Below are 60948 nucleotides of genomic sequence, written 5' to 3'. Positions count from 1 at the left end.
CTGCAATCTCTCCTATGCCTTCACATCCTTCATATGCCTGGCTAGTCTGTTCTCATTCTTTTTTTCCCTTTTTTATCAATTATGATTCTGATCTTTTTGGTCACCCTTTTCTGTTTCTAAAATGCTCTCAATCTTCAGGCTCTCTTCTATTCTTTACAACATTATAAGCCTCTTCATCATCTGTCTGCCTAATTCAGATAAATATTGCACTTTTTTTTGAATGTATGGAATAATTTATTTCGATCGACCTCTCCATTGATTGATTTCCTCTAACTTTACTAGGGGTTCCAGTACAGAAGGGGAAGAGAAAAATGCTATTCCTTTTGTTCTAAAACTAGTTCCAGTAACTTCAAGGCACATCGTGGAAGATATGAATGAAATGAATATTTGAAAACTGACAGCAACTTTACAATGAAACCATAAAGAGGTAATATTTATTTTTAATAATACATTATCAAAATTAGACCAAATCCTATGTGAAATACCTCAATGTCACTTTAAAGCCCACAACAGGGTCCATTCTGTAAGATGTAACAGTAGCGCCGATGACTAAGCGTGTGAGCTGCTTTAGTCACAGTAATTGCGTGACTTTGAAATAACTTCTAATTTTAATTCTGTCAATAACGTAAGGACAAAAACCCCTTGTTTCTGGTAGACTTTCGTAGCTGTGATAATTGATCGGCCCTCCCTCTAAATCCTGGTTCCCCCACGGGACAGCTGCCGAGGGGTTTCATTTACTTTTGCAATAGTACAAACCAACAGCTTTTTTTTTGTGGGTGGCTGGGTGGGAAGGGAGGGAGAAATAATACACGACAAAACACACTAAAAACGGAACATAACCCAGGCTTCGTTGGCTCCAGTTCCCAAATGTAGCAATGGGAGTATTCTGTTGTAATGCTGTGTGTAAAAATAAAAAAAATAAGCCCTGGTTTATTTTTTTTCAAATACATATCTATATTTTTTTCTTCCAAAAAAAAAATGTATTAATGGAAAGTGGAGAGGAGCTGGAGCATGAAGATGAGCTATCTTGTCATCATGGTGCGATGTTAAAGGGAAATGAATTGTTTGGAGAGAGAGAGAGAGCGAGCGAGCGAGAGAGAGAGAGGGACTTTTTTTTTGTATACATCCGCGGGTTGGATGAGAGGGGATTTAAATTGATAATTAAAAAAAAAGGCAGCCGCGCCCTGGCTCGGTTTTAAAAAAAAAGCAAAATCCCTTTTCTTCTGGGTGTTTGTGGGCGGAAGGCTAGTTGTTGGGGTTGCTGTGTGTATTGTCCTGTTGGGGGTTGTATTTTTCTTTTGGGGGGGGGGGGGTGGGGAGGAAGGAGGTGGGTTGGTGTTGTTTGAGGGAAGGAGGAGAGGAGGAGGAGAGAGAGAGAGTAGGAGGGGGGGGTAGAGGCTGCGGGATTATTTTGCCACTCGCTGCGGGAGCCGCTGTCAGCCCGCCGGCCGCCGCCATGTTGGATTATAATGTTAATTTTCTAGAAATTGCCCTACAAATTTGGACGGAGATTCCCGGCTCGTCTTGAGGAAAGAGAGAGAGAGGGAGCAAGCGACAGAGAGCGAGAGAGAGAGAGAGAGAGGGGGAAAAGATTTGGAAAAAAAAACGAGTGGATTTTTTTTGTTTGTTTGTGTTTTTTTTAAACAACCCCCCCCCCCTACCCCCCCCCGCCCCCACCCCCCCTCCCAAAAAAAAATTTAAGAAAAAAAAAGGACGACTCGGACTTTAATGTGTTGATGTTGGCCCCGTCTGGTCGCAGAAAGCAGTCAAGTTGGGGTAAGGAAGGTGTGAGAAATGGTGGCTGGGTTTGTTTGTTTGTTTGTTTGTGTGTGTTTTAAACAAGATAATTCTTGCGACTTTTTTTTTTGGGGGGGTTTTTTATTTTGCTGCCGCTTCTTGAACGAGTGGGGGATTGTTTTCGACGCCAGTGTCGAGGGGAGGGAGCGAGGGAAGGGAGCCTGTTTCCAGGGGATGAGTTTATGCCCAGGCTTTCCTTTCGGCCTGAATATTTTTTTCCCTTTTTTTTACTCTCTTCCCCCTGGTCATACAAAATGGAACCGGTTTTAACTTCAGTTCCCATCGTCTGCCTTTTAGCTACAATTTGTTTCTACAGTAACTTTTTTTTTTACTTAAACTGATTTTTTTTTGTTCTTGCGTGTTGTGTTATTCTGTGTCCTGTCGACAGATGTAAGTTTACGTTTCTACAACCATTGTCATAAATATCTATATATTCATATATATCTTGATGATTTAAAGAGACTAATCAATTTTAAAGAAACACGCGCCGCCAGGTGGAGGAGAAGGGAAACATGTCATTTTGGAAAATAGGATTAAATGCTGCTAACTCAGTCATTAAGTTCGAGTTTTTTTTTCTTTTTCAACATTCTTTTTCATTTTAACGGGGCAGTTGCATGTAAAATATGGTCGTGTGGGATTTTATTCCCTTCCCGTGTTTCTTTCGACTTGCTGTGAAGTGTCCAGAAACTAGCTTTAGGTTTTGTTGCTGAGGGCTCCTTTCCATTTCAGTCGGAAGGGGGCGGTGAGTTATCTCAGGGGGAGAGAGAGCTGCAAACTCGACGTTGGTTCGTCTGTGATTCGTGTTGAGGTCAAGGGTAAAAAAAAAACTGTTGTAGTAAAGAACCGGCATGGTACGGTGTAGTCAGCAATGTTGTCTGATCTCTTAGTATATTTATACAACAGGGCAATGCCTACAAGGTGTTTTCTGCCGCCTTCTGCAGTAGGTGAGCCAACTTTGTGAATGCTGGAGAGAATTTCCCCGTGACCTTCGTTTATTTTCTTGGAAGTGTTGCTATGTTTTGAATATATGTGGAATGTATCATCGCTTTCTATCCCTGACTCTAAAACTGCGATATATGGTAGATCCGATCAACTCTTGAAGGTGTACTTCAATGTCTTATGTGTCTAACCAATATCTAAATAAATTGCTATGTAATAAAGAACATAAGAGGTGAAGCATTGGTGGTTCCTAGTGGAGTGAATTTTTTTGCAAACATGGAATTGAACATGTATGAAAAGTGTGGTGTTTTATGCATTTTGCGCCAGTTTGAGTTAACATTAAATTTGGGGTATGTAATATCCAATTTAGCTTGGAGACTTTACAATAGCCAGAAGTAGCGCAGCCTGAGAAAGTCATGCTTAAACTTGATGCTTGGTCAGACCACCTATTGAAGGCTGCGTTCTGTCACTGAAAAGCAAGGAAGATAGTTAAACACTGAAGTCCGTTCAAGAAAGGCTGCAAGGCTGTTTGTGACAGAGGATTTAATTATCAGCAAAGACGAGCAATTTTTTATTCCACAATTTAAAAGATCTTTGGTTTGTACATGAGTAAACTGTAGAACATACAAATCTGACAGCTACAACCTAAACCATAGGATAATCGTAGAAGCATATTTAGGACTGATCTCAGGAAAGCTTCCAGAGAGTAAGGAATGCATCCAGAGTAATTACATGGAATTGACTTTTGGGAAAGGTACTGGAATGATTTAAAGAATAGTTGAATGCTTGTGATGAATGAGTGGTATTAATTAGGATCCTTCTGGATTGATGAGTGTGATGGACCAAATATCCTATCTTCATGTATCTGTCTTATAAGAACTAGGAATTATTGCTGGCCTTGGCTCAATGGTAGCATTTACCTGAAACAGAAAGTTGTAAGTTCAAGACTCACTTCAGAGACTTGAGATATAATTCAGGCTGACACTCTAGTGCAATACTGAGGGTGTGCTGCACTGTTGAGCCATCTTTCAGATGAGATGTTAAGCCAAATATGCTTCTTCAGGTGGAAGTAAAAGATCCATGGCAGTATTTGGGGAAAATAGCATGGCGTCCTGGGCAGCATTTATTCCTCAACTAACATCACTAAAACAGATTATCCGGTCATTATCAAATTGTGTGGATGCTTGCTGAGCACAAATTGGCTATCTCATTTCCTACATTATAAGAGTGACCACAGTTCAAAAAAACTTCATTAGCTGTAATATGCTTTGGGATGTCCTGAGGTTGTGAATGGCATTATATAAATGCAAGTCTTTTTTTATATATAGATGATGTCATTTTGAAAGCTGCATCCTGAGATGTTAGAGTTTTAATTATATAGATATCATTGTGGAAAATCTGATGTTCAGTAATGGCCTAGTATTTGTCGTTTATTTGGCGTTCCTTTATGTTGAGTTGGCTAGTGATTATGAAATGTGAAACACATGCTTCACGCATTGAATTGTTGAGGATGCAAATTTGGATACTAGTTAAGCAGGTAGACAAATACAAACTCCTCAATGTAGAATGTCAGTTTAGTTCAATTAGCAGTACTTGCCTCTGAATTAAAAGATTGTGTTCAAGCTCCACTTTGGACTTGATCACACACTGATCTTTCAGTAACAGAACTGACGTATGTATTAATGGTGCTGACTTGCAGATCAGATGTTAAGTCAAAAACCAGTGTTCCTGCTTGGGTGGAAGTACAAGATTCCATCATCTTATTCACGGAAGAGCGAATTCTGCCAGTGCCCAAGCAATTTTCTTCACCTTCAACCAGCACCCATCAGAAATGTAGCATGGTTTTTCATTCATTCGCTATTTGTTGGACCTTGTGTGCAAATTCAGTGGCATGTTTTGCCTACACAGTATACAACAAAAGTTGCTTGCTCAATTAATAATTTAAAACCTGAGATTGATAGATTTTTATTAGCCAAGGCTATAAAAAGGATATGGAACCAAGGAAGATAAATGGAGCTAAGGTGCAGATCAGCCATGATCTCATTGAAAATGGAGCAAACTTGAGGGGCTGAATGGCCTTCTGTTTCTATACATTTTTTAACTTTAAATAAACTGCGATGTCTTTATAGTAATGAATACATAGTTATTCAGAGCAATGTCCATATAAATATCATTTAATGTTGCTTTAGTACTCTTTAGTTACTGTAACTTCAACAGGTGTGTGCTTAAAAAGTACATTTGAAAGTTAATAGGTTGTGCTAATAGCCATCTGAGTTTTAATAGCTTTTCATGAACTTGCTGGAATAAAAATGTTATCAATATCTGAGAATTGGGAGGTGTGTGACGTATGAAGAAGCTTATATTCTTGCAGCAAAGTAAGCTTCTGTTTATAATATTTTTAAAAGTGGTTTCTTAGACTGTTCAGTAATACTATGAACATGCAATGATTTTCTTGTTCTCAATTAATTGAAATTATAAACATTGAATTGCTATATGTCTATGTGGAACAAGATATCTAATGATGAGGACAACTATTAAAGTTGAAAACAGCAATAAAATTTTCCAGTTTAAAAGAAAACATTAGCTGCATTTGTGGATGTCCTCTAAAGCCAAACCTTGACGTATTATGTACCAAAAAAGCACTGAATTTGTGCATAGTCAAGCCCTATAAGCAGTGAATGAATGAATGACATATAGTTCACTGCTTGTGTTTGTGATTAACACAAACCCCTGCAAACAATTTTAGAGAAACTTCCTCTTCAGTCATCTGTTACTTAGAGAAACATATAAACCATGACTTCAAAAAAACTTCCCCTTTCACCTGGTTTCTGTTTATGAACATACAACTGTCCTATCATGATGAGGAAGTATAGTTATAAACAACATTGTGCCATGAGAAAACATAAAGGATGGCTGACGCTGGAGATCTGTGACAGAAATATGGTCTATTTATCCTGATAAAGCAAGTGTATACAGAGAGAATTTCAGAAAATATAAAATGTATGGAGATCACTTGTTACTAGAGTTTCAATAAAATATCTTTGCTGAATAATCTGATAAGATTGTGTTACCACTGGGGGACACTGATTCTGCTTCACCACTGCATGTTTAATTATCCAGTCAGTATACTCTTTAGTAATGCATTACAACTTCCCACGTTACTTTGACGAAGGAGTGACTCCTAAGGAAATATACATTTAGTGTAATAAGCAGTGATTCAGGGGAGACAGTGGCGTACTGGTAATGTCACTGGGCTAGTAATTCAGAGGTCCAGACTAATGATCATAGGTTCAAATCCCACCATGGCAACTGGAGTTTAAATTCAATTAATAAATTTGGAATTGAAAGCTAGCCTCTATTAACCAAGAAATTATTAAAACCCATCTGGTTTGCTACTTACCTGGTCTGGCCTACATGAGACTCCAGACCCACAGCAATATGGTTGACTCTTAACCGCCCTCTGAAATGGCCTAGTAAGCCGCTCAATACAAATGCAATTAAGGGCAGTAAATGTTGGCCTTGCAAGCAGACCCACATTCCATGAAAGAAAACAATTTAATCCACTTTTCCTAAATCCTGTAATGATTCTTTTTTTTAACTTGGAAATATTGAGGTAATTTGGTTGTTATCGGGCTTGATTGCCTTAGAATTAAGACAGGTGGATTTTATTATAAGACACTTAACTCGAATTAGCTGATATGAGGTAGGAACTTAGTACCTTATGTCATTTGTGTTGCTTAATTTTAAATTACTGGCTATAAAATTGTTTCAGCACTTTGAATTATCGGGGGCAGATTGACTTATTCCTAAATTTGTTAGAAAGAAGCATTCTGCAGTAGCCAAAAAAAAATTAAAAATGAGAGGGAACAATCAGTCTTAGCTGTCAAATTTGTAATTAAAAGATTGTTGTGTATACAATATAGTAAATATTTAGATTATGATGGGGTGAATTTTGCAATGTGAGCCTTAGAGCACTGATCACTAGTATCCCATTAGCTGAAAGTGTGCAGCTTTGGTCTCCTTACCGACGGAAAGATATAATTGCCTTAGAGAGTGCAACAAAGGTTCACTAGGCTGATTTCTGGAATGAGGGGGATTGTCCTATGAGGAGAAAATGAGTAGACTGGGCCATTATTCCTTGGAGTTTAGAAGAATGAGAAGTGATCTAATTGCAACATATAAAATTCTTAAAGGGCTTGAGACAGTAGATGCTGATGACGGGACAAAGTTGATAACCAGGGCACAAGTATTTGGTTTGGCCAGAAATTATTCGCTCAATCTTCCTGATGCTTATTTGTGGCAAGTTCTGACATCCACAATTTTATATCAAACATAGTCATGGTAGCTTGAGGTGTAGGCTGAAGTTGGTGTTGGACAGCTAGAGCAAGATATCTTCAGAGTGCATGTGGAACCTGCCTCTGAATCATGGGATGGATGTGGAAGAGGAGGGGATCAATAGGGAATCTCTGGGGAACTCTAAAGTTATAATGTAATAATTTGGGACAAAGCTGTTTCAGGAGATACTTCAGCACAAGTAATTGTCAAATGACGGAGGGAAGCCTCGCTGAGGTACCATGAAGTAAAGGCAGTAGAGGAGGATGATGGGTTTGATTATGTTGAATGCTGCAGAGTGATCAAGAAAGGTTGTAGCCACATCAGATATAATTGATTTTGGTGAAGATGATCCCAGTGCTGTGGGCAGGATGCAAACTGGACTGTAGAGTTCAAATAGGTAGTTGACGGAGAGGCCAAGAGGAAACAAAGTGTTCAAGTACTATTAGTTAAGTGGAAGTTAGAGCTGGGACAGCATTTTGAGGTGGGATGGGTGTACAGACCAAATGAACTTTTTGGGGAGAGAGGTTATGTTGGATTTGAAAGGGAAAGGGACGGTGAATGAACATTGCACACCATTAAGGCTGTTCAGTGGCTAGAGGTTGATGGGAGAGGTTCATAGAGGCCAGAGGTGGGACTCATTACAACAGTGGCTTCATTTCAATAAAGTACTTTATTGGCTGTAATGTGTTTGGTACATCCTAAGGTCAAGAAAGATGTTAAATATGGGACAGGTTCTTTTATATAAAAGAGGGCAATGGAAATGGGAGAGTAAAGTGATGGCGATGATGGCAGGTGGTCAGTAGTGGAGAGAATAGGGCATCTGACGCAACTGTGTGCTGTTATATTCATCTTTTCTCACCTGTTACACTGCCCGTCCCTCTGTGGATGTGCTACAATGTTTGTTTTGGGTCTTGTATAGATCTTGGGAAGAGGTCCAGGCTGCTTGTTACTTCTGTAGCTTTAAGTTGAGGACATGCTATAGTTGTTTAATCTCAAAGGTGCTTTGTAGTTTAGGGCAAGATTATTTCTTAATGCCACAAATCACACAGGGGTCTTTGATCAGATCAAGCCGGTGGGGGATTGGCTTCAAGGAGAACATGGCCTTGATGATCTATCTTTAACAGCTGTTTGTTTCTTTTTTACACCAGGGTAGGAACATAGTAGAACTGTGCATGTTGGAGATATTTGTAAAAATGCTGGAAGCGTACAGCACTTCACACCTGAACACAGTTAATTTTTATTTGGCCATTAATTCCAATTCTTTGGAGAGTTGAAGCCTGTGTGCTGGGTGGGATACATTCATTTGTCAAATGTGACATGAAACAGTGGCCTCGTCAACTCGCTCATATGGATGTTAAAGATTCCACAACACTCTTTTGAAAAACAAGGAGAGTTACCCCTGGTGTCCTGGTGGATGTTTATTCCTTAATCAACGTCAGTAATTCCTTAACATCAGTGAGAAAAAAAAGATCTGGTCATTATTACATTGCTGTTTGTGGGATTTGGTTGCCACTTTTCCTACATTACAACAGCGACCACACTTCAAAAGTACTTAATTGGCTGTAAAGCACTTTAGGGTGTCCAGAAGTCTTGAAAGGTGCAGAAGTCTTGAAAGATGCTATGTGAATGTAAGTCTTTTGATTTGATCTGTTTGGCTGTTGAGTTTTTCTGCTTGCAGTATTTATGAAAACTTGATTCTATAGTTTCCTACTTTTGCTGGCAACCAAGTCTTATTCTTGGCCTCCCTTTAAGCACTTCATTTCTCACCAAGGCAGAATTCTATGTTTTTGCAACTTTGAGTCTGAATTGGTCTAAGGGGGTTGTCTTGGAGTTTGCTAAGCATTGCTAAGCCTCAAAGGAGTGCTTGGTTTATATAAATTTACCCGAACAAATCTAGTTGGATGAGGGGGAGTATTTATCAGCTAGGTGCTGGAAGGTTTTGATCTTGTGGAGGAGCTAACCTGGCCAGTAGTAATGCTCTTTATGCTGGGATTGAGATTTATCTCAAGCTCTCCAAGGATTCCCCATATTGCACTAGTTGTGGAAAAGAAGAGGCTTGATGTTGAGATTTACAAAAATGGAGCTGGGTGCTAAGTGAGAATGGAGAAAGATATGAAGTGTGGAGCGAAGTGATGTATAAAGCCTTAAGTTTTATTTCTGGTAGGTTTAGGTAGTAGTCCAATAAATAGAAGTGTAGCAGGGCACCTCGGTCCCATCAAATGCAGATCCTGTGCTGTGTAGAAACTCTAGGGTGCTGTTTGTGTCCTAGACAACCACATGCTGGAGGATTCCAAACTCTGGATTTCCCACCTTGAGCAGCAACTGATGTTGCTGCAGTACATCCACAAGGCTGAGAGCTACATTCCAGGATAAAAGCAAAATTCTGCGGATGCTGGATATCTGAAACAAAAACAGAAAATACTGGAAAAACTCAGCAGATCTAGCAGCATCTGTGGAGAGAGAAACAGAGTTAACATTTCGAGCACATATGACCCTTCTTCACAGCTAAAGAAGGGTCATACGGACTCAAAACGTTAACTCTGTTTCTCTCTCCACAGATGCTGCTAAACCTGCTACATTCCAGGAGGTTGTTATTCTGCAGATTAAGATTGCATAGTCAGACAGGGGATGGACGACCGTCAAACAGACTAGGAGGACCAGACAGGTAGTACAGGAGTCCCGTGGGCGGATCTTGATCTCTAACCAGGATTGGGTTCTGAGTAATGGTGGTGATGATGGTTGCTGTGGAGATTAGAGATAGTGAGAGGTGGGGCCAAGGAAAGACTTGATAAAGATGAGAAGTTTATCAAGGTGTTGCTTGAACGGTAACCTGTGTAGGTCTGCGAGCACATGGATGATGGATCAGCAGGACTCGGTACGCGTAAGGACACGATCAGCAGAATTTTGGCTGATGTCAAGTTTACAGAGGATAGAATGTGGGAGGTTGGCCAAGAGTGCATTGGAATAGTCAAGTCTGTAGGTAACAAAGGCATGAATGAGGATTTCAGCAGTGGATGACCTGAGATAGCGGCTGAGTTGAGCAGTGTTACAGAGGTGTAGTAATGGTGCAGTTATGTGGCTGGAAGATCATCTTGGGCTTAAATATAACACTAAGGATGCAGACAGTCTAGTTCAACCTCAGATGGTTGTTAGGGAGAGCAGAGCAATGGAGTCGATAGCTCGGGGATGGAGTTTGTAATGGGAACTCATAATGCTTCAGTCTTCCCACTGTTTAATTGGAGGAAATTTCTGCTCATCCAGCACTAGATGTTGAATAAGCAGGCTGATAATTTGCAATGCTGGAGGAGTTGGGAGAGATGGTGGTGGGATAGAACTGGGTGTTGCCTGTGTACATGTGAAAACTAACACTACTTTTGTCTGATATCCATGAGGAGGAGCATGAAAATGAGAATAGAAGGGGGCCAAGGATGGATCCTTGGAGGACACCAAAGATAACAATGGGGAAGCTGGAAGAAAAACCATTATAGGTTATTCCCTGTCTATAATTAGATAAATAAGAATGGAACCGGGTCAACACAATCCCATTCAGCTGAAAGCGTGTGGAGAGGCAGAGAAGGACAAGGATAGTCAACCATGTTGAAGGTTGCAGACAGGTGGTGAGGACAAGGAGTGATAGCTTGCCCTTATCACAGTCACATAGGATGCCATTTGAGACTTTAAGAGCAGTTTTGGTACTGTGGCGGAGGCGTGATCCTGATTGGAAGGATTCAATTCATGCGGTTCAGGATTTGGGAGGCAACAACACATTCAAGGGCCTTAGAGAAGAAAGGGAGGTTGTAGACGGTGCTGTAGTTGCAAGATCAGAGCAGTGAAGGTTTGGCTTTGTTTTGAGGAGCAAGGTGATGATGGCAGATTTAAAGGAGAGCAGGCAAGACCTGAAGATAGTTAATGGTTCTGAGTTAACAAAGGGACCAGGAAAGGAAGTTGGGTGATCACCAGTGTCGTGGTAATAGGGTCAAGGGAGCAGGAGATGGGTCTCGTGGATGAAAGGAGATCAGAGCGAGGGAGATATGAGTTCAGGGCAAGGACTGGGAAGCATTAGTAATTTTGGCCAGGTGGGCAAGTGGAAGGAAGAGAAGCAGCAGAGGTAGCTGCTCGGATGGTTTTGATTTTAGTGACAAAGTCCATAAGCTCCTTATACTTAATGATGTGGGTATGGAGGGAACAAGGGAGAGGGTTTTACAAAGACAGTTTGCAGTAGAGAAAAGAAACTGGGGGTTATCTTTGCATTCCTGGATGGAAGAGCTAAACCGGTTGTCAGTTATATCCATTCAAATCTTTTCTCTTGGACTTGAGTGGAAATGAGGGCCATACTGAGGGAACAGCCAGAGTGAGAGAATTGGTTGGGGGCCCATGACATCAAATGGGGAGGTGAGGGTGTGATTGAGCAAACCAGTAGCTGCAGTGATGTTGTGGTCAAAGGCCAGGCAGTTAGGATTTTGAAAGTTCAGCTGTAAGTGATTTGGTGGATAGTTTTGGCAGCTAACAGGAGGTAGGGTTGGAACAGGGAGAAGGATGTGGATGGAGTGTGATACAGGGAAGTGATCAGAGATTGCCTTATGTGATTGATGTGTGTGCACTTCTGGTCACCACGTTACAAAAAGGGTATTTTCGGTATTGAAAAGATGCAGAAGAGATCAACCAAAATGATTGAGGGGTTGGAGGGATTGTTTATGAAAAGCAATAATATAATTTGGGAAGGTTCTCACTGGAAAAGGTAAACGTGGCTGCCAATATGCTCACAGCATGGTTAGTTGATGGATAAATATTGGCCAGGTCACCAGGGACAATTCCCCTACTGCTCAAAATAGGGCATGGGATCTTTTACATCTGAGGGTAGACAAGACCATATTTTAATGTTTCCTATAAAATATTGCACCCCCAACAGTGTTGCATTCCATCAGGACTGCACTGGAGTGTTGGCCTGGATTTGTACTCGATTCAAAAAGTGATTTGGTTATGAGTGACATTTACTTTCCAGGAGTTTTGTATTACTCAGTTCTCAGTACTTATTGTGTTATGATGTCTGCAAAGCAGATTTGAAACAATATTCAAATCTATGGGACATTGCAGTATTTATGGTTATGGAGGTTTATCACTTGGGAGAAAAATGGTGTAATTTGTTGCTTATACCCAAAAAAATTATATTGACATAACACTTGCTGGGAACTGATTTCAAAAAGCTAGGAGTACTGCCAGTTTTCCTGTGCATGCATATGTGTGACATAGTAAATGTTTAACATAGTAAACATGTGATACAGATGCTGACGCCAATTTCAGAGGAATGTAAAGCATTTTGGGTGTATGGGCAATATAGCAAGATAGATACATAGTTTTGGAATCTTTTTATTCTTTCATGGCACGTGGGTGTCGATGGCTAGGCCACATTTATTGCCTATCCCGAATTGTCCTTGAAGGCGGTGGTGAGTCGCCGCCTTGAACTGCTGCAGTCCATGTGGTGTAGGTACACACGCAGTGCTGTTAGAAAGGGAGTTTCAGGGCTTTGACGCAGCAACAGTGAAGGAGCGGCGATATAGTTCCAAGTCAGGATGGTGTGTGGCTTTGAGGGGAACTTGTAGGTGGTGGTGTTCCCATGCATCTGCTGCCTGGTCCTTCTAGGTGGTAGAGGTTGCAGATTTGGAAGGTGCTGTTGAAGGAGGCTTGATTTGCTACAGTGCATCTTCTGGATGGTACACACTGCTGCACTGTGCATCAGTGATGGAGGGAGTAAATGTTTGTGAATGGGGTGCCAATCAAGCAGGCTACTTTGTCCTGGATGCTGTCAAGCTTCTTGCATGTTGTTGGAGCTGCACTCATCCAGGTAAGTGGAGAGTATTCCATCACACTTCTGACTTGTGTCTTTGTAAATGGTGGACAGGCTTTGGGGATTCAAGAGGTGAGTTACTTGCTGCAGGATTCCTAGCCTCTGACCTGCTGTTGTAGCCACAGTGTTTATATGGCTAGTCCAGTTCAGTTCTGGTCAACGGTAACCCCAGGATGTTGATAGTGGGGGATTCAGTGATGGTAATGCCTATAGAGAGTAACAAAAAAAACATGATTACCTTGAACTGAGTTCTAGGTTGGTACTTAAAGTGTAGAAGCTCGCCAATTTAATCAGTTGTAAATCTCAAGGTTTACAGTTTATATCTCCAAGTGATCCCTCCTCTTAATGGTTACTTTTTCCATTAGATCTACCATATTGTTTATGTGTGCAGTTTGCAATTTTCACTGTTTTCATTACTGCCAGTTCCTAGTATTACTTTGCTTCATTTCACTGTTAGGAACAGTAAATGTTGAAGAGGCACTTCACTGTTACTTGCTTGCACAGTGAAATTGAACTTAACCTAATGTTCAACCCTTAGTAAACTGAAGAGTTGTAAGTTCCAGCTCTAAAGTCACAGTTGTACACCATGGTGTTTAGGAAATTTGATGAACTGTCTTTGACAGTGGAAAAAAGTGCTAGATGGGCATTAAAACTGGACCTGGCTGTTTTTAGCAATAACACATTAGTTATGATAACACTGAACATTCATGACGAAAAAATTCTTAGCTGTTCAAATAATTTTTCTGGGTAATTTATAATAGCCTTTAACGCATTTGCTATGCCAGTTTTACAGATTATCAAGCTTACCTGGTTACTGCAGTACTAATAATAAAATTTATTTGCTTCAACAGAGAGAAGATCAGAATATATTGTAAAGAAAGGCTGCCTTGTTCTGATGTAGACTAAATGCAACAGCTTCAAGTCGTTTGTGGGTATGAAGTGGTTGGGCGAAACGAGGAATATGTTTGTAAATGGCAGCAGGAAAAATGCGGGAAGGTTGTCCAGTGAACATCAGAGTCAAACCAAATTACAACACTCTGGAAGGGGAAATTCAAGGGCCAACACAAGAATCGCACTTGGAAAACGTAGCACCCGTAAGTAACTTAAATTTCAAAACCAATCTCAAAAAATTAACAAAACCAAATTGATTAACCATCATAACATGTGTTTATAATTTATTCACTGCATTTCAGAAGTTAAGAGTTGAGGGTGAAAGACTTCCACAGATCTTTGGGAGATGTGATTAGGGCACTCAACTATAAATTTTAGTTTCCCTCCTATTATGCAAGCTGCTTTTTATGGACATAATTTACAGCTACTGGACCTTGTCCTCACCAATCTATCTGTCGCAGATGCATCTGTTCAATATAGGTAGGAGTGACCACCGCACAATCCTTGTAAAGACGAAATCCTGTCTTCACACCGAGCATACCCCACATCATGTTTGTACTACTGATGTGCTAAATGAAATAAATTCAAAGCATATCTATTCAAAACTGGGCACCCACGAGGCACTGTGAGCTATCAACAGAATTGTATTAAACAAAAGTCTGTGACCTCACTCTTCGTTGAACCAGGGTTGATCCCTTGGCTTGATGATAACGATAGAGTGCAAGAGAGCATGCCAGGAGCAGCACCAGGCATAGATAAAAATGAGGTGTCAACCTGGTGAAGCTACAGCACAGGACTACTTGCATGCCAAACAACAGAAGCAGCATTAGATAGACAGCCAAGTGATCCCACAACCAGTGAGTCAGATCAGAGCTCTACCACATCCAGTCGTGAATGGGGTGGACAGTTAAAACAATTGACAGGGAGAGGTGGTTCCACAAATATCCCCATCCTCAGTGATGGGGGAGCCCAGCACATTAGTGCAAAAGATTAGGCAGAAGCATTTTCACCCATCTTCAACCAAAAGTGCTGAGTGGATGATCCATCTTGGCGTCCTCCTGAAGTCCCCAGCATTACAGATGCCATTCTTCAGCCAATTCGATTCACTCCATTGATATCAAGAAACTGCTGAAGGCACTGGATGTCACAAAGGCTGACAACATCCTGGCAATATGATTGAAGGCTTGTGCTCCAGAACTAGCCACACCCCCTAACCAAGCAGTTCTATAGAAACATGCGAATTAGGAGCAGGAGTAGTCCATTCGGCACCTCGTTCCTGCTCTGCCGTTCAATAAGATCATAACTGATCTGATTGTGGCATCTACTCCACACCCCACCTACCCTGATATTCTTTGACTCCCTTGTTGGCCTCTACTCCACATCCCACCTACCCCGATATCCTTTGACTCCCTTGTTAGCCAAGAATCTATCTACCCCTGTCTTAAAAACTGACCCTGCTTCCACCACCCTCTGGGGAAGGGAGTTCCAGAATTTAACAGCCCTTGGAGAAAAATGTCTTCTCATCTCCATCTTAAATGGGAGACACCTTATTTTTAAACTGTGTCCCCTAGTTCTAGTCTCCCATAAGGGGAAACATCTTTTCTGTATCCACCCTGTCAAGTTTCCACAGGATCTTGGATGATTCAAAAAGATCACCTCTCAATCTTAAACGCCAATGGAGACAGGCCCAGCCTGTCCAACCTTTCCTCCTAAGATAACCCCCCATCCCAAGTATTAGTTGCGCTAACCTGCTCTGAAATGCTTCTAATGCATTTATATCCTTAAAATAATTTCATGGTCATCATTATAAGGCTTGCTTTATATTCCACATTAATTGATTGAATTTAAATTCTACCAGCTGCCATGGTGGGATTTAAGCCCATGTCCCAAGAACATTAACCTGGGCCTCTGGATTACTAGTCCAGTGACATTACCACTACACCACCTTTCCTCCCTGCTTCTGTACAACTACCCAACAATATGAAAAATTGCCCGGGTATGTCCTATCTACACATAGCAGGATGAACCCAATCCAGCCTCCTCTTGATCATCAGAAAAGTGATGGAAGGTTTCATCAACAGTGCTATTAAGTGGAATTTACCAAGCTAAAACAACTGTTTGTGATGCTCTGTTGAGTTCTGCCAGTTTGGGTTTGGCTCCTAACCTCATTTACAGCCTTGTGCAAGCATGGACAAAAGAGGGGAGGTGAGGGTGACTCACCTTGACACCAAGGCATGAGTGTGCTGTCCAGGAGCCCTGGCAAAATTGAAATCAATAGGAATCAAGGCAAAATCTCCACTGGTTGGAGTTATACCTAGCAGAAAGCAAAAAGGTTGTGATTGTTGGAGGTCAATAATTTCAGTCCCAGGACATTGCTGCAGGAGTTCCACAGGGTAATGTCCTAGGCCCAACCATCTTCAGCTGCTTCATCAATGAGCTCCCCTCTGTCATAAGATCAGAAGTGGGAATGTTTGCTGATGATTGCACAAGGTTCTGCGCCATCTGCAACTCCTCAGACACTTAAGCTGTCCGTGTCCATAGGCAGCAAGACCTGGACAATATTCAGGCCTGGGCTGATAGGTGGCAAGTAACATTCATGCCACACAAGTGCCAGGCAATGATCATCTCCAATGAGCGTATCTAACCATCTCCCTTGACATTCGGTGGTGTTACCATTGTGAATCCCACACTATCAACATCTTAGAGATTACCATTGACCAGGAACTGAACTGGATCAATCATATAAATGCTGGCTACAAGAACAGGTCAGAGACTGGAAATTCTGAGACAAGTAACTCACCATCTGACTCCCCAAAGCCTTTCCACCATCCACAAGGCACAAGTCGGGAGGGTGATGGATTACTCTACACTTGTCTGAATGAGTGCAGCCCCCACAACACACACAGCTCGACACCATCCAGGACAAAGCAGCCCGCTTGATTGGCAACCGATCCACCACGTTAAACATTCACTCTCTCCACCACTGACGCACAGTAGCAGCATCGTGTACCATCTACAAGATGCATGCAGCAACTCACCAAGGTTCCTTTTTCAGCACCTTCCAAATCCTCGCCCTCTACCATCTAGAAGGACGAGGGCAGCAAATGCTTGACCAAAGAACAAAGAAAAGTACAGCACAGGAACAGGCCCTTCAGCCCTCCAAGCCTGAGTCAATCCTATTGCCCGTCAACTAAAACATTTTGCACTTACGGGGTCTGTATCCCTCTATTCCCATCCTATTCATGTATTTGTCAAGCTGCCTCTTAAACACCACTATCGTACCTGCTTCCACCACCTCCTCTGGCAGCGAATTCCAGACACTCACTACCCTCTGCGTTAAAAAAAAACTTGCCCCACACATCTCCTCTCTAGTTTTCTCCTCTCACCTTAAATCTATGTCCCCATGTAATTGAAAACAGTACCATCTGCAAGTTCCCTTCCAAGCCACACACCATCCTGACTTAGAACTGTATGATTGTTCCTTCAGTATTGTTGGATCCTGGTATTCCCTCCCTAACAGCACTGGGTGTTCCTGCACCAGGTGGATTGCAGTGGTTCGAGAAAGTGGCTCACTGCCATCTTCCTGAGGGCAATTTGGGATGGGCAACAAATGCTGCCCTTGCCAGCACCACCCATAACCCATAAAAGAATTTTATTTTCAGCTTAGAAGCATAATCTTTATGAAAGAAGTGAATTTTTTTCTGTACAGTTTAAATGATAGACCTTAGTGGATGTGCACTCGTTGAGACTTTCTTGTCCTTTTGATGACCTTATGTTGTTGATGGATAAACCCATATCAACAATCTGATATTTAAAAGTTTGTGGAAACTAAGTGGAACTCTTGAGTATTGAAAGAACATGAGACTGGTATGAATGGCAATCATTGACACTAAGTATATACGGTTGATTCTTACAATATCCCATTAAACAATGGAAAACTATCATTAGGAACACTTTTACCCCAATTTGTAAAAATGTGAAAGCTGATTCAAGGAATGGCAATGACAATGGAAATGAGAAATAAATTTTACAGGAAAGGCTTGTTAATGAATATAAATATATGTACAGCAGTACTTGCTGAATCAAGATTTTTATTGCAGCATAAACAAGCTTTATAGGCAAATCTAATAAAATAATTCCGACCTAGCGTCCTTAAGATTATTTAAACTGTCCACACTTCAAAAATGCTTCTGTGAAGCACTTTGAAACATCGAGGTCATGAAAAGTGCTATATAAATGCAAATTCCTTTTCTAAATGCCAATTAAGGTACATCCAACATAATATGTTTTTTTTTAGGCATGATGGGTTTTGAGGGCCATGGCTCTCGATATGTACCTTCCACTGGAATGACAGCCAAAGAGCTGTGTGAAAATGATGATCTAGCAACAAGCTTAGTCCTTGATCCCTACCTGGGTTTCCAGACACACAAAATGAACACCAGGTATGTCAGGCAAGTATCATCCACTCCAGTTTTCAAATCTAAATAGATTGCTGATGCATTAGCGGTAAATTGTAATCTATTTGTGGATGCGATACAAAAATTATTTTTTTTTTTTTTTCTCCCATTTTTTTCCTGTTGTAGGTTGCTCACCACCTCACATCCTCCTCCAACCAGGAGGGTGGGATGGTTTGGGCCGCGGACCTCTCGATGACCGCCATCAGTAACGCTCCGTGTTTGGCAGGCAGGTGTGACTGAAATGGGGTGAGCCTGACGATGTCAGTTCCTCCTACCTCCCCCGAGATGGAACGCCTCGCTTCTGCGCGACGCTCTTGCAGCCTAGCCAAGAACTGACCAAACTGACCCGATTTGAGGTAGGGGGATTCAAGTAGCAGGCAGTCCTGGGACTCGAACCCGCGACCTCCTAATTGGGAGGCGAGTGCTGTATGGGGCTGTGTGACTTAAAATGTTCAGTATGTAGGTTCAGTCCTCACTACTTCCAAAATCCAAGTCATTTTTTCCCCCTCCTCTTTGTTATTTTAAAAGCTGAGCTTTTTAAAAATTAAATGGTTAAAAGGTACCTGTTAAAGTACCTGTCCCACAATTTTATTTTATTTTTTTTTGTTTTGGTAATAACAGTTTTCTCTATCTACATTTCAATTGTTATAAATTATGGTAGCAAAAAAAAAAACTCCACCTACAATGGACAGGAAAGCAGATTTGACTATTTTCTTCCCAGTGTTTTTTTTAAAAAGTGTTTAAATAATAAATTGGAGGTCTCCCACCAAACATATCAGCCAAAATTGAAACGATTGAAAATGTGCAAGACTATTACCAATGGAAAAGTACGGTGAGCACAAAGGAATAACCTGCAAGGTAAAATAAGTTTAGTATTTTGCACAATTAATTTTTAAAAAAACTTGGTGAAGAAAATATTAAAATCAAATCATTTATGCGTGATCATTTGATGCTAGAAATGGGACAAATTAAAATGAAGTGTCCCACAACGATGAAGGTTCGCTGGCGATAATTTACAAAAAGAATGCCTGAGGTCACCAGATAAGTAAAACAGAAATGGTAAGTCAAAGCTGTTCTTGCAATGTACATCATCTTGACAATAAGATGCACTGTGGCATTTTCCTATGTGGTGAGTTCTTCAACTTCAGTGTGCTAAGTGCATTCTTGTGGCAAGACAAACGACTGAGGGTGAGTCCTTGTTAACTACTCTTGTATACCTCAATGCAACTGATCTGCTGAGATGGTTGTAGGAAAGTTGATGGTATCTGAAAATGCAGCTGGTTTACTTGGATGCCTGGCTGAATGTTCTGCTTCTCTTCAGTCAATGCCTACCAGTTAATCTACTTCACTTTTAGTTTTCAATGGAGAAGTCTGTTTATTTTTTTTAAATTGTAGAATTGTGCATCGAAAATTGTTTTCTATTTTCTGGAAAAACTAATAAAAATAAAGCATTTCAAATGAGACCAATGCACATGTTTGAACATGGCATTCTCATCTTGCATTTCTCAATTCTTTCTTGGGTGTGGGTGGAATCCAGCCTTTGTTAGATGACTACCTTGGACTGAAAAACTGCACAAGATTATTCTATACAGTGTTTTAAAAGCAGGAGTAATAGTTGTCTAAACAGCACTTGATTACCAATGTAAAATAATCTGTGTGTATCTCCCGAGGGATTATTAATATTACCCGTAATGGTAGATCTTATGAAATGTTTTGTCCATCGTTTTCTATGACTCTACAATTTTAATTAGAATTTAAGGGGTTGAGGATCAGTTTTACATAATATAACTTCTTTGATCTGTCAATTGGTAAGGGAAGTGGTTAGCTAAGTTAAACAGACCAAAAGGCCCCATTTTAGATTGCTGGCCTATGCTGATTAGAATATTCTGCTGGTGTTGATTGGTCTTATGTAGCTGAACCTACATATGGAAAAGAATTAGACAGGCTTATTTCTCCTGATAATAAACGCAAAATCAAGTTTGACTTTTAAATAACCTGTGAACCAAGGCTTTCATGTCACAAATGGCTACTTGGCCACAGTACTAAAGGCACCTGTTGCCAGTGGTATCGCTTCCCACCATGAGTTAGTGTCATTAGAAAAGGAGGAGGGGGAGAAAGAAACTTGGCAAAAAAAACCCAATGATGAATAACTCGGGTGCTAGTTTAGCCTCCTGCTTAATTAAGCAACTTTAGTTAAATTGTGATCATGGTCATCATAGCTTGTCCAAAGCTAGAGTCTGGATCTAATATTGCAATATATCTTGAATAGCTCCTCATGAGTGCAAGATGTTGACAGGGGCACGGCATCAAGCAATGTTTAAGTCTTTGTCTTGGCTCTCTACATTTAACATGTTATGTCACTTCTCAGCTTCCACTTGATCATATTTTAACCAGCCTTTCCTGCCCTACTACTCGATTTAAGGTGCAGAAATATTTTTTGAGGTAAATTCTTAGATGAGTTCTGGGGGAAACAGGCCTTCAAGATTCCTTATTGTATCCCTGCCATTTTGTTACACTGTAGTCTTCCATAGTATTTTGTAGTAAAGGATTTTCAGGCAAAGCTTTTTATAAGCTATGCAGTGGGTGTCTAGGATCATACACCTGTTTTGTATCATCTCCTTTTTACTTAAAGGCATTGCACTGAAGGCATCCCACCTCACCAATTGGCACTATGGTGACATTGTGGCAGTTTGGAATACAAGGGTTGGAAGTTATGTTACAGTTATATAAATGTTTGGTTAAACTCAATTTTGAGTACGGCATTCAGTTCTAGGCACCACTATTCCGGAATGATGTATTTGGCTTGGAGGATGTGCAACACAGTCACTAGAATGATACCAGGGCCAAAAGGGTTAAATTATGATCGGTTGCATCGGCTTGTATTCGTTTGAATATAGAATATTAAAGGGTGAGCTAATTGAGGCCACTGCGGTTTCTAGTATGCCTGATTAATGTACCTTATAATTTTTGTAAGTGCATGAGTCCTTTAAACTTTCTGTGCAGTCCTGCACATGTGGTTGCTTAAAGGGGCCAAATCATGCACCGCTTGTGTGGAAACTAGGTTGCGGCCATGCAGCTTAAAGGGGAACATTGCACCTGATTTTTTAATTAATTATCAAGTTTTTCATTCACTGTTACAAAGACTAGAACAACATAAATGGACTTGATAAAATTCAAGCTTTTTAACTTAATCTTCTGACCATAATTTTCATAGAATCACAGAATGGTTATAGCACTAAAGACGACCATTTGGTTTGTTGTGTCCATGCCAGCTCTCTGCAGGAGCAACTCATCTAGTCGCACTACCCACCTTTTCCTTGTAGCCGTACAAATATTTCCTCTACAGATGTTATCCAATTCTCTTTTGAAAGCCTCAATTGAATCTGTTTTCACCATACTCTCAGGTAGTGCATCCCGGACCCTATCAACTTTCTACATTTAAAAAAAGTTTATTTGAACCATTGCTGCTTTTTCCACTACCTTAAAATCAATGTCCTCTGGTTCTCAACTCTTCCGCCAATGAGAACCTTTTCTCCCTATCTACTCTGTCCAGACCTTTTAATGATTTTGAGCACCACCTCCTATTGTATCTCCTTTTGTCCTTCCCTTCCTTAAGGAGAACAGCCCAACTTCTCCAATTTATCCATGTAACTGAAGTTTCTCATCCTTGGAACCATTAATATTGCTGACAAAAGGCATGTTGTTGAAGCTTTTCTTGCACTCCATCAGGACAGAGTTTGCAAGAATACCAAATTTCAAAGGGAACAACAATTTATACTGCATGAGAAAAAGGTGCTCTTTGGTTGGCAAGTGGGAGCTGGTGGAGGTGTTGCCTGGAGAATGCACCAGGGAACAGTTATCCTCCAAGCTTTTGTCTAAATTCAAACCAGACAAATTGACCTGGTCAAGGCATTGGCATGGGAATGCACCAGGGCAATGCCTCGACCAATTGAGTCGACTTGCTTGGTTTGAATTTAAACAAAAGCTTGGGGGAAAACTGTTCCCTCATGCATTTTCCATGCCAACACCTCTACCAGCTTCCACTTGCCAACCAAACAGCACTTTTTTCTCATGCAGTATAAATTGTTGTTCCCTTTGAAATTTGGTATTCTTGCAATTCTGTCCCGATAAGTGCAAGAAGAAAAGCTTCGACAGCATGCCTCTTTTCAGCACTATTCTACCAAGTGACTATTTGAACCATTAGCACCTTCATATCTTTTCTAAAAGTGTGATGCCCAGAATTGGACATGATGTTCCAACTGAAGCTGAGCCAGTGTTTTATACAGGTTCTTCATAACTTCCTTGTTTTTGTACTCTTAAACCCAAGACTCCGTGTGCACTTTTAACAATTTCTCAACCTGCCCTGCCACCTTTTTAATCATTGTGTATCTACTCTCTTCCGAATTGAACCCTTTGCTTTGTATTGCCGCTCTTCATTCTCAAAATGAAGCACTTCACACTTCTCGGCATTAAATTTCATCTAGCACTTTTCTGCCCATTCCATCAGTCTGTCTATTTCCTCTCGAAACACATCACTATCCTCCTCAAGGCTCACAGTACTTCCAGGTGTTGTCATCTGCAAAGTTTGAGATTGTGCCCTGCACACCCAAATCCGGGTCATTAATATATATTAAGAAAAGCGGTTGTTCTAACACTGACCCCTGGGAAACCCCACTATATTCCTTCCAGACTATTCACCACTACTGTTTCCTGACACTCAGCCAATTTCTTATCCATGCTCTCACTGTCCCATTTATTCTATGGGCTTTAACTTTACTGACAAGTCTGTTATTTGGCACTTTGTCAAATTCTTTTTAGAAGTCCACGCACACAACATCGACCACATTACCCTCATCAACCCTCTCCAATACTGCATCAAAAAATGTAATGAAGTTAATTTAACAAAATTTGCCTTTAATAGATCAGTGCTGGCTTTTCTTAATTAATCCAGATTTGTCCAAGTGGCTGTTGATTATGTCCCAAATTATCGTTTTTAAACTTTCTACCACCAAAGTTTAATTGACTAATCTATAGTTGCTGGACTTACTCTAATACTCTTTTTTAACAAAGGTATAAAATTTTCAATTCTCTAGCCCTCTGACATCACTGTTATATTGAAGGAAGATTGGAAAATTATGCCCGTGCCTCCACAGTTTCCAACATTACTTCCTTCGGTATCCTTGGAAGTATGCTTTGTTTAAAAATTTTAGTTCAAGATGGACTTTAGGACTGGAAGCAGTATATGTTGTAACTATTAATAAAAGAGATGGTACAACATACTTGTATGGTTTAATTTTAAAATGGTTGTCTTTCAAATGCCTTTTCAATTCATTATTATCACTGATATTGTACGCAACTTTATACTGTGCATAAAATTTATTGTTCAACTCTCTTTTGCCCTTTTTAAGATTTCGACCCATAAAAGGAAGACAGGAAGACCTCAAAGAAGTAATAGAGGATTTCAAGAAGAAGGAGAATTTAGAAAAAGCCTTCAAAGCACTAACAACGGGAGAATGGGCGCGACACTATTTCCTCAACAAAAACAAAAGTCAGGAAAAGTTATTTAAGGAGCATGTACGTGGAGTTTTCTTTTAAGTTTATTTTCATGAAAAATTTTCCAGGAGAGCACTGTGTATGCTTAAGGGTATAAATGATCCAAAGTGCTCCAGCTCTCCAAAACATCATTTTGATACAATTTGACAGAAAAGTCTGATTGAAACATGAAAGCCTTCCAAATCCTTCAAGATTTTCTGCATTGCACCTTGAGTATAAACCTCCTGTTAAATTTCACGAGGACAGTTTTGGAAATCTAATGACTTCTGTGTAAAATATTTGTGTGCGTTCTTGTTTTGTTATTGAATAATAAAATGTTCTATGTTCGTATACCCTGCTGTTCTGCATTTTCCATATGGCCCAATTTACTCTAGCTCCTTTGGCTAGGCAGGAACTGTTCTATATTTTAGAATAGAATTTTGTTGAAGCCGGTGGGCATGTTGCGATAGCAGTTAATGAGGCATACAGGAACTTGGAGTTTATAAATAGGGGCATATAGTACAAAAGCAAGGAAGTTGTGGTGAACCTTTACAAAACACTGACTTGGCCTCAAATGGGGCATTGAGTCCAATTCTGGGAACTACACTTTATGAAGGATGTGAAAGCATTGGTGAGGGTGCAGAAAAGATTTAAAAGATTCTGGAGATGAGAGGCTTCAGTTTGTATGTATAGATTAGTGAAGCTGGGTTTGTTCTCAGAAGAGAAGGTTGAGAGGAAATTTGATAAAGGTGCTCAAAATCATGAGGGTCTGGACAGAGTAGATGGACTGAAACTGTTTCCATTGGTGAAAGGGTCAAGAAAACTGGTTAGGATCTGGAATACAATGCCTGGGAGTGGCGAAGGCCAATTCAATCATAGCTTTCAAAAGGGCATTGTATAATTACCTGAGGAGGAAAAAATTGTAGGGCAATGGGAAAAACACTGGGGAGTGGGACTAGCTGAGTTGCTCTTGTAGAGAACTGGCATAAACATGATGGGTGGAATGGCCTCCTGTGCTGTAATCATTCTATGATTCTACCTTTTTTAAAAGGAAAAACTCTTCTGGACAAGCTGAGCTGACGGAAAGCTTTGTTTTGGAGCAGTCATATTAGCTGCGAGGAAGGCTGATGTTGTGGTGTATGCGAAGTCTCACAGCACAAACTTCTGTGGAGTGGGTTGTATATATGTAGGTTCGTTCTTGGCAACAACACAGTTGGTGATGCAAATGATCTCGTTTTGTAGATAACTAATTTTGTTACATGTTCAAGGCCCACTGATGGTCTTCCATGTATACTCTTAAGAAGGGTGCAGTCTAAACTGTAGTCATTAATATTGTGGGTTTGTACCTTTTTCTTACAAAACAGAGGAGTTGATAAGGTTCCATTCAACCAGTAGCATTATCTTGCCCCATAACAGCAGAGGGAATTGTTGTATTTCCCACTATAGTTTTCTGCAATTTTGACCATTTGTATGGCTACCGTTAATTTGGTTGGGGGAGTGCAAGAGATTACTGCCTCTAGAATCCCCCTTGTGCTCCAAACTCATTAGACTATATATTACACATTCTTTGACCATGACAACAGTGTAAATGTGATATGGTAAAGATTCCTGATTGGTCATTTAACTGGGGCATCTAAACATTGCTAAGCACTTCTATAAAATGTGGTTCAAGAGAATTACTGTGTGGGAGTGGTTACCTGTAATTCACGTATAGTGTTCGGCTGCATGAAACACCAGATCTTAAGGGAGGTGAGACCATTTTTTTAAATGCAATTAGAAAATAATGATGTGTCCGATTCCCTGTGGAAAGATATAAATTCTTGGGCCAAATCAAAAGTCAACAAGTGCATTGCAGTGCTGGGTTATGGTTCAATGATCTGTCAATTGAATATTTGAATCTGTCATTTACAGGAAATTGTGATTTAGCACAACTTTGTTCCTCAAGTGCAACTGTATAAGATTATTATATAAATGTAAACATTATACCTACAAAGTGTTTAATGTATTTTGGGCAGGTTTTCATTTATCTGAGAATGTTTGCAGCCGAAAGTGGATTTGAACTCTTGCCTTGTAATCGGTATTCATCGGAGAAAAATGGAGCCAAGATAGTTGCAACCAGGGAATGGTAAGAAGTGGACTAATTGTAGGTCATAGATTTATTTTAGATATGTAGTAATTTTATTTTTGATGCTCTCATGGCATGGTATGGTGAATCTATGCTCATGGAAGAATTAAAGATAAAAGCAGCGGTAGGACCTGTGGTCTCTACTTTTTTCAAAAACTAATCTGAATCTATGGAATTAAATTATTGCATTTCATACAGAATGAAAGCAGTATTTGTGCTACTTTTACACCTGCAAGGGGTGTGTGTGTGCGCATGTGTGTGCACTTTTGCTTTGGCATAACAATCAAACTGATTGATTGTAAACAGACTGATAGCTACATATTACAAATAAAAGAATTGTTGGAAACCTTCAACAGATCAGGCAGTTAACATTTCTGGTTAATGATCTTTTATCAGAACTGAAAGATGTTTCAGCTGAATAGCTTTTAAGCAAGTGCAGAACCAAAGGAAAAGGATTGCGATGGTGGAGATGGGAATGGCAGGCAAAAAGCAATAGTGTTCTGTGATGAGATGGAAGACAGAAGTGCTTAAATGTAAATAGTTATGCTGAAATGCAAAAGGAAGTGATCATGAGACACAAATAATGGGTTGCAGCAGAATGGCAGTGGAAGAAAGCGTGGAAAATCTGGCAAAATACATGGCTCCCATGGATCATCATTGTTGCTGAAGAAAGGCCTTGTGTGCTGAAGATCTCCAGTTTATAAATTGATTTCTGCCATTGGCGTCACAATTGAACAAATGTGCATTATATTATAAAAATGGAAAATTTGTACACCTGAAATATCAAAACTTAAAGTTAGGTCAAATACACAACAGCAGCTAGCTTTTATATAGTTCTTTTAGAGGAGGGCATTTAACAGAGGTGCAGCCAAAGAATGGGATGTTATCAGAGGTAACCAAAAGCTTCCTCAGGGAGATGGGTTTTCAGAGGTGTCATGAAAGAGGAGAGAGTGATGGGAGGGCTTTAATGATTTGGGTGGCAGTGCAAGTTCAAGAACCTTGGAGAGGAAAAGGCAGTTATAGATTGCGAGGGCAGAGGGATCAATCTAATTTTTTTTTTGAAGTGGGGCGATAACTGATTTTGTAAATGAGAGGGACAGTACAGGAAGAAAAGGAGCAATTTTCAACGTCAGCTTGGGGACCAAGAAGGGATGTGGAGTCTAATTTGAGGGAATAGGATCAATGGAGCAAGGGTAAATCCATGGCTGAGGTGATCTGAGGGAGGATATGAGTGATAGAGAAATTAAGGGGAGAATAGGGTAGATTTGGCTTGGGCAAGGTGAAGGGCTGGGGAAGCAGCAGAGGCAACTGAACGAATGATCTCAATTAGAAGCCGATGAGCTCCTTGCAGTTGTCCATGAGGTTGGGGCAGAGGAGAGATGGTTAACGAGTAGTGGCGAAGTTAGGTCAGGAGATTTGTATATGAATAATCCACTTTTTGGCTAGAAGTTTGAAATGAAGTTTTGACTTTAATCGTTCCAAGCAGTTGAGCAGCAGATATAAAATCTTCTTCCGTAATTATGCTAAGAAACGTCATAACACACACAAGTTAGGTTGTTGGGTCATGCATATTAATGATATAGCACTTTGTATTCTTTAGTTACTGGCCATTTTCTTTTGGGTATAATTACACAATTTAGTTTCCACGTGAAATGGCTCCAGTCTGCTAAATTTGTGAAGGGTAAACCCAAAGGCACTTGATTAAAGAACAAGATGGAGCACGATTCCCATTTCCAGGAGTATTCTCCTTCATTCTGATGCTATACTTAGACCGTAAATGCACTATTAAGTGTCTTTTTCATTACTTATCTATGCCCTTCTTAAACTCCTTGAACTCCTCGGATATAGAGGTAAAATCTTAATTATCTTTGTACTTGCTTGGCTTTGGCTATGAACTGTAAGGAAAATGAAGCTAAACAGGTTAGTCTTTTGCAATGAATGGTAACCCTGCAAGTTGTGCCCTGGTACATGAATCACAAAGTTAGTATGCAGGTACAGCAAGTGATTAGGAAGACAGATAGAATGGTGTTGTTTATTGCAAGGGGAATGGAATATAAAAGTAGTGGTGTTTGCTACAGTTGTACAAGGCATTGGTGGGACCACATCTAAAGTACTGTGTATAGTTTTTGGTCTCCTTTATGAAAGGATATGATTGCATGAGAAGCAGTTCAGGGAAGGTTCATTTGACTGATTCCTGGATGAAGGAGTTATGAGGAAAGATTGGGCCTGCACCCACTGAAGTTTAGAAGAATTAGGTGTAAGCTTATTGAAGCACATACAATTCTGAGGGGACTTGACAAGGTGGATGCTGAAAGGATGTTTCCCCTTGTGGAAGAGACTATAACTAGGGGATGAGTTTAGGACTAAGGGGTCTCACATTTAACACAGAGATGAGGAGAAATTTTTTTCTGAGGGTTGAGAGTCTGTGAAATTCTCTTGCCAGAGAGTGGTGGAGGCAGGGCCGTTGAATATCTTTAAGGCAAGAGTTAGATTTTTGACGAACAAGGAAGTCAAAGGGTATCGGGGATAGGCAGGAGGGTTGAGTTGAGGCCACAATCCGATCAGCCATGATCTTATCAAATGGTGGAGCAGGCTCGAAGGGCTGAATGGCCTATTCCTGCTCCCATGTTCACATGTTGGTAAATATTTTACTCTTTTCCACTCCCCCGCCCCCCATCCAACCAGAAAACTTACTCCAGTAGACGATTCTAATGGTATTATGTATTTTGCAGACTAAAGATCTTAATTTTGTACAATATTTGACCTGTACATAGGAAGAAGAATGACAAGATTGAGTTGTTGGTTGGCTGCATTGCAGAGCTGTCAGAGATGGAAGAAAACCTACTTCTTCGGCATGGAGAAAATGATTTTAGTGTTATGTTTTCCACAAGGAAAAACTGTGCTCAGCTTTGGCTAGGACCTGCAGCATTTATTAACCATGGTATGGAACCCTTCATAAGAGTTAATTACAATGAATAAATATAGTGGTTGGGATTATTAGTGCACTGCTATAATTCGGGCGCAATCTCCTTCTGTTAATTCAAAGTCATTTTGTTTGCTTGAAAGAAATTCAAATGATCTGGTACTTCAAGTTAAGGATTTTTTAGAATCAACCCAGCAAAACACTGAGTTAAAAACTTCATAACGCAACATAGCAACTATTGAAATGTACATAATCAAAACTGAGTCTCACAGCACAAATTCCAGTCATTTTGGAAAATACTCTGGTTTGCTTTCTGCTGACATTACAACAACTTGCACTTTTATAGTGTATTTAACATTGTAAAACATTCCATGGCACTTCATAGGAGAGATCATCAAACAAAATTTGACACTCAGCCACATAAAAACATTGGTGACCAAAAGCTTGGTTAAAGAGGTAAGTTTTAAGGACCATCTTGAGAGAGAAGGTTCGGGAGGGAATTCTAGAGCTTAAGGCCTGGGCAGCTGACGGAACAGCTACCTATAATATTTTTCGTATTGTTAGTATCTAATTAGCATATTACACAGTTCGAAATTACACCATAATTACTGCATCCACTGGTTAGGAGGTTACTTCTGTGTGGCAGCCAGTGCATGTCTGTTCTGTCTCACTGTATTGTTTTGTTTGAATGAGGTAGGACTATGGATGTAGTGTCTGTTCAACTACTTGTCCATAGTAAGCTTGGTCTTGGATCCAAACTGGCTCTCCTGGTTGGAGGTCTGGCAGGTTGCATGCCATGTGACATTTGTCATAGTTCCATATCTGGCTGGAACAATATTTGTTTCTCTGTCTCTCTCTCGGTTTGTCCAAGTCATCAGCTTACACACAGACACACCGTCCCCCCCCCACCAACAGAGTGTGTGTATGTCAGAGCAAGAGACTGCGGTCCATTGTCTGAGATTACAAGGTCTGTGATTCCATGTGTTGCAAATATCTCCTTGACCCGTGTAATTACGGTGTAATGACTTCTATCCATTTGGAGTAGTAGTCTACTATGAGCAAGAACATCTTAGCTCTGTGTTCGAAGTGGTCCATCTCAGACCTTTCCGTGATCGTGATGGGAAGGGAGATGACATCAACGGTTCTCTTGTCTCCTGACGATGAATAGCACAAGTAATACAGCTTGATGTCGTCTTTTCCAGTGATTTTGAGATACCTGTCTACCAAACAGAATAACTTATGTGGCTCGGCATTTTGTGATGCCTAAATGTACGTGGTGCAATGTCGAGCCTCAGAACTCTTGGAATGACCACTCTCTCGTCATAGATGAGTAAATCATCAACTATACTGAGGTGTCCTCTTTGTTCATAGCGTCTAAGAATGGGATTGTGTGACATGTATGCTGGCCAACCTTTGACCCGGTACTCTCTGACTTGAGCATATTCTTCATCAGATTTCTGTGCATCTCTGATTTCATTTGGCTGGTGAGTTGTTGCTGGTAGTGTTGTGGTTGTTGGCAATATAAAGGTTTCTCCCTCTTCAACAAGAGCTACATCACCACTGGGCGTGGGACAAAGCATCTGCATTCTACTGCTTTCCTGGCATGTATTTTGCATCAAACCTCACCATCCTCTGTCTGAATCATTGTACTCATGGAGGCATTCTTTTCTAACTCCTTAGAATTTAAGCATGTCATCAAAGGCTTATGGTCTGTCCCTATCTTGAAGTGGAGACCAAGAACATAATCTGTGAACTTCTCGCAAGCCCATGTAGCAGCTAATGCTTCTTTCTCTATCACTGCATATCTCTGTTCAGCGAGTGGGATGCATAGGAAACTGCTCTGTGCTATCCATCCATCTGTATCTGAAAGAGTACAGCTCCCAGTCCTGTAGAAGATGCATCTATGGCAATGATAGTGGGTAGCTCTGGGTCATAATGAGCTAAAATATCAGTTAATATCAGCATCTCTTTGATATTCTCAAAAGACCACTCTGTTGTGCTTCCTCCTAGCACCATGTGACACACGACTCCATCCAGTCCTTCTAGGATGCTTGACATTGTACTCTGGTAGATTTCTGGCAGGGAGATATAATGTCAACGGGTAGTTTGTAGCAAAACCTCCCAAAGAAAGTATTCAAGGTTGTGTGCAATGAGACTCTATCAAGGGATAGTTACCAAAAACTACTATTTGCATCTAGCTTCATGAAGATTGAACTCTTTCCAATTTAGCTAAGCTCTTGTGCACCAATGACCTAGAAGTTGAAAGTTCATCCTTTGTTCAGCTGCGTAAGACCTATACGCATTGTTAGATCAATTGGGTTTTGGCACTAGGACCGTCCTTGCCGCAGGTGAAATAATCCCTTGCTTCAACATAGTTAGTTTCCTCCTTTACTTTTCTGGGTGTTAACAGGCACACTGGCTTCATTTCTTGACATAGAGTTACATAGTATGCTGTCTTTTATCTCTAGTGCTGTGAACAGCTGTGGGAATTCGGTTCTGAAGTTTTTGGGCTGAACTTCAGCTTTTTAGTTCCTCTACTCTGAAAATCAGATGCAAGTTGATACAGGCCTTCAGCTCAAGAGTGAGCAACTCTGGTTCTGAATCATATACAATGTTTGTGATTTTTTTTCTCTCTCTCTCTGCTGGAAGGTTGTGTTTAACTCTCCTAAGACCTGGAGTTCTATCCCTCCCTGCCCGCTTCTCTAACCATGGTTCAACTTCAAAAAGAACCAAAACTGCTGCACCAAGAGCATCTTGTTTCCTGCTACTAGGATATCAGCACTCTGGTAGTTTATGCTTGGCCCCTGGATCTGTCCAAGGAAAGGCACCTCAATATCATGGATAGCATCTACTTCATGGATTGTGCCACCTTTCGAAAGCTCCCCTTTGCGAGTATTCTGCTTCTTGCTTCGACAGGCAGCCTTTCTGTATGAATGGCATCTGACCACTTTGGCAAGGCAGTTTTCATGCTTGTTTTTTCCTGCTACACCAATTACAGTTAGAGCGTCCATCAACAGCCCCATCTATCTCCCCTGCTTTTTTTAACGACGGCTTCTCTGTTTTTAAATGTGACACACTCTACTGGGTCTGCTTTAGAGATGGGGTTCCTCCTGACGTCTTGAATCACAGTTCGATTTTGCTTCCTGACCTCGGCTTGTCTGCTTGGTTGGATTGCCCTTACTAAGGTTAGATCACCTCTCGACTACACGTGGCCAGACAAGGCAACACCCAGCACCCCCAGAACAGTTCTGTCTCTGATCAGCTCCTCCTTTGAGCTGCAATTCTCTGCCAAGTCCATACAGGTATTTAGTGTAGTGAGAAGTTCTTTTGCAATATTTGATGTGACTGTCAGCCAGTTCCATAGAATTGAATATAATGGCTGTGGTGAAGCTGGTTCCTCTAATTCCATTTGTTACTGGTGTTGGGCCTTTTCCCACCCTTGTAAGCAACAACACTCTCCTGAACCACACCACCAATTTCTGACTAGCATTCGTTATGTCAGCTGATTGTATGAACTCTCTCCTATGGCTTTCAGAAGTTACAGGTTTTCAGATTTGGCCATTAGTGTCTCTAAGATTCTTGATTTGCAGATGCAACAGTTTCCTCTACTGTTGGAATGAACTTACTGTGCCAAGTGCAGCTGGGAAGGGATTCTGCTTTTGAATTCTGACATTCCATGAGCCACACAGTTGTGAACTGTTGAAGCAACTTCCCTGTTTTACAATACCAAGGTGATGCAATATTCCTCAAAAAAAAAAGTTCTGGTCATATCATGTCCTTCTGTTGTTTCCATGTTATGGACAGCAAACACCATGAAGAGATTTTAGCTTTTTGTTTTTAACCATGAAGAGATTAATGGATTTTGTAATTCTCAATCAGCAGTTTTCTTTTTTCCCCTGTAATACAAATGCAAATCATGGCAGTATCTCACTGCTTTTTTTCCCCCAGCTAATCATTCTTCCCTTCAAGATGGCATTCTGTTTGAGTGCAGCTTGTGAAAAAGGCCAGTTTTGTCACCATTTCAGATATTTTATAACCCATCCAGTTGTGGATGCTTTCTGGGCAGCTTTGTCTCCCTATCTGTGGCCCTTGATTGTGTGGTGACTGATTCATGATGCAAAAACGGCACCTGTTCTCAGCTCTTCAGTGAATTCATTTGTTCTTTTCTAGAACGACACAGTTGGCTTACTCGAGATGTTTAGTTCCTTGAATCTTTAATCTGAATTAAACAATAGATATTGCTGGGCAGAACCATTTGGGATGGGAATTTGGATTAGCCATTAATTCAAATTAAGAGGTTAGAATTAAGAAATACGCTTGCATTTGGGCTTTTCGTGCAAATTAGATACATTTTAATTAAATTTAAATCAAAGGGAGAGGATTCTACTTAGTTTGCCGGTCTACTTTTTCACATCCAATTTTCTATCCTGTTCTATTCTGGGGATTAACGTTTATGCTGCAATATAGCAGATAGCGGTTGGCCTGTAGTATATGACACACATGACCATTTTCCATAAACCACAGTAAGTATTCGCAGACTATTTGATGATGGGGTTATATCACAGCTAACCCTAATCCTTTCCACATGCACCTGCTTTAAACAAGATTCACTGGATAATTAGCGTGAATGGGAACCCTGGCTACTTTCCCCCCATCTTTTATCCATCTATCTTCACCTTTTAAAGAAAGGAAAAAAAACTTGCATGCATATTGTGCCTTTCATGTTCTCGGAATAGTTCAAAACACAGCATGGTTAATTAATCACATTGGTGTAATCATTATTGTTATGCAGGCAGTAATGCCATGAGATCTTTACATCCACCTGAGCAAACAATTGGGGCCTTTTTTTTAAATGTGAAAGCTAATAACACCCCTCTTAATACTCTCTAAGTACGGTACTGGAATGTCATTCTAGATTATGTGCGTAAGCCCACACCTTTTTGCCTCTGGTGAGAATACTGTCAATCACTGCCATGACTGAGAACAGGGTGGGTGGGTGGGGGGAGTGTTAGCTGCTTTAGTCTCTTCCTGGAGTATACAAACAATTTTGTCATCAGCATGCTAATCACAATCTGGACCGCACTCCAAACCCATGCATTTATGACTCTGATGAATATTACAGGTGCCTTGAGTGAACCTGATCCTGTTTTTCTTCATACATTTTCTGCTAGGGTTCACTGGATAGCAATTGCAGTAGGGACGCTGGATGCCTTTTGTTTCCTCTTCCCTGGCCTATATAATGCACTTCCACACCGGGAAGTGCAATTACCCATTGAAACATTGGAAACACATCAGAAATATAGTTGAAAAACAGTGCAACTTGAGACATTTTGGGTCATAGTAGTGGGAACTTAATTCTGGGCACCTAATGGCTACATGAAATACCCTCAGATCCACCTGGCAAGAGACAGAATTCTGATCAGTACTGAATAATGATGCCTACATATTGTTTGCTGAAGTGATAAATTATTTTGAAATGCATTTGTTTTAAATTGCCTTGATGAAATATTAATGGCTTTATTCTGTTTGTTTTTTTTCCCCGATGTGATGTTCTTTAAGACTGCAGGCCGAACTGTAAGGTAAGCTATGATTTTGCTAACCTCAACTTGGTTTCCTCAATAAAACATGATCAGATTTACGTTGACCAAGAATATATGTTTGTTTTATTTCTTTTAACTTTAGTTTGTATCAACTGGTCGGGATACAGCTTGTGTGAAAGCGTTACGAGACATTGAACCAGGGGAAGAAATCTCCTGCTACTATGGGGATGGTTTCTTTGGGGAAAATAATGAATTCTGTGAATGCTATACTTGTGAAAGGTAAGAATTACTGTTTTTAATTTGGTTATCTACTATGCAACTGTATCTCTGGGAACTCTACCCTATATGTTAAATGGCAAATTTAATTTTTTTTCATGCACAAAAATCCCCAGTTTTCTGACTTACTGCTGTACTGTAAATAAATACAGTTTTGTAATGTTAGACTTTTTTTCACCACCAGAGGATGACACTACTTCAGCCTGTCTACAAGGCATTCTGGGTAGGATACCAGTCGATCTTATGATCATGCTAAAATTATTTTTTGCTCTATACATAAAATGGACACTTGATACTTTTATGACCCAAAATTTGATATATATTCAAATTTAGTTGAAAATAGGGTGGAGTTCCTTTTTAAGGATTTATTTTATGTATATTTATTTTAGATTAGCTTATGAGTTGCATTTATTCCACTTTTATTTGAATAAAAGTGATCTTTTTTATCTGCTTTTGTAACTGGACAGCTTAGTACAATCATGGAAATTTTCCTGTATATTAGGAACTTTAATGGCTTACTTTCTTCCTTCAGGCGTGGGCAAGGTGCATTCCGATCAAAACCTGGACTTCCTGACCCTGTACCAGTCATAAATAGCAAGTATGGACTCCGAGAAACAGACAAACGTTTGAACAGATTAAAAAAGTTGGGAGATAATGGAAAAAACTCTGACAACCAATCCGTGAGCTCAAACACTGATGCAGAGATTACTCAGGAAAAAGGTATTGTATCTTGTTTCATTTCCATCATATTTTGCCAGTTTTTCCCCAGCCTTTTTACCTGAAAGCATTGATTCTTCTGTAGGAGTACACTCTGCCAATTTACCCTGCTCCCGTAAAAATAACTGCTTGATCCTTCCCTTCCCAAATCCAGGGAAATTAAGGCTAACTGTAACATTTGAATTATTGCCCCCAAACCGTGACCATTTCATACAAGAAATTGAACCTGGGTCCTAGAACCCAAGAGATTTACAGAACAGAAGGGGGCCATTCAGCCCGTATGTGTGTTGGCGTTTCTTTCTGGAGTAGTCAAAAACCAATCCCGTTCCTCTGCTCTCTGCCCATATACTTGTATCTTCCTCTGCTTCAAATGTCAACCAGTTCTAGTGGCAGAGCATTTCATGCTCTCCTAATTCTCTCTGATAATGTTAAATTGATTGCACCTCATAACTAACTACTCAAAAATATTCTTTCCCATTTAACTGTATTTGTTTTTGGGCTGAAGACAACATTGGTAAGGCATAGAGCCATAGAAACTTGCAGCGCAGAAGGAGGGTTTTAGGCTCATCATGCCTGTGCTGCCTCTTCAAAAGATTTGGAATGCACTGCCCAAGAGTGTGGTGGACGCAGGTTCAATCATAGCTTTCAAAAGGAAATGGAATAATCATCTGAAGAGAAGATTTGCAGGCCTAGGGGAAAAGGCAAGGGAGAGGAACAAGCTGAGTTGTCCTTGCAGAGAGCCAGCATGAACATGATGGACCAAATGGCTGCCCTCTATGATTCTAAAACAGCAGACAGACGTAGCCCTACACCCTATATTTTGTCTGCAAAAGTGCAAGCTTCTTATCCTTGGGTATATATCCTGCTACCATTCATAAAATTATTTATGAAATCTGATTCCATCACCTTTTTAGTTAGTGTTCCAGATCTTGACAACTGAGTGAAACAACTTTTTCTCCTTTCTCCTTTAGATCTGTTGCCAATGATCTGTGTTCTCTGGTTATTGGCCTATTGTCACCTGGGAATAGTTTTTCTTTTATATCTACCTAAACCTCTCATCATCTTGAAAACGTCTATTAGATCACCTCTTAACCTTCTCTACTCCAAAGAAAACAGGCCTAACTTTTCTAACCTTTGTAACATAAGTTACTCATCCATGGTAATATTCTGGTAGACCTTCCCTGTACCCTTTCAAAGGTCTTTACATCTTTCCTGAAGTGTGTTGCCCAGAATTGTCCACAAAGCTCCAGCTGAGGCCTTAACCAGTGATTTATAAAGTTCTAGCATTATCTCTACCCCCAAGTACATATAAACCCAAGTTACCCATATGTTTTGCTGACCCCCATATCAACTTACTGTGCTACTTTTTTTATTTTACAGATTTGTGTATGTGGGCACCAAGGGCTCTCTGTTCATATGCCCTTTTCAAAATTATGCCACTTATCATATACTGTCTTCCATATTAGTCCTCCCAAAGTGCATGAATTCACACTACTCTGCCTTCAACTCCTAACTGCCATGCTTCTACCCATTTCCCCATGTCATCCTGAAGTTTACAACTGTCCCAGTTACCATCTACTACGTTGCCATATTTTGTATCATCTATAATTATTGTTCATCCCTGTTTAGCCTGAGAGCATTAAAAATAGACCAAATACAGTAGCTTTCATGGTTTTTTTTTTTAGTGCTAGCCTAAGAATTGCTGAGTTCACTTTCACAATTTATCATGGTAAGATTTAATCACTCAATCAGCTGATTGTTGACCACCTCTGCTTCGGGATAAATAGTCCCAATGTCTTAAGTCTCCCCTCATAACATTAGTTTCTCATACCTGCTACCATTCTGATGAATTGGATGCATTCTAGGAAGTATTCCCCATTTTGACCACATACTTCATCTTTTTCCCTGTCTATTTTTATATGGTCAAAATTGCTTAGTATAACATTTGTTCTTACAAATCCTTCCTAACTACCTCACTATCCCTAAGTAGCGGTCATCACCTAGGATGTGCATTCCAGGAACTCTTCAGACTGCCATATGTAACACAGTATCCTTAGCTGCTCCTCAAACTTGGAAACCTTGAAATCAACTGCAAGCAATCAGAGTTGGTTCCTGCATGTGTGACCGTTCTGGATACCCAAAGCATTCAGGGACTTGCATATTGCACAGTTAACATGCATCATGGGCTTCAGTTCTGTGTTAATTGTTTTCCCCTAAACTTTAAGATAAAACAAATGCAAGTTGGTAATTTAACCCTTTAACTACAAGTTTTCAGGCCAACTGCCCTCCAATGCTGAAATCCTTCTGAGAATTTCTCATGAGGCTAACCCATACACATTCCTGGGTGTTCACATTCCACTAGTCCACTCTACTTTCCTAATCCTCATTGCTCCACTACTTACTGTTCTAGGTATGCCACAGCCCTCCACGATTAATTCTTAATATTCCAGCTATTCCTCAGGGTACAAATTTCATGGGGATCCTTTCATTAGCTTTCAGCTAAGCGATCCTCCAGTTTTCTTTACAGATTTCAAGACTGTGCGTTCAGTTCAAGTGTGATGTTCACTGCTGCCTTGGCTGGGAACTTAAAGATCAGGAATATCCCCTGGTTCTTAATGGTTCTCGATGCTTCCACAGCTCCTGTACAGCTGCTAATCCCGCAGCTGATTCCCAGCTACTGGCAGATGTATTCTCTCTGTTTCAAGCTGACTGACGGACGGATGGGGACACACAAGGCGCTGTGAGGACCATTGTAGGTTTCTTCCCTTGGCTTCAAACTGGGTCAATCTTCCAGCTGCTTTTCCCTCAAAATCCAGCTAAGAGCCCCACCTGTATTCCATGCAGTGAACAATGAAGTTAGTATTTTTTCTGCTTGACGTGCAGTCCTAACTGACATTCATTTCCTTTGGCTCTCTCCACTCAGTGCGTTGCAGCCTACACAAGACCAAATCTGCAACTGCCTCTGTCTGTTCCCAAATTTAACTGCTTGCTTCTGTCAGCAAGAACAGAAATAAATTAAGCAAAGGAATCTTCTACCCTGCCATCTCATCGCCATGACTACATGGCATGCTTTGGGATATTCTCAAACAGAAATGTCAATGAATTACTTTATCTTCCATGCTACTCTTTGATTCTGTAACCCATGGAGTTTTATGACTTTTTCCCAAAGTTGCTAGCTTTTAGCTTATATGGAGATAACGATAGACACACTGGCGCTACCAGGAGGTCCAGAAATGGGCCACCTATTGTTTAAGTTTTTTTTCCACTATCAACTCTAACCTTTTAAGATAAACACAAATTACTTTTTAAGTGCAATAAACCCAGGCTTCATTGAATTAAATCTACATCAGAGCTATTATCAGTTTCTTAGAGGTTCCCATTTTCTACAGTTAAAACTTAATTCCTAAAACCAGTAGTTATATTCAAAAATATACAAATTATTAACTGGATATTCACAACAGTAGGGTGAAATTACTCCCACAGTGCTGCTAGGTATGGAGTTCCAGGATTTTAACGAAGCAACACTGAAGGAATGGTGATATATTTCCAGGTTAGGTTGGTATGGCACTTGGAGGTAATGGTATTTGCATATGCCTGTTGCCCTTGTCCCAGGTAGTAGAGTTCACAGGTTTGGGAGAAGCTATTGAAGAAACCTTAGTAAATTACTGCAGCGTATCTTGTGGACGGGGTACACAATGTAGATACTGTGCACCATTGGTGGAAGCAGTGAATATCAAAGATAGTTGATGGGTTGCCAATGAAGTGAGCTGCTTTGTTTTTGGATGGTGTTTAGTTTCTTGAGTTGTTGGAGTTACATTCCTCGAGGCAAGTGGAGAGTATTCCATTACACGTATGGGTTGTGCCTTTTAAATGGTGGAAAGATTTTGGGAAGTCAGAAGTTAGTCACCTCCTGTAGAATATCCAGCCTCTGACCTGTTTTTGTAGCCAGTGTTTATGTGGTAGTCCAGTTAAGTTTCTGGTCAATGGTCACTCCAAGGGTATTGATGATGGGGAATTTTTTTGATAATGCTATTGAATATTAATAAGTGGTTAGACTTTCTCTGGTTGGTGATGGTCATGCCTGGCACTTATGTAGCATGAATGTGTGGCCACTTAGCCCAAGCCTGAATGTTGGAGGGTCTTGCAGCATGTGGGCATGGACTACTATGTTATTGCCATGGAGTTGCAAATGGAATTGCACAATCCTCAGCGAACATTCCCACTCCTGTCCTTATAATGGAGAGAAGGTCATTGAAGCAGCTGAAGATGATTTGATCCTAGGACATTGCTCTGAGGAACTGAAATGATTTGGTCTCTAACAATACCACCCATCTTTCTTTGTATTTGATGTAACTCCAGCCAGTGCAGAGTGTTCCTGCTGATCCTCATCTACTTCAGTTTTACTATGACTCCTTGATGCCACTGTTGGCCAAACCCTGTTATGATGTCAAGGGCCATCACTCTCGCTTCCCCTCTTGAATTCAGCTCTTTTTGGCCATACTTGGGTAAAGGCGGTACTGAGGTGGGAGCTGAGTGGTCCTGGCAGAACCTAAACTGAGCATTGGTCAGTAGGTTATTGGTGAGTAGGTTTCACTTGATAGCATTGTTGATGACACCCTCCATGAAAGTTCAATTGTACAGAGCAGTTGTCATTGCCACACCCCTGTACACTGAGAGACCTGAACTGTGTATCAGTGACATATAAGAGTACTAGAGAAATTCCATCAGCAATGCCTTTGGATTCAGTGAGAGGACCGTCAAACAAATTGGTGTCCTTGAAGCAAGTTCCGTAACCATTCAGGCAAAACTCCTGCATAATTAACTTTGACAGATTGGACACCCTGTCGGATGGCCAAAAACCATTTCCTCCACTAGGGCCCGTTTTATCAACTCTCAAATGATGAATGTTCTAAGGGAGAACAAAGAAAACGCTTCAAAGACACCTTGACACACTCCTTGAAGTATGGCAGCATTGACATTAATGACTAGGAGGAGCTTGCTACCAATCATTCAGAATGGCAATAACTTGTTCATCAAGCTGCATCACACTTTGAGTCACAACATCTTAATGATGCAGAACAGTAGTAGAGAAAGAAATAACAAGAAGCAATTCCTACATTCCAGATCCCACTACCTTGTGGGATGTCCTGCCCTACATGGCCAAAGATATGCAGGTCATAAACTGGCCTGTCACATGAAGACCCATGGCAGAAACTTGAGACCCTGAGATGACATCCTTGAATTGAGGTACAGCCAACGACAATGACACCTTCCACCCCTTAATGATTTGAGAGTAAACTGATGGAAGAGTATTGCCCCCAGTTGGAATTGTCCTGCTTTTTGTGTACAGGTCATAACTTGACAATTTTCCACATTGTAGGATTGATGCCAGTGTTGTAGCTTCACTGATATAGCTTAGCTAGAGGCTCTGGTGCATGTGTTTATTACTGTAACCAGGATATAATTGGACATTGTAGCCTTTTGCTATATCCAGTGTCTTCTGTCATTTCTTGATGTCACGTGGGGACGGGACCACTAGTGCTTGTGGTTGAAGATGGGCACACATTTCAGCCTTGTCTTTTGTACTCAAATTGGGCTTTACCATCATTGAGGACTGGAATGTTTATGGCTTCCTGTTGTTTAATTGTTCACCACCATTGATCACTGAATGTGACAGAACTACAGAACTTTGATCTGATCTGTTGGTTGTGGCATGACTTAGCTCTGTCTACAGCATGCTGCTTCCACTGTTTTAACCTGCATGCAGCCCTGTGCTGTAGCTTCCCAGGTTGGCAACTAATGTTTAGGTATGCCTGATACTGTTCCTGGCATGTTCTTTACACACCTCATTGAACCCAGGTTGGTTCTCGAGTCTGATAGTAATGGTAGAGAGAGTGAGGCCATGAGGTTACCGATTGTGATGGAATACAATCCTGCCACTGCTGTTGGCTCTCAACACCTTATGGATGGCCATTTTTGAGAGGCTAGTTCTGTTTTGAATCTATCCGTTTAGCACGCTGATAGTGTCACAGAGCACGAAAGTGAAGATGAGACGTCCTCCATAAGAACTGTGCAGTGGTCACTCTCCCAATACTGTTACTTGACAGGTCAGGATGAGGTCAAGTAGGTTTTTTTTCTCACTAACTTGGATCATCTGTTAGTTTATTTAGTTGAACTGACCTAGGATATCCAAATTATATTTGTGAGATATGTTTGTGATTTTCAGTTAAACAAGTTTGGTAGATAGCACCTCACTATATAGTAAAGTCAGTAAGCCCTATCATTTGTAAATATTGCTTATGGTGATTTTTAAGTTAATTGTGACTACAACTTTGGTACATTTGTAATAGTGTTTGATGCCTGTAAATGGTGTACTAGTAAGATTTTCCCATTTAAACCAATCAGCCTTTTGTCATGTTTTTTAATCCCAACAGCTTGTGATTCTACAGTTCCTTATTAAAAAGCTTCGTTTTAGTCGGTCTGTAGTTTCATACTGTGGTCACCAGAGACTGCTGTGGTACAGACATTTAAGTTTTCTCTCCACCTCTGCCATCATGTTTTTTTACGTTCCAATAATTAAATCATACACTTAAAAGGGTTACATCAGATGGTGTCTTTCTTCCTCCCACAAGCTTTTTAAGCCTAGCATGGGTTCTGCTCAGGGCCATGATCTACTTCACTTTTCGTACTGAACCTTTTGTCCCTCATTTCCTCTTTGCCCATTCTACACCTCCACTTTTACTTAAATTTTTCCCTTGCACCTCTTCCTCCTATTAAGTGGTGACTGTATGTTTGTACGTGTCTGTGTCCCAAGAAGTGGCTGGTTTCTTAATGGCGAGTTTGCACCTATTTTGAATCTTTGGATACATCCATATTGATGCTTTTTTTTTAAACAATCCAAACAAATATTTCTGATGTAAGATGTTTAATCAAAAAGCTGTGGCTGGAGAAACTCTGATTTAAGAGCTTAAACATCATAACTAATACTGTGCAAAATGAGAGTTAAAGCACAATCAAATTGTTGCTAATTTACCTCCATCTCCTGCAACTACATCCTATAGGGTACTTGAGCGATGAAATGCTAGATTGATGAAGAAATTGAGGGAAGTGCTGCAGGAATCAATGTTGCCACTCATTGGGCTTGAGTATAATATTTTTGGTAATCTTGTGTAAAATCTTTCCTTGTGTTTTTATTTAGAAAATACACATTGCAAATTACAATATAATAATTGATATCTGTGTTTCAGCTGCAACTAGAAAATCAATCAATATGAAAAAGGATAGCAAAAGCAGAACAAGGCAAACTTTACCCAGAACATCAGCTGCCTCTGGCTCTACCTCATCCTCTTCAAAAATATGTTCTGTAGGTAATTCCAAGGTACCAAAGAAACTGAAAACCTCAAGGCCGGTTAGGTCTTTGGCCTCAAAATCAAGGTTAAGAAATGAATCTAGAAGGTCAGAGCAAAAGACCACTTTTAGAAGTCTTGAAATGGACAATTTAGTTCTCAAGGAACCTAAAGTAGTTCTTTATAAGAATTTGCCACTTGAAAAGGACAAAGATTTAGAGGGGCCAGCAAAAGTTGAAGGGTCAAGTAGATGTCTGACCAGACATGCTGTTCGAGAAAATAACATAAATTCTGTAAAAGATTTACATAAATTTTCCCGCTTGCGTAATGGAACAGTACCTTGTACCTACATGACCCGACGGGCAAAAAGAACGAGACTTGCTCTAAAAGAGCCCTGTGATGTTGCTTCTTCATTGGAGCTTGAACCAAATATAGTGGACAATGAAAGTCTTCATTGCAGAGAAGAGAATGAACATGTGGACTCAATTCAACATGTCTGTGATGGCTCCCATGTAAATACATTGATCCAAGAGTCTTTGTCTGATATAGGGACAAATTGCCAAAATAATGGCATATGTTTGAGCAGAAGGAGGTTACAACAAGGAAAACTAGAAAAAATTGCTGCACAATTAGATGAATGTGAACACACGTTATCTTGTTCTATAAAAGAGAATGTGAAGGAGGAAACTATACCAGAATTGATAAGTCTTCCTCCAATTCATAATCTTAATGGGAGTGATAAAGTTAATTTGGTGGATATGTCTGGTGTGTACCGAGACTGTGTTGGTTCATCAAATGGCGGAACTTCAGATTCTTTCATGGTTTCTCACAAATCAAAAAGTTCAGAATCTCATAAAATGAAAGATTCCAGAGCAACAGGTGAAAGAAACAGAAAGAAACGGCGAATCACAAGGTATGATGCACAATTGATACTTGAAAACAGTACTGGGATTCCCAAATTGACTTTACGCCGCAGGCGTGACAGCAGCAGTAGTAAGACTAATGACCAAGAAATGGATGGAAAGAAATCCAAGATTAGTATCAAACTGAGCAAAGACCATGAAAATGACAAAAGTAACAATTATGTAGCAAAGCTCAGTAATGGGTTTACCACAAGCTCAGGAAATAATTCTACAAAACTCAAGATACAGCTGAAACGTGAGGAACAGATTAAAGGAATTAAGCGATCACACTCCCTCATGGAAGACCTCTGTAACAGTGGTGTGTGTTGTGATGATTCTGTTTTGGTGAGGTCTAATGGAGAAGTGGATGAACACAGACAACACAGAGGTGAGGATGATGATGAGGAAGATGATTCTTCATCATCTTCATCGTCCTCATCATCATCCTCATCTTCCTCGTCATCCGAGGAGGAGGATTATGATGACGAATTTGAAGATGACTTTATTCCACTTCCTCAGGCAAAAAGACTAAGACTGATTGTTGGCAAAGACTCCATAGATATAGATATCTCATCAAGGAGAAGAGAAGATCAGTCTTTAAGACTTAATGCATAAGTTTTGGTTCTATACTAACCATAATGTACAGTACTTTCCAATCAATTCCACATTTGAATGAACTTACTGTAAATTTTGATGGCACTTCTGTATTCATTATCAACATAAATATTGTAGAAAGTGTACAGTATATTGACTCCTGATTTTTTTTGCAGATTTTTATTGTACTATTAATAGCCTTACCATGTGCAATTCTGAGTTTTGGAGGGTGTTAACTCTCTGTGGTAGAATTAAGGTATAAAACAGAATTGTTGTACATAAAGACCAGGTTTTCTTTTCATTTTTTCTTCTCTTGAGCCTCAATATTTTGAAACACAATTATGGTGGATATTCTAATTTTTTTTAAAATGAGCATTAATTTGCTCTCCTGTATGAATGAAGGTTAAAGAATTCAAGAATCGATAGTGGCAGCAAGTACAAACAACAAATTTCTACTAGCTGTTCTTATCACCAGCAAGGAATTGCAGCTTTTAGGCTCGTTTGCTAGGTGTTTTCCCCAGGTTATGTCAGTTTTACACTGTATGCTGTCCCAGATGTACTGTTTGTGGCCTTTGTCAGTAGCCAGCTATTGTTTGGAAGTTTAAATAAATGGAGTTGTTTAAATAAAATAAGTGTGAGCTGTTCGCTGACCTTGTGATACAGAATATGTGCAGGGTATAGTACTTTACAGCATAAGAATATGAATATAGTTTAAATGGCACCTGTATATGTAAAATTCTCTGGATCCTTGTACTCACTTTTGACTGTTAAATTACACAAAACAGTATTTGTAGGTTTCCTGGAAAAAGAATAGTCATGACTTTTGTTTTTAAAAATTAAACACACCTTTTTTGTAATGAGTTGGTATTAAAGTCATAAAAGCTGAATTTAAATTTGCGCTTAAACAAAGATTTTACATGTAATTTGCAACAGTAGTGATGTTCATCCAGCATTTCCCTTCATCTCTCCCATCTGCGGTTCTTGGCCTGACAACAGATGTTTGAATTCTGGTTTGGGCTTATTAAAGCAATTGTTATTAGTAAAGTGAATATATGAGACTTCTTAAGTGAGCCCAAGAAAAATTTTCTTAGTTGAAATTATACCTCATCTTTTGTATATAAGGTTTAAGCTTCCACTGAGCCACTGCTCGAAGTTTTTTCAGATATTCTGGGGCGATAGTGGTTTGCTTTATGAGCCTCTTGCTCCAACACGTCTCATTTTGTGTTTTTGTCTTAAAACAATTTTGAGTGTAAATGAAGTTTCAAAATCACTTTAGCCCAGCTTATAGGTCATTGTGTGTTACTCTAAGTGCTTTGAAGCCTGTGTGAAACCAATGTATAGCTAATCAAAATGAATGTAAGCTGAAGATTTTTGAAGCTCTTTAGGAAGTAAATAGCAGGGACTGGTTTACATAAAAAAAAATGTCATGAACTGTTAACTTACTAGTCCTCATGATGCTTAAGAGTTATACATTGGGCAATTCTTGGTTTATTCTGTATAATTGCTAGGCATGTGTATTCTATTTTAAAATACCATCTCTGCGAGGTGGATGGTGTGCTTAGAAAATAGCTAGCCTTCACAGTATAATTTGGAGAAACTACATTGTGCTTTCCAACTTTGGTACTGAGGTTTAGGTTGTTTTGTTTGTGACCTGATTCCTTTACCTTATGCTTTCGCCAACTCTGTCTCTTGATTTTGCTCTTTGGATGTTTTGTATGTATTCATTGTTTCTCAAACACCTTCACCTATGTGTATTGCCCTGTGTTTATTTCCCTCTGTGATTCTACTTTTCTTTCACTTGGTATGAATCATATCTATTTTTCATGCTTGGCTTTCACTCATTCTCTAATTAACATCTATTTTTTCCACTCATGTCTATGTTTCTCATGTCTGCTTTTTTTAAGGTACTTTTCTCTTAAATCCTCTTCTGATGTGTTGCATGCCCATCTTGTGTTGCATTGCTGTTCTCTTGTGATCTTTTATATCCAACTATTCCTTTCTCAGCATTTTCGTATCTGTTCCTTGTTTACCCATCATGCTTGTCTCTCTCATAATCAATTGACTTATCTTTCTCTCAACATTCTCTTTCTAATCACTCTTCATTCTCTTTTTTGTGTCCTTTTTTCCACTGTACCTTTCTAGTTTCCTCAATTTTAGCAGATCTGAATTTTTAAAAAAAGCTTTTGTACTTGCTTGTCTTGGTTGCTCTTTAATACCCTTTATATTTACTACTTAAAATCTTTGTTCCTTTTAATTCATTCTTGAGATGTGAATGTCACTGGCAAGGCCAGCATTTATTGCCCATACTAATTGCCTTTGAAGGTGGTAATTAGCCACCTTATTGAACTGCTGCAGTCAATGTATAGGTATACCCACAGTGTTGTTAGAGCGCTGCGGGATTTTGATGCAGCGACGTTAAAGGAATGGCAATATATTTTCAAGTCAGGAATATTGTGTGACTTGAAGAGGAACTTGCAGGTGGTGATGTTCCCATGTGTCTGTTGCCTTTGTTCTCCTAGGTGGTAGAGGTCGTGTCTCAGGTGCTGTCAAAGGAACCTTAGTGCGTGACTACAGTGCGTCTTGTACATGGTACTTGTTGAATCTCTGCCTGTGGTGGAGAGAATTAACATTTAAAGGGTGGATGGGGTGCCAGTCAAGCAGGCTGCATTGTCCTTGATGGTATTGAGCTTTTTGAGTGTTGTTGGACCTGCACTCATCCAGGCAAATGGAGAGCATTCCATCAAACTGCTGACTTGTGTCTTGTAGATGGTGGAAGGCTTCGGGGAGTCAGGAGGTGAGTTACCTGTCGCGGAATTCCCAGCCTCTGAGCACGCACATTCCACAGTAGTTATACAGTTGGTCCAGTTAAGTCAATGGTAACCCCCAGGATATTGATGGTGGGGCATTCAACATGCTATATATTTTGTCATCTTTTGCTCAGACTTCCTATTTTTCATTCTGCCTGTGGTGATCATTTTATACAAAGGTCCGTTTTTTTCCCGTTTTTTTTTCTGCATTTTCTTGCACCCTAGTTTGAAAAACGCCTAATGAATCAAATTATGATCTCTTCTGTTCTTAAAAGTATTTGTCTTTGTTAATTAAGAACCCTTACATTTTTAGTGTGTTTTTATGCATTTATGAAGGCAGACAGGGAAGAGGAAGATCAGGCTAGTTATAGGTGAATGGAGGAATCTGATAGGATCAGAAATGGGATACACTGTAGGGTTAGTTGACTCTGATTCATGAACAGGTGAAATGAACTGGATGAGATTAATGGTTTGGACCAGGGCAGCAGATGCAATGGGTTTGACGTTCATGACTTGAGTAGGCATAATTGAATTTGTTAATGGTTTGAATCAGAACATGGCTACGACTAGAAGAGGTTAGAGAGAAGATCGACACTTCCAGGGATTTCTGAGAGAAGGAGAAGGGGAGTGGTGACCGGATGAAATGAGAATGCACCTTCTAATAATTGATTATTTTTATTACTTCTAAATTGTTCTGACAACCTGTTTCTTTTGCTTTATGAAATTTTGTGTTGATCTTAACCAGCATGAAAAGTAAGGCAGAAAATATTTAGTTCTAATTATTTTCTTTTTATATCTTGCTTAAAAAAGCTCACTCTAACATCCAAAGACACGGCACCTTGAAGGCAATGTGACACTCAACAATGCAATCTTCCAACTTTGGAATACTTCCAATTTATTTTAAAAATAACAAACTGAATAGAGTACACAATAGGGAAAAGAACATTTCAACTAGAGAGCTCCCTGAAAGATATCTTCTGTTAATATATATGTCAGTGGTATTTTTTTAAATGCATTTTAGGCCAATGCAGGTATGCAAATATAATTGTGTTGTATTACTATTCTCCACTCTTTCATGCATTGAGGATTGTCATACACTTGGTTATTTGATGATGGACATTACCCAATTATAGTATGAAAGAGTTGACAGGCTTGTATGATCCAATCATTAGCACCCTCATCTTAACTTTTGTCATATGGATAAAGTTAATCCAGTTAACCTGCAGATGGCTGCTGAGTCCATAAAGCACAAATATTAATTAGTAATAAGTCTTTTCTCATTCTACCATAAGCCCTATGCATCTTGGAACACTAAAGCATGATTTTAAATAAAAATGAAGATAAATTAAACTTGCCATGTTTTGAAATTTCTACCCCTTTTTCTGCCCTATTTTAACATTTTTATATTTGAATAAAATTGTTCAATAGATTTTCATTGTTTTTGCTAGTTTTTAAATTTATATTGTTTATCTTTCAGTGTCTCTGTATTCGTTCTGGAATTTGGAGTAACTTTTTTTTAAAAGAAGAAAGTTGTTTGATTTTGCTTAAAAGATGAGACAAAGCTCCCTTTTGCACCCCCCAACCACCACAACCAATTGAGAACAAGTATCAAATATGAATATTGCTGAAAATAGGGACATATTGCTGGAGCTTTTTGCCTTGATTTCATCAGGAACAAATGCAAGAATGCCAAGTTTGAAACAATCACAAAATTTATACTACAGGAAAAAAGAGTCATGAGTCGGGCAAATTAATTCTGATTGGCAATGCCTCGGCCATGAAGAAAGCGACCAGCTCACCAGGCTCCCGGGTAATTCAAAAAAGCACAAGGCTTGAACATATTCCTTTTGTTGGCAGAGAACAGGTCCCCCCCCCCCCCCCCCCCCCCATCTGAATGTATGTTGCTTCTAGCAAGTGTAAATGAGCCACTTTACAAGCAATGTTATTCGTAATAAACATAAGAATATAGACCATACTTAACCACTGGCAAAACCTAAAACAAAATGGCTACTTTTAGATGCGATTCTGCAATCGGGCACTTGCTGAACAATCCTGTGCTCTAATACTACACTAACAGCCAATTTAAGATGATCAATCGAGTTGTAACATGGCTCATTTACACTCTAGAAGCGACATACATTTAATACGCAGGGACTCGTTCTCTACAAACAAAAGGGATATGTTCCATCCTTGCAGCCTTTTTTGTATTACTCTAAGCTTGGAGAGCCTATTTGTCCCCCTTTCCTTTCTCAATCAGCACCCTTTCCCCCTATGATCATTTGAAATTTGACATTCTTGCATTTGTCCTGATGAGTGTAAGGCGAGAAGCTTCAAAAACATGTCTCCCTTTTCGGCAGGAATCAACAATTGGTAAGAAGTGATCCGATCAATTTTTTTGAATCAAACCAGAAAGGAATCATCCAGTAGATAAAAGAACAATTGTGTACGACTTGAAACTGTGTTCCATTCCAGCTCTGTGCCCTGTCGGGTTCCATTCCAGCTCTGTGCCCTGTCGGGTTCCATTCCAGCTCTGTGCCCTGTCGGGTTCCATTCCAGCTCTGTGCCCTGTCGGGTTCCATTCCAGCTCTGTGCCCTGTCGGGTTCCATTCCAGCTCTGTGCCCTGTCGGGTTCCATTCCAGCTCTGTGCCCTGTCGGGTTCCATTCCAGCTCTGTGCCCTGTCGGGTTCCATTCCAGCTCTGTGCCCTGTCGGGTTCCATTCCAGCTCTGTGCCCTGTCGGGTTCCGTTCCATTCCAGCTCCGTGCCCTGTCCGGTTCAGTTCCATTCCAGCTCCGTGCCCTGTCCGGTTCAGTTCCATTCCAGCTCCGTGCCCTGTCCGGTTCAGTTCCATTCCAGCTCCGTGCCCTGTCCGGTTCAGTTCCATTCCAGCTCCGTGCCCTGTCCGGTTCAGTTCCATTCCAGCTCCGTGCCCTGTCCGGTTCAGTTCCATTCCAGCTCCGTGCCCTGTCCGGTTCAGTTCCATTCCAGCTCCGTGCCCTGTCCGGTTCAGTTCCATTCCAGCTCCGTGCCCTGTCCGGTTCAGTTCCATTCCAGCTCCGTGCCCTGTCCGGTTCAGTTCCATTCCAGCTCCGTGCCCTGTCCGGTTCAGTTCCATTCCAGCTCCGTGCCCTGTACAATGCAATTTAAGGTAAACTCAACAAGGATTCTTCATTGACAGCTGGCGTGTATAAATTTGGGTCATGACTGGGACAAGGTAGGCTGTGATAGCCATTTTCTGTTGCAGACAGGCCATTCAGCCCACCAAGTGCATGCCTGCTCTCTGTAGAGCAAACCAGTCAATCTCATTCCCCTGCTCTATCCTCAGCCCTGCAAGTTTATTTACTTAAAGTGCCCATCCTTTTGAAATCGTTCAATGCCTCTGCTTCCACCACCCTTGTGGGCAGTGTTTCAGGTCATTACCATTCGCTGTGTTTAAAAAAAAACGTTCTTCCATGCATCCCCCCCAGCATCTTTTGCCTAAAACCTTAAATCTGTGACCCTAGTTCTTGTACCATGAGCTAGTGGGAACGCGTTTTCCTTGTCTACCTTATCCAAACCTGTCATAATCTTTGACATCTCTATCAAATCTCCCCTCAAGCTCCTTTGCTCCACAGAGAACAACCCCAACTTCTCTTGTGTATTTAGGTTTCCAAAAGGCATTCAAAAAGATGCCGCATGAAAGGTTACTGCACAAGATAAGGTGTGGGGGCTGATCAATTAACATGGATGGAGGACCAGCTAACTAACAGGAAACAGAGCCGTGATAAATGGGTCATTTTCAGGATGGCAAACTAGTAGTAGAGTGCTGTGTGATGGGGGCTCAATTATTTATGATATATATTAATGATGTAGATAAAAGGCCAACTGTATTGTAACCAAATTCGTTGCTGATATGAAGATAGGGGGGAAAGCAAGTTGAGGAAGATACAAAGAGCCTGCAAAGGAATATAGATAGGCTAAGTGAGTGGGCAAAAGTTTGGCAGATGGCGTATAATGTGGGGAAATGCGAGGTGGTCTACTTTGGCAGGAAGAATAGAGTATTATTTAAATGGAGAGAGACTACTGAATGCTGTGGTACAGACAGTTTTGGGTGTCCTTGTATGTGAGTCGCAAGGAGTCAGCATGCAGGTACAGCAAGTAATTAGGAAGGCAAACAGAACATTGATCTTTATTGTAAGACGATGGAATATAAAAGTAGGGAAGTCTTGTTACAACTGAACAGTGCATTAGTGAGACCACACCTAGAGTACTGTTTTGATCACCTTACTTAAGGAGGGACATACTTGCATTGGAAGCAGTTCACTAGACTGATTCCTGGGATGACAGGTTTGTCTTACGAGGAAAGGTTGAGTAGGTTGGGCATATACACATTGGAGTTTAGAAGAATGAGGTGATCTTATTGAAACACACTATTCTGAGGGGGCTTGACAGAGTGGATTCTGAGGATATTTCCCCTCGGGGAATCTAGAACAAGGGGGGCAATGTTTTAAAATAAGGGGTCTCCCATTTAAGACTAAGGAGGAATATTTTGAGGGTCGTTAGTGTTTGGAATTCTCTTCCTCAGCAAACTCTGGTGGCTGGGTCATTGAATATATTCAAAGCTAAGTTGGACATATTTTTTTGATTGACGAGGGTTAATAGGAGCAGGCAGGAGAATGGAGTTAAGGCCACAATCAGGGAGTTAGCAGTATTAATCAAAGAATCCATTAGCACTCGAGAGAGTTGATGTCGAAGATGGAGTTTATTTGGTCAGAATTAACAATAGAAATTAAGACTCCCAATTGTACAGCACCTTTTACAAAGCTAGGATGCCACAGCCAATTAAGCACTTTTTGAAGTGTAATTACCATAATGTAGGAAACAGATGTCCACAAAACACTTTGTATAGGATAAGTAAGCTGGCAATGAGTAAGGATAAGTAGGCTGGTAGTGATTAAGATGACAAAAGGACATCAAGTGGGTGAAATGATCTCATTGAAATACAATACAAAGTGGAATTACGTATCTCCTCTACTTCTCGAGTTTTTGAAACTTGTCAACAGGAGCTGTTGCACTACTGGGTGTATACCAAAAGCAACCAAATAGTGGGAATGTAATAGAGGAGCAAACTTGGATGCAAATTACAGAAAGATGCATGAGCTACTAAGTAGTGATAATGGCAGGGCTTCATTTATCCTTACATAAACTGGACTAGTAACGGTGTAAATAAAGATCAAAAGGGGGAGGGGGTGTTCCTAAAATGCATACAAAAGAACCAGAACACTGACTAAAGATGTAGAGGTTAAAATGAATCAGAAAAAGGTGGCTTATGGCAAATGTACAGTTCATAATATAGTAGGTAATTAAGCTGAATATAGAAAGTACAGAGGAGATCTGAAAGTGGGAATAAGAAGGGCAAGGAGAGTATGGAAATAGATTGACATCCAGCATGAAAGGGAACCAAAAGTCTTTTATAAACATGTTATAAAAGGTTAAAGCAAGGGTGGGCTAATTAGGGACCATGAAGGAGATATTCTTGTTGAGGCAAAGGCCATAGCTGAGCCCCTAGAATCATAGAAACTTGGAATAGAAGGAGCCAGTCAGCCTGTCGTGCATGTGCTGACTCTTTGAAATGGCTGCCATATTTAGTCCCCCCCCACACACTTTTTTGCTCTGCAGCCCTGTGACTTCCTTAGGTTCCTCATCTTCAAGTAGCTGCCCAATTCACTTTCACAATCTTCATGGAATCTGCTTTCACACCTTTTTCAGGTAACTGTGCTACACAGACCCTGATAACATTCTCTTCCTTGGATTTTTTTGTGAATAATTTTAAATTGCTGACCTCTCGTCATTTACCCACTCCAGTAAGAATAGATTTTTCTCTTATCTACTAGGACCAAAACCTCTCCTCATCTTGAAAACATTGAATTAGTCACTTTTTACCCTTTTCTGTTCCAAGCAGAACAGTCCTAACTTTTCCAACCCCTCCTCATCACTGATGTCTCTTGTCCCTGGTAAACCTCCTTTGTACCCTTTCTAAGCTTTTATATCTTTCCTGATGTGTTGCCAGAATTATCCACAACACTCTAGCTGAGGGCTAACCAGTGTATTATAAAATTCAAGCATGATCACTTTGCCTTTATATGCAATGCCTCTATTTATAAACCCAAGTAGCCCATACACTGTTTTAGCCACTTTTTAAGGATTTGTGTATATGGACAATTAAGGCCTCTCTGCTCACATACTCTTTTCAAAATCATGCCTTTTATAGTATACTTCCTTTCCACATTAGTCCTCCCAAAGTGCATCACCTCACACTTCTCTGCATTGAACTCCATCCGTCATGCTTCTGCCCATTTCACCATCTGCTACGTTGGCAAGCTTGGTATCCTCCAGCAAACTTTATAAAGCTGCTGAAAAATAAAAGAGTAATGTACCCAAAACTGACCCTTGGGCATACCACTCTGATCCACCTCCCAGCCTGAAAAATATCCATCCACTACCATCTTCCCATTCCTCTGTGGCACTTTGTAGAATGCCTTCTGAAGGTCCCTACATACATCTACTGCACTACCTTGATCAACGTTTTCTGTTGTCAAAGAATTGAATCAAATTAGTCATACACTATTTGCCTTTATCAAAACCCATGCTCTCTTTCCTTGACTAAACCATGCCTTTGTAGGTGGAGGTTTATTTTGTCTGAGAGTTTCTAGTAACCTCCCCTGCCACTCACATTAGCTGACTGTTTTGTTCTGGCTTATTCTTCCTTCTTTCTTGAAGAGTGGTATAATACTAGCACTCCTGTATCCAGTGAGGATTGAAAAATGCCTCTGCTATTTCTACCATGCTGCTTTCAGCAACCTAAGATGCACTTATCTGGGCCAAATGACTTACCAACCTTCAATAATGCTCTTTTCTTTAGTACATCTTCTTTATCGTACTATCCTGTCCATAATTCCTTGTCCTATCTTAGTGTTGCCTTCACAAAGGAAGATGGTGTGAAGGTAGGAGCAAAGTGCTCATTTAATACTTTAGTCCTCTACATGAAGATTTCACTTTGGGTCCTTAATAGACCCAAAATTTTCCCTGGTTAACTTCTTACACTTTAGAGTCATAGTCATTACAGCACAGGAGGCTGCCATTCTGCTCAGTCCATGCTGGTTCTCTGTAGAGCAATCCAGTTGGTTCCATTCCCCTGCTCTGACCCTGTAGTCCTGCAAGTTTGCATCTCCCAAGTGCTTATCCAATTTTCTTTTGAGATCATTTGTTGTCTCTGCTTCCACCACCCTCGTAGGCAGTACGTTCCAGGTCATTAGCACTTGCTTTTTAAAAAAAAACTGACCACAATCATCTAACCCTCCTTGTGTTTATTTAATATTTTTTCATTGGCTGCAAGAGTCGCTGGCAACATCATTTATTGCCCATCCCCTAATTTCCCTTGAGAAGGTGGTGGTGCGGTGCTGTCTTTGTGCAGTCCATCTGGTTTAGGTTAGGGAGTTCCAGGTTTTTGACCCAGCAATGGGCAAGGATGGATGATACAGTTTCAAGTCAGACTGGTGTGTATATTGAAGGGGAACTTATAGATGGTGGTATTCCCATGCATCTACTGTCCATATCCTTCTAGTGATTATGGTTGCAGACCTGGAAGGTGCTGTTGAAGGAAATTTGGTAGGTTGCTCCAGTGCATTTTGTATATGGTACACACTGCTGCCACTGTGCACCAGTGGTGGAGGGAATGAATGCTTAAGGAGGTGGATGGGGCGCTAATCAAGCGGGCTGCTTTGTCTTCATGCTGAGCTTCTTGAGTGCTGTTGGAGCTGCACTCATCCAGGTAAGTGGAGAGTATTCCCTTTCGCATCCCTGACTTGTGACTTTGTATATGGTGGCCAGGCTTTGGGGAGCCAGGTGGTCAATTACCCCTGCAGAATTGCCAGCCTCTGACCTTTTGTAGCCACAGTATTTATATGACTGGTCCAGTTCAGGTTCTGGTCGATGGTAACCCCCAGGATGTTGATGGTATGGCAATGGTAATGCCATTGAATGTCATGGGGAGATGGTTAGATTCTGTCTTGTTGGAGCTAACCATTGCCTGGCACTTGCGTGTGCTTACCACTTGGCCCAAACTTGAATGTTATCCATGTCATGCTGCATATGGACACAGTCTACTTTAGCTTCTGAGGAGTTGTGAATGGTGGTGAGCATCCCCACTTTTGATCTTTATGAAGGAGTGTAGATCATTGAAGAAGCTGAAGATGGTTGGGATCCCCTGGAACTGAGAGGATTGGCTTTCCACTGCCACAACCATCAATTGCGCCATGTATGATTCTAACCAGTGGAGAGTTTTCTCTGTGATTCCCATTGACTTCAATTTGGTTATAGCTTGTTGATGCCACACTCTGTCAAATGCTGCCTTGATGTCAAAGGCAGTCACTCTTGCCTCACTTCTTGAGACCCGCTCTTTCATTCCCCACATTTGGACCAAGGCTATAGTGAGGTCAGGAGCTGAGTGGCTCTGGAGGAACCCAAATTTAACATTGGTAAGGGGATGGTGCTAGAGGACAGGAGGATTGTAAATGTTACACCCCTGTTTAAATAAGGGAAGTGGGATAAACCAGGAAACAACAGGCCAATCAATCTAACATCGGTAGGGAAACTTTTAGAGACAATTGATGTTTTGAAGTTGGGCTAATAAGTGAAAGTCAGGACATATTAAAGGAAAATCATGTTTGACTAACTTGATCCAGTTCTACATTGAAGTAACATAATTGGTAAGTCTAGTGCAATTTGTATATATTGTTTTTCAAAAGTCGGATGAAGAAGTACCACATAATATCCTTTTTAGCAAAATGTAAGCTTATGTGAATAAAGGGACAATGAAAGCATAGATACAAAATTGACTGAGGGATAGAGTGGTGAACAGTTGTTTTTCAGATTGGAGGGAGGTGTATAATTGTGTTTCCCTGGGTTTGTTATTAGGGCTACTATTCTTTTTCTTACTAATAAAGACCTGGAGTTGAGTGCACAGGGTATAAGTTTGCAAGTGACTTGAAACTCCAATGTAAAACAAGCAAGTGTAGGAACAGACTTCAGGAAGACATAGACTGGTGAAATGGGCAGGTGTATGGCAGGTGAAATTTAATGCTGAGAAGTGTGAAGTGATAAATTTTATTAGGAAAAAAATGAGAGCCAATGGCCCGAATCATCTGAGGAGTGGCAATCACTGTCTGATTACTAGTCCACTCCTCCTTCTGTGTGCCGTGCTGAGCTCCGCATTTCTGGCTGAGGCTTCCAATCCTGGCTTTTGCAAAAAAACGCGGAGCGTACCTGAAATGGAGCTGCTTTTTCGTAGCATTGGACCATCGGGGGAAGATGAGCCACGCCACATTTTTTGTGGCACTAGCTGCTGCATTCTGGGAAGAAAGTTTTAAATGCCCCTGAGCCGCTTTGAAAAACTACGGAGAGAAGATAGGTGGGTGAAGTTGGTAGGGTGGCTGGTGGCTGAGGATGGTAGGGAGTGAGGTGGGGTGGGGGGACGTCAGGTCAAGTCTGGGTTTGGAGGGAGAAAGGGGAAGGCAGTGGGGTTGGGGTTGGGAAAGTCAGTTGTATAGTTATCCAGGAGTGAGAACTGTGATTTTTCTGCCTAACAGTTCACAGGTAATTATCCAGGCTCTGACTTAAACTCAAGAGTTGGAGACTTTTTTCAGATGGTTCAAACTTCCCGGGCAATTCCCATGGACTCCTTGAGTCGGGACTTCCGAGGGGTTCCGTGGCACATCTTCCAGGGTATGCCTGGCTGACCACCTGGAGACTGGAAGATTTTGACTAAATTGAACTAAATGGTACAATTTTAAAGTTGGTGCAGGAACAGAGACACCTGGGAGTGTATGTACACAAATCTTTTGAAGATGGCAGGGGAGGTTGAGAAGGCCATTTAAAAAACATTGGACCTTGGCTTTATTGGCTGATGAATAAAAGGCAAAAGCAAGGAAGCTATGCTTTTAATAAAACACAGGTTGGGCTTCAGTTGGAGTACTGTGTTCAATACTGTACACCACACTTTAGGAAGAATGTTTAGGCTTTAGGGAGGGTGCAGAAGAGAGTAGGATGGTACCAGGGATGAGGGACCTCATTTATGAGTAACACCATAAACAAGTGACCTTGCTGTGTATAAATGGCAAATCGACTTGGCTGCATAATGACTGCACATCAGAAGTGATTTACAGAATTGTTACAACACAGGGGGAGGCCATAAGACCATAAAATGTCAGAGCAGAAGTAGTCCATTCAGACCATCAAGTCTGCTCCACCATTCAATGAGATCATGGCTGATCTGCTAATCCTCAACTCCACTTTCCTGTCTTTTCCCTATAACCCTTGATTCCCATACTGATTAAAAATCTGTCTATCTCAGCCTTGAGTTCAGAGAAGAAGGTTTACTAGGCTAATACCAGGAATGGGCGGTGGTCTTAAGATGAAGGTTGGACAGGTTTGGCTTGTATTATTGACCAATACTATACACAATACTCCAGATGTGGTCCCACCAGTGCTCTGCACAACCGAAGTCCAACCTTCCCATTCCTGCACTCAATTCCCCCAGCAACAAAGCCAACAGATTGCTATAATTTCCTAATTACTTACTGTCTAGGAGGGTTGGGTAGAAGGTGGTGGAGGGTGGGGGGGGGGTGGGGGGGGGTGTTCTTAAAGCAGGGTTCAGTGTACAGCCTCTATTGGCCCTCTGAAAAGCCTCTTGACTTTCAGTATTCAGTCTGTTCTATCAGGTGTGCAGTTTCTTGTCAGCCAAGCTCTTAAAATGTGATTTCATTTCATGCAAAGTGCTCTGAATTGCACAGGATTACTTTTCTATGTTCAATTTTCAGCCTTTTACAAGGTGTATTTTTTGTGAGAGTGTGTGTGATAATTTAACCCATTGTGCCTGTGATGGCTCTCTGAGCAATTCACCTCATGCCATTCACATTCCTTCTCCCTGTAACCCTAAACATTTTTTCCATTTTCAAATATTAATCCAATTGCCTCTTAAATGCCTCAACTGAACCTATCTTCACCACACACTCAAGCAGTGCATTCCAGATCTTAACCACTTACTGTGTGAAAAAGCTCATGTCGTCATTGCTTATTTTGTCAATCACATTAAATCTGTGGCCTCTTGTTCTCAATCCCATCAATGAGAACAGTTTCTCCCTATCTACTTTGTCCAGGCCCCTCTCAATTTTGAATAGTTTGATCAAATCTTCTCTCAACCTTCACTTCTCCAAGGAAAACTGTCCCAACCTTTCCAAACTTTCTACGTAGCTAAAGTTTTCTCATCCCTGGAATCATTCTTATGAATCTTTTCTGCACTCTAATGTCTTCCCATCTTTTCTAAAGTGTGGTGCCCAGAACTGGACACACTATCCAGCTGAGGCCGAACCAGTGTCTCATACAAGGTCAACATAACCTCCTTGTTCCTGTACTCTATGAACACAAGATTTATTAGTTACGGAATTCTTTATCACATCCTCAGAAGTTCCTAAAGTACTATAAAGATGCAAATTCATTTATAAATTTTTCCTTCAAGCTACCATTGTCTTTAGATTTGCATCATGTGCCAATAAAGTCTTGCTGCCAAGGGGAACATTCAACTTTTATGTTTATGTTAAAAAAAACATGTATTATCTATCAAATGATGGTACTTAATATAAGTAGCAAGATAGTAATCAAACTGTTCAAATTATGCCTTGACTTTTGTGGGTTGCAGTTGTCCTTGTTAACCAAATTTAGGATACAGGGTTCTATTTCAAAGTATCTTGTGGTCTACAGGCTGTCATGTTGACAATTTATAATCTTGCTGTAGAATTGAGATTACAGTTCATCTTTTTAAAAACAGAGTAATTCATGGTGAATAATTGCAGTGAGTTGCAGAAGATGTTAAGTGAGCTCGTATCCAAACCAGAGTTTTGAGTGCTAATTACAGAAAGCAATATAAGTGAATTAAGAGGCAGTAATCCAACACAGAGGTTCAAATGAATTGCAAGCAAAAACTGTGCATAATTGGTGTACATAATTCTGAGATCAGACAGGTATTTCTGAACATTTATATTGTATGCCAGTTAGTACTGTTTTAAATGAGATGTCACAAGGGGCTGATTTGAATACTTCATATTTCAGTTTTTAAAATATGGCATTTTTGGAACCAATCCCAAACAAAAGTCACCCCTTAACTAATTGCTGAGAGCTCAAAAACTGTGCCTTTGGATAATTCTCTCTGTTTCGTTCCTCTGCCCACTTTGTATGTTGTGAGCAAGTAGTTAACTTTTACTTGAAACATCCTACAGCCACTTGTATACCGCACATTTTTTTGGGTTGGAGTCTGCAGAGAGTGATTTCCACATGTCGCACTACCTCCTTTGTTTCTTTTCTTCAAATTAGTGTTGGTGATTGGTTCAGGGAGTGCACAAGGGATGTGTATAGTTGGGGACAGGAGTGTGGAGTACTTGGAGGAGAGGGGACTTTAGAGGAGAGGGCCAGGTGGATTTTAGGTAGTCATCTTGGATGAGATGTCACTTTATATAATGACTGAGTAGGAAAATCAAAGGAAATTTTGGTGAAGTTATTGGTGTTCTGTAATTGGTGAAGTTATTACCTCTTTTTGAAGAGTTCAATGCTCTAATGAGAAGCAGCAAAAGTTGTTACAGGTCAGGCAGAGGTGGAGCAGCAGGTGACAATTATGCTGCTGCCATTTGTGTTGGGTTGGGGATGTGTAACTGGGCAGGATAGCTTCATTGAGAGGCTGGGGTAATGAGGGGAATTGTTCTTGTTAGGTTAAGGGTGTCAGTGGACTCATCCAAATGAGGCCATGGATGGGGAAAGTTTTAAGGGAGTGGTCATTTTTCTATTGACAATTTGAAATAGCTTGGTAATGGGATATTAGTTAATTGTGGGGAGACGAGTTTGATCAGTTGGGCAAGAGGAACAGGGAGAACATTAGACATGTGTACACCTAAGATGAGTGTGGATTCATCAAGGATAAACCAATTTGGATCAGATAGTCAAGAGCAGTTTTCATATTAACTGCACCATAGGATGCCTAGGTCAAAACAAAGAAGCTGTGGCCCTGTCCAGGAGGCTCTTGAATTATTATGGTGATGGGACAGGATTACCCAAAAAGAAACGTTGAGTGGGGAGGAGATCAAGGCAGGCATTTGCATTGGGGGTGGGGCGAGGGAGAGATGAAAGGGCTAGGAGATGGAGAAATATATAAACCTAGGTTTGGAGTGGCAATCAATACACACATGGAGATAGATGTACAGTCATAGGAAAAGCCATACATGGCTCAAGGAAATCATTAAGGAGTCTGAGAAAAGTAGTTGTGATAAATATTAAACAGTTCTGTCTTTTGATTTGGCGGCAGCCCCTTTAAAACTGGTACAATGAACCAGAATTTTAAACAAGCCACCTTGCAGCCTCTCCATGTTTTATTATGGAGGTTGTTCGATTTGTTTCCCCTTAGCAGCAGGCTTAACCCCCAAATACCTTTAAAATGAGGTGGGTTGTAATTTTTCCCATACAGATAAGTAGCTTGCTTTCTTCAAGAAAATAATTTATAGATCACTGCAGTTTTAAGTATGAACATTTTTTGAATATAATGTAGCATTATAACATAAGTTAAAATAAAATGATTTTGCATTTTTCAATGAATGTTAAAAACATTCTCAAAACATGGGGAAACTCAAACATCTTGTTTTTATTTGGTATTATTTAAGTATAAACTCTGGTTTTTGCTGGGGATGCTGTAACATATTTTGAATCAATCCCATCTGTTTTCAGTTCTGTATAAGTACAACTCACCTTAAACATTTAGTTAATTCTTTGAGTTGCATCTGAGCCAAAACATATGCTTTGCACGCACAAATCTTTGGGAAAAAATCTGTTTCAACTCATTTATT

General features: G+C 40.4%; 1 protein-coding gene across 3 annotated transcripts; it reads left to right on the top strand.

Annotated features, from left to right (window-relative positions):
- Positions 1-1226: 1226 nt before the first annotated feature.
- On the top strand, positions 1227-44370 carry kmt5b (lysine methyltransferase 5B). Of its 3 annotated transcripts, XR_013577573.1 has the most exons (11): positions 1227-1776; positions 13768-14010; positions 18105-18258; positions 23673-23838; positions 25812-25921; positions 28696-28862; positions 34404-34423; positions 34527-34663; positions 35193-35380; positions 42439-42536; positions 42625-43320. XR_013577573.1 is itself a non-coding variant. In XM_078549156.1 (10 exons), the coding sequence occupies exons 2-10, from the start codon at positions 13851-13853 to the stop codon at positions 44238-44240; spliced, it is 2718 nt and encodes a 905-aa protein (XP_078405282.1). In that variant the 5' UTR covers positions 1227-1776; positions 13768-13850; the 3' UTR covers positions 44241-44370. The 3 variants fall into 3 exon arrangements, 2 of the variants coding, with proteins under 2 accessions (XP_078405282.1, XP_078405283.1); XM_078549156.1 differs by lacking the exon at positions 42439-42536 and having other exon boundaries at positions 42625-44370; XM_078549157.1 differs by lacking the exon at positions 42439-42536 and having other exon boundaries at positions 1403-1776; positions 18105-18249; positions 42625-44370.
- Positions 44371-60948: the final 16578 nt, after the last annotated feature.

This window comes from Cetorhinus maximus, chromosome 9, assembly GCF_964194155.1.
Source record: "Cetorhinus maximus chromosome 9, sCetMax3.hap1.1, whole genome shotgun sequence".
Classification (NCBI taxonomy): domain Eukaryota; kingdom Metazoa; phylum Chordata; class Chondrichthyes; order Lamniformes; family Cetorhinidae; genus Cetorhinus; species Cetorhinus maximus.
The sequence above is the reverse complement of the archived record's forward strand: the minus strand, read 5'-3'. Positions and strand labels throughout refer to the sequence as shown.

Coding starts and splice junctions, on each gene's coding strand:
- kmt5b (XM_078549156.1), top strand. CDS start 13,851: ATGAAGTGGTTGGGCGAAACGAGGAATATGTTTGTAAATGGCAGCAGG. Junction 23,839..25,811: donor AAAAGTTATTTAAGGAGCAT/GTACGTGGAGTT, acceptor TATTTTGGGCAG/GTTTTCATTTATCTGAGAAT. Junction 28,863..34,403: donor TGCAGCATTTATTAACCATG/GTATGGAACCCT, acceptor ATGTTCTTTAAG/ACTGCAGGCCGAACTGTAAG.